The sequence below is a fragment of the Populus alba genome, chromosome 15, assembly GCF_005239225.2.
Source record: "Populus alba chromosome 15, ASM523922v2, whole genome shotgun sequence".
Taxonomy (NCBI): domain Eukaryota; kingdom Viridiplantae; phylum Streptophyta; class Magnoliopsida; order Malpighiales; family Salicaceae; genus Populus; species Populus alba.
The window spans coordinates 14,026,513-14,098,601 of NC_133298.1; the positions used below are offsets into that span (position 1 = coordinate 14,026,513).

General features: G+C 30.1%; 5 protein-coding genes across 11 annotated transcripts; 2 read left to right on the top strand and 3 right to left on the bottom strand.

Moving 5' to 3' along the window:
• Positions 1 to 2,756: 2,756 nt before the first annotated feature.
• LOC118052000 (uncharacterized) lies at positions 2,757 to 3,694 on the bottom strand. The gene has a single exon (XM_035062807.2). The coding sequence runs from the start codon at positions 3,636 to 3,638 to the stop codon at positions 3,120 to 3,122; it is 519 nt and encodes a 172-aa protein (XP_034918698.1). The 5' UTR covers positions 3,639 to 3,694; the 3' UTR covers positions 2,757 to 3,119.
• A 7,219-nt stretch (positions 3,695 to 10,913) lies between these two features.
• On the bottom strand, positions 10,914 to 12,141 carry LOC118051997 (protein NUCLEAR FUSION DEFECTIVE 2). Its single transcript, XM_035062803.2, has 3 exons — positions 11,989 to 12,141; positions 11,801 to 11,871; positions 10,914 to 11,508 (listed from the first exon to the last, which is right to left on the bottom strand). Exons 1-3 carry the CDS (start codon positions 12,049 to 12,051, stop codon positions 11,103 to 11,105), a joined length of 540 nt encoding a protein of 179 aa, XP_034918694.1. The 5' UTR covers positions 12,052 to 12,141; the 3' UTR covers positions 10,914 to 11,102.
• Positions 12,142 to 13,593: 1,452 nt separating this feature from the next.
• On the bottom strand, positions 13,594 to 20,049 carry LOC118052018 (probable alpha,alpha-trehalose-phosphate synthase [UDP-forming] 9). Of its 7 annotated transcripts, none has more exons than XM_073405016.1 (6): positions 19,653 to 20,049; positions 19,289 to 19,353; positions 18,657 to 19,184; positions 14,965 to 17,080; positions 14,467 to 14,740; positions 13,594 to 14,374 (listed from the first exon to the last, which is right to left on the bottom strand). In XM_073405016.1, exons 4-6 carry the CDS (start codon positions 16,953 to 16,955, stop codon positions 14,042 to 14,044), a joined length of 2,598 nt encoding a protein of 865 aa, XP_073261117.1. In that variant the 5' UTR covers positions 16,956 to 17,080; positions 18,657 to 19,184; positions 19,289 to 19,353; positions 19,653 to 20,049; the 3' UTR covers positions 13,594 to 14,041. The 7 variants fall into 7 exon arrangements, with proteins under 7 accessions (XP_073261117.1, XP_073261115.1, XP_073261116.1 ...); XM_073405014.1 differs by having other exon boundaries at positions 19,614 to 20,049; XM_073405015.1 differs by having other exon boundaries at positions 19,610 to 20,049.
• Positions 20,050 to 36,568: 16,519 nt separating this feature from the next.
• Positions 36,569 to 41,447, top strand: LOC118052017 (benzaldehyde dehydrogenase, mitochondrial). Its single transcript, XM_035062827.2, has 11 exons — positions 36,569 to 36,815; positions 37,659 to 37,793; positions 37,931 to 38,073; positions 38,165 to 38,318; positions 38,404 to 38,633; positions 39,026 to 39,115; positions 39,680 to 39,853; positions 39,937 to 40,074; positions 40,502 to 40,639; positions 40,742 to 40,803; positions 40,933 to 41,447. Exons 1-11 carry the CDS (start codon positions 36,734 to 36,736, stop codon positions 41,204 to 41,206), a joined length of 1,620 nt encoding a protein of 539 aa, XP_034918718.1. The 5' UTR covers positions 36,569 to 36,733; the 3' UTR covers positions 41,207 to 41,447.
• Positions 41,448 to 57,900: 16,453 nt separating this feature from the next.
• Positions 57,901 to 60,397, top strand: LOC118051999 (U-box domain-containing protein 19). The gene is made up of 2 exons (XM_035062805.2): positions 57,901 to 60,123; positions 60,182 to 60,397. The coding sequence occupies exon 1, from the start codon at positions 58,002 to 58,004 to the stop codon at positions 60,054 to 60,056; it is 2,055 nt and encodes a 684-aa protein (XP_034918696.1). The 5' UTR covers positions 57,901 to 58,001; the 3' UTR covers positions 60,057 to 60,123; positions 60,182 to 60,397.
• Positions 60,398 to 72,089: the final 11,692 nt, after the last annotated feature.

The following is a 72,089-nucleotide window of genomic DNA, read 5'->3' on the forward strand; positions in this document are numbered from 1 at the left end:
TTCAGAAGGTAGCACAAGGCCATATTATGGCTAAAATAATGGTAAATTTCTGTTTTGGATTAACTGGATGGTGTGTATAGTATTTCTAATTCTATTGAATGAAATTTTAATTTAAGCTTTTTTGTTATCATAATTTATTTAGAGTTTTGAAATGCTTATATTAAGAAGAGATTTAAATAAATAAAAAATACCTATTTTTTTATACATGAAACATGGTACAATCCAATATTATAAGTTAAGTAGAAGATTGTTATGAAATAGCTTGTATACTAGGTAGATAAACAAAAAGAACTTTATCTTATATTGGAAAGGTAAAGGGTTGTGATGTGCTTTATAATGTGAAGGACACAGATATGTTGGAGGTGAAAATATATATATATATAGAAAATAATTGTTTTTCTCTTTTTTTTTTTTCTCTACAAACTTTTTGTTTATGTTTATCATAAACAAAATATAAATTCTTTAAAAATTTATAGAGATTATTATCTATAAATTAAAGATTATTGTATCATGAAGATATATTGTTATAACTATATAATAAATATATTATATACAATTAATACCTTAAAAAATAATAATATTGACGCCTCCAAATAAAATCTAATTATTATACCGAAATAGCTGCTACAAGCATGCTAACATGGAGGTGATGTGCGAACTCTTGTTCCATATATATGCGCATTCATCTACCCATGCTGGCATTATAGATGAGTCACCATATACACGCGAAAGTGTCATATTTAGAATATTCATAACAAGTAGATTTTTTTCTCTTTAAAATAGCACAGTAAAAAAAATATTGAAAAAATAGTGCATTTGAGTTTTTTAAATTTTAATTTTAAAAAATAGCATAATTTATAAAGCCACAGATAACATATGTGAATACTTTAAAAAAAATGTTAATTAAAAATAGTATTTAAAATTATAAATTTAAAGAAAATATTATCTTTTACTTTTATCATTATTGTGATAAAAGTAATATTTATTTATTTTAAAAAGATAATACTTTGAAAAAAAATAATCTTACAATTTGGAATTTATTTTGTAAAAATATTATAAATCTCATTTTCAAAATTTTAATTTTAATTTGAAAAATAAGTTTATAAATTCTAGCAAGAATATAATTCTTCTACAAACTCTATATATTTTATTTGTACTATGCTTTTTGAAAACAAAAACTCAATAATTGGTGCTTAAAGTCTAAAGGCATTAAGAAATTTATGATGTCTGATCGATCCACTCAAGCCAGCGGATTTGTTCCTTTTTGGTCAGTGGTTCCATCATTTCCTTCAAATTTGAAGCAAATATTTCTAATGAAATAATAATAATAATAATTAATAATAATAATAAGAAGAAGAAGAAGAAGAAGAAGAAGGAAGAGTTAGAGTCCTCCTAATGATAGGCCATGACATCACTTTATGAGAACTTTTTTTTTAAGCAACTATCATCATTGGCACATGGGATATATATATATAACACAAATACATAAGGTCCAATATGAATATAAATCTTATTTGATGCTCCATTAAAATTTAACATGATTGTATTAGCATTACTGGTTTTTACAAATCCTTTTATTTCAAAATTTTATTTTTTACTATATATGTGACAAATATTAAAGGTATAGAAATAAATAAGAAATCCATTCTTCTTTTTCACTAACTAGTCTTTTTTTAATATTAGTATAACAAAAATTCTTTAAATAAGAGTTCATATAAAAAAAAATTCCTTCTTACAACATGTGACAAATATTAAAGATATAAAAAATATAGGTATGAACAAAAGTTTTATAAATTGCTTTCTTCAGAAGAGTTTTTTATTTTATTTTATTATTATTATTATTAATATAGATGTTCAGGTCAGTTTGCACGCCCCTCGATTAATCTCACAGATCCTGAAGTTAACAATAATATAAATTTTAAGTGACTTAGTGACCTCTAAAGAGCAAATTTAAAGTTTGATTAGTTGAGCCACACTCTCTCGGAATTGAAAAGTCTCTTTTTTTTTACTATTATTAATTATGATAAAAAAAAAAAACACAAGTTTTATAAATCTTTCATCTAATGGAGTAGAATATAATGCAAAAACAAAGGATCTCTTTCTAATAAATTTTGATAAGGTTTTATTAATTCTCAGCTTTTAATTTATTATTGGCTTTTAGTAACGTATTTTAATCATTTTTACAGTTTTAACAATCAAAATAGAGTGTCAAAAAGATAGTATATAGATTTTATTTAAGGTTCTATATGCTGTATAAATAGACATATAATAAAACAAACGATATTGATCTTCTTTTAGGAATTATATTAATGTTTTAATTTCTTATTTAATTAGAGATAGAGTTGAATGTACAACATATACTTTATACTATGATATTAAAAAAATAATGTATATCTTCCTTTTATATAGACTAAAAGTCTTTAATCTTAGCGTATAGAATAATTTTAAGGTTATTTTTTTGAGTTATTCGATAATAATAATAATAATAATAAATAAAAAGGGAGAATTGGAGGGGTAATAATGACAATGGTGTGATAAGTTGTGATTACGATAGTGACAGGACAACTTTTTTTTTTTTTTTTTTAAATAGAGGGTCATTCAACTATTTAAAATTCATAAGAGCTGGCAATTCATCATATATACAAGTTTACAAGTAAATTCATTTGAAAATTCATTTTTTTTTAAAGAAAAACTCGGAAGTCAATAACTTAAAATTTAAAATTGATGATCCTCAAGAAAGGCCAATCAATTTATCATTAACCTAAAATATCTTTGTTTTGATTTAAAGAATGTATTTATGAATACACACAAATGTTACAAGACAAAGCCCTACATCGATCCCTATTATTCTCCAAACAAGAAACCCAATATATATATATATATATATATATATATATATACATGCATAAAAAGCAAACTGGCCAATTTCCTGACACGTGTTTCCTTTGCCCTACCGTCTCAAATTTATACAGCTATAAACTATAATAATACTATAGATGAGCAGTAAAGTACGCGCCGGCACATGGCGTCACCTAGTCAACAAGCACTCGATCGTTATCCTGCACAGCCCGGCGCAAATTAGCATCCATTGTGCCCTCACTCACAGCTCCTCCTCTCTCTCAAGCCATGACCACAACGTCTTTACTCTCCGAGGCATCCATAGCCACCGGCTGACCAGAGGCCGACAAGGAGGCGTAACGGGAGGAGAAATCGCGAAACCCACCGTAATCATCCACTTCATCGAAATCCCCCTTCTGTCCTCCCGGCCCTTCATCGAAATTTAGCGAGTAACTTAAAGGATCATACTGGAAGTTCCCGTGGCGCCTTGCGTTACCACTGCCACTGCTTTTACTTCGATTGAATCTTCGAATGAAAGTTTTCCATTTAGGGCCCGCAACGATCTCTGACCACTCTCTGATCTTCTTCAACGCTCTTATCCCCTTGAACCACCATTCATTTTGATGGGGATCATAGCCGTGTGACTGTGATGATGATTGGATTCGTTCCCAGAAGGATAATCCGACGGTGGAGGATCGTCGGGAAGAAAAACAGGGAAAACAGAAGCAGCAGCGCGTGTTTGTTAAGAGAGAATTCGACGTTGTTTCTTCTGCGATCGGTTCTGCCCCTTTAAAGGCCATTTGGATTGATCCAGTACTCTCCTTTTCTCTCTCTCTCTCTCCCTCTTTTATTTTCAGGAAAAGAGAGGTTTTTAAATGCGAGAGGAAAGGTGAAGAGAGGTAACGGAAAGATACCGGGAACTGACAGGTGCCAGTTAAGGAAGATCTCATTTGTTTTGTTTTATATAATTTTTATTTAGGAGAATTTTAAGTTTCACAAATTTGTACGTGTTTAAATCTAGTCGTCAAATCCCAAAGTTTAAAAGATAAATCTCATGACACTCCAGTAGGTAAATACTTGAAATTAAAAGTTTTTTTCTCTATTTAGTCTCAAATTCAATTTTTATAATTTCTATTATTATGATAATCACTAAAAACTTATATAATTATTAATTTTAAAACTCATGAAATTAGTTAAGATACATATAAATTGATTCGGACACTCACATTAATAATAATAAAAAAATAATTGTTATATATAAAACTATAAAAAACAATCAAGTGATTTTAGATAAGAAATGAGATTTTAATCAATTTCATCCCTATAAAAAAACTGCCTGAATGTTTAATCATGGCAACAATAACATAAAAAAGATAAAACATCATATTTTAATCAATTTCATCCTTTTAAAAAGACCATGGTATGTTCAATCATAAATGATAATAACAATAATAACATCAACAAAATTAAATTAAATTTAATAATTTTATCATACTCTTAAAAAAAATATTTTTTAGAAAAATCGTGTGAGCCATTAGAATTTGATTTTAGCATTAGAAGTAAAGTGAATAAAAGTTTCATGACTAAATCCACCAACTCAATACACTGTCATCTAGTTAAGCTAGTAGCTCAGGAACAAGTAATTTAAGAACAAATAAATACAATAATATTTAAGACAAAACTCTAAAAATAAATTAGATAATAAAGATTATGAACTTATAGCTTAAAAGATTCATGAGATATTATATAACTAATGAGTCTTATTTTTTTTATATATAGAGGATGAATTAAAGTGTAATTTTATTCTAATAATATTAACGACATAAAATATTTATGATATATACATTAATGAATAATAAATATCTCTTATATAAATATTTATGCGATGAAAATATGGTAACCTTTAAAGAATTTTATATACTTAAAGGTATTGGAATAGTAAAATTTAAAAATACAGCTAAATTCATGAGAACTAAGTTCTTTTTTTAAACTGAGCTCATGTTATTAGGCTCTTTTTTCAAGATTAAGTTCATGAAAACTGAGTTCTTTACCTAGTTTAAGCTCATGATATTAAACTATTTTTCAATACTGAAATCATGAAGCTAAACTCTTTTAAATTAAGTTTATAAGTGGTTTTGCCCAGGGAGTTGTTTGAGATGATGAGTTTTGGGTCTACAAGATTTTTTAGTCCTCTTAAATTTGAGTTTATCACTATACGTGGAATTAATTAATTAATTATTAAATAAATTGTTTTGCTTAAAACAATTAAGGTAGTTTTGGCATGAAAAGGGAAAAAGAAAGAAGAAAAAGGGTGTGATATTTAATAGATATAATTATTTATTTGAAAAAATATATTTCGCCCTATCTTGGACTAGAGATGATTTTTGTTCACGGTGACATGTGAAAAAAAAATAAAAATTTTTTCGGAGACAAAATTCAGTAGTTTTTAATAATTGTAGAGCAATATTACTTGGTTTTGAACTTCGGAAACTGGCTGTAGTCCAGCTACATGATTGGAGGGTTGCCTTTCCTTTTCCTTTGCAGGGTTGTTTGAGGGAATGGTAGGTAACGATTCCTTTCCAAATATATTTTTAAAAATTTTTTTTAAATTATTTTTAACATTCGTATATAAAAATAATCTAATTATATTAATAAATATTAATTTAAAATAAAAAATAAAAAAAAATAAATATTTTTAAAATATAAAAATAAACATGCGGGCAGTGTGAGTAAGATATTATGGAGAGATAAGGGAGGATAAGAGCATTATAATCCATGTGATAATTAATAACACCGCTTAATGGTTGCGTGTGTGTATTGGCTACTTACTACTGGGTGCGGAAGGAATATTCGGGGGAGTGAGTCTTTGTGGTAATCAGGTCCTTTGCGACGCACAATAGGAACGTGGGGTCCAGATGAGGTGTCATGACGAGGAACATTGACAGGAAAGGAAATAATGGAAGTGTGAGTGAGCAACAAGAGTCCAATTGATTTATCATGGCGGACCCACCACTGCATCTGCCAGCTTTATCATCACCAGGACAGGACAATGGGATTATACCGCTCTTTATCGATTCTTTCTGTAAAATCAACGACTTTATAAACAAATACTCATTTTTTCTATAGTACTGACGGCCCACGGACCAAATTTTTTTAAAAGGAAACAAAATATTTCTAATCATTATTAATATATTTTTCTAGGAGATAAAATTTAAACAGTGTAAAAATTTATTTAATGTAATTTGATAATTTTAATGGGTATAAAGATAACCTAAAAGATGAGTAAAAATATAGTTTGAATAAAAATAAATATTTGATATTATATTTTTTTTAATAAATATTAAAATAACAACATATTAAATCGATTCAAGTAAACTAAGAATAACTCGTCAATTTACATATCAAGTTATGAGATCACGATAACTTCTTAAAAAATAAACCATAACAAATAAAAAAACTTAATTTTCAATAAACATGAAACATAAAAAAATCAATTAAAATGATAAAAAAAATTCTAATCATTACTAATATATTTTTCTAGTAAATAAAATTTAAACAATGTAAGAATTTTTTGATGTAATACAATTTATTTTTCTAGTAAATAAAATTATTATTCATACTCATACTAAATCACTCTAACTTACCATGAAATATAGATAAGAACAAGGATAGTTCTTTTACCTATTAGAATAATTCTAAATCAATAAAGCAAAAAGGTAAGCTGTGTGGAATCTAAAAATCATAGAGAAATAATTTGTGCTCATCACTTAGGTTTATGGATTATGCTCACATTGCATGGATTCTTTTTTATATTTTATTTTTAAATATCAACTGCAAAACTAGAAAAGATAAATTAAGTGGTTTTAATGTGGTTTTATTTATTTATTTATTTTTATAATACAATTCAGGTAAGGCTTTAGAATAAGTTTTTAAAGAAAGCCTTGATAATATTTTTTGCTTACCCCATCACAATAATTTCAACACAATTCTTTTTTTTTTTAAATCTACTTTCACAAGTTTATTATTTTAACCTTATGCTTTATCCTTGTTTAGATGTTTTTTTTATTATTATTTTCTTCACATGCTTTATTTACAAACTTTAATTATATCTACTACCTTTTTTTATCATGCAATTTAATGTATTTTTTTTCATTTATTATAAAGAAACTAAATCAAAATAGTGTTTCACTATTTCTTTTATTGTGGTCATAAAAGACAATTTTTCTATAGGTGTTACAGTTCAATTATTTTTGTTCTGTTTTTTTTTTTTCATTGAAAAATTATTCATTAACCATCATTGAAATTTTTTCTTTTCAATTTTATTCTCTCATATTATGTTGACATGGTTTTAAGTTGTTTAATTAGTTTTGATTTGCATGTTATAAACATATTCATGGTTACAAGAAACTTCTCATTATTAAACTAAAGATCAATATTATAGAAGTAGAATTTAAGTTGATAATCTTAAACAATTGAAATAACAAGAACCAAAGTTAACACTAAAAAAAGCTTTTTTCACTATTTATAGGGCACCTAAAAACTATAGTTTGGTCCCTAAAGTTTTTTATTCTTATGTTTGATCCCCCTATAATTTTAAGATTTTACGTATCAGCCATAAACTTCTTTTATTTATTTATTCAGTTTTTTGATGCTAATAGAGAAGAAAGAAAGATGCTAAAAAATAGAGAGCATGGAGACGATATTTGGTTGGTCATATTTGAACCATACAAAAAGCAAATCTGATGTGAATAGGTTTAACTTGGACAGATGTTCAACAAAGATGGTTTTTTTTTTTTTTATTTGAACATGCTATAAAAAGTAAATAAAGATCCATAAAGTTTTTTTTTTGTTAGGTTTTGGTTTTTTAGAGTGATTATAGGTTTGTTAGGGTTGGAAATAGATATATTGAGGTTTCTACAATGTTTTTTTAAGGATATTTTAGGTAAAATTATGTTGAAGATTAGTTTTTGAAGTTTCAAAACTTGGATCCAACATTTGGTTGCTAGAATTTCAACACAAGACTATGTGTTATTTTTCTAAGTAGGATGATATGTCTCACACAATGTTATGTTTGTTCCCTATCAAAATTGCTCCTATATTTTTGTCAATTCGACAAATAAGCTCATATAAAAATGCAATGATAAAAAACTGTCCCATGTTTATAAAATTAAGTCCCTTCAACCTAATTAAACTAAATTGCAATATACTGTAAGAGAACTAGCAATTAAAACTTTGGACAAGCTTATAATACAAATCCAAAGAAAAAGACATTTGTTTTTTCTTAAAAAAATAAAAAGTCCAAGAATAAAAAATATTTTTAAGAAAAAAAATAATACGTTATATATATATATATATATATTCAATATTATAGATTGAAACTCAGGAAAATAACATTTTTTTATTATTCTCTTTTGATCTTCTTAACAAGCACATGATCTATTTTTAAAATAAAAATAGGGTAGTGATTAAAAACACTTTATCTACTTGTTACATCCATATAAATCTAGTGATATGGTTAATCATTGTCCTAGTGTTTTTATTAACAACATGTTTGGAAATGTGGTTATGGTTATGGATTATTTTTCAAAATGCTTTTCATTTATAAATATATCAAGATAATATATATTTTTATTTTTTAAAAATTATTTTTAACATCAGCCTTTTAAAATAATCTAAAAACATAAAAAAATATTAATTTAAAATAAAATGAAATAATTTTTTTTTAATTTTTTTTAAAAATATAAAAACAAATAAAATTTAAAACCCCATCGGTCGCTTAATGTGGATTGAAGCTTGCACGCACGCCTCCTCTCTTCTGACATTTACAAGTATCACACCAACATTTCTCGCCTACCCTCTTGCGTCAACCTGGCAATCATATCATAGGTATACAATAATATCCAATTCTAGATACATGATGAAACAATTATAAGAAAATAATAGTACGAGAGAGAGAGAGAGACAACCAAAAGTATTACTAAAAAGCCAACTTGAATGAAAAGGGATAATGATAAATGTATTATTTGTTAAAAATGTAATATTTTTATTTAAAATCTTTTTTTATATATATTAATATTAAAAATAAATTTAAAAAATAAAAAATACTTTAAAAAATAATCATTATAACAATATTAAACATTTAATCAACGCTATCAATCGACATGTGTTCTCCTTAGTGTATGCTATATAGCTGGGGCTATGAGCTGTGATAGGAGGAATATATGAGAATATGCAAGTGGATTACATTGGTTTTAATATAAGCAAGCCAATCAGATATGCCAGAAGCAAAGAAGAAAGACCCCGACAACTGAGGAGGCTGCAAGCCTTAATAAACCTCTTGTCGGAGGACAATCCCGGAGCAGGTACAGATTAATCTCAGTAGATTGGACACGACCAAGACGAACAAACCACATAAGATATCTCACCCTTTTCTGGAGCTTGTAAACGCCAAACCCAATTAATGAAAGAGCTGTGGGCTAGCCATTTGTAAGCTGATTTAGAAGAAAAAACCGGACCAGGACAGAACAGAATCGAGATCAAGGACAAGCACGAATGGTGTCTTGAATAAATTGAGGAATTGGAGTTCGAAGAACTCTAAAATCCCAATTATGAGAAGCAGAGATCAAATCAGAAACAGTAAAATAAGCATCACTGCCATCGAGTTGAGGTAACATTCCCAGCCCACCAGATATATCCATCCTCCAACTCCAGAAAGCTCTTGTGAATGGACTCGTCCAGGTACAAGGAGAAGCAGAAGAGAAGCGAATATAAATAAATTTACAAGTCCTATGCTTGTATTGCTATAGAATCCAGAAATAACTCTCTCTTTACAAGTGGCAAGATTCAGAAGACGTCTCTGACACATGCAAACATCTGGTATCAGTACTTGACGTGGTTTCTATGTGGAAAGCCATTTTCCGATTCACTGGATGCAGAAATGGGTTTGCATCCTCTTGCTGAAGGCCATCCAAACCTAGATTAGGAATACTTCCTATCAATGGAGCCAGATGCCAAGGTCTATGGCATCATGGCGATACACGCCGTGTCAGGGCCAGAAAAAACTGATTATTGCATGACGGGAAATACAGTGTTTTTTTTTTGTTGTGGTTACTGTGCTTTGGACCCTTCAAAGTTGCTTGGCCAAGAAAATAACTTGTACCAAAATTAGCTGAGGCGGTCACGTTATGACAGATGTTTGATATTGTAAATCCATAACATTAATTAGGTTACTTTTGTCCTGAAAAGCCCTAGCTAGTCCCTGATTGGATTAACATCCTAACATCTACAGAAGATTATTAGTTGAGAAACAAATAGACAGACTCATCACCTAGGCAAAAACAGAACGCCTATAACTCCAGTGAAACGTGCTGAACTACAACAAAATATGCTTATAGCCCCAAATCCTGACGGTGACGAGCCTCTGGGGTGAGGAGAGACTTTCACTTTTATGACGCAGATGCAAGATAATTCCAACACTATTTAGATCAAGGCTCACGCATTCAAATTTTCTATATCTAGTACAGTCAGGTAGACTCCAAATCAAATACACAAAAAAATCTTTGTTTTATTCTGGCACACAATCCAATCGATACTTTCAAAATCCATAAAGGGAACTCTTTAAACAGCATGGTCTGACGTACACCAGGTCATTATGATTTTCATAATCTGGGACTCTAGCTCTTAATTCCTCTTCATGCTACGTGACAAGAGAAACCTAACTACATATGATGGTTGGAATGCAAGTGATCAGGATCCATAATAAGACAGGCTAATCGATACATTAAACTCAACAGACTAAACTATTTGTCTCACATCTGCCCATAGACGGTGTTGAGAGTGAAAGTATAAAAAAAGCCAAGTATCTGCTGCTCGGCGTTTGTATTCTAGATGAAAGGTAGGACAAGCAGGCATCACTTTTAACAACTTCACTGGTTAGAAAGTATACTTTCACATGCACAAGGCACAATGTTGCATACATTTCCCAACTCTCATCCAATAAACATAGCTGAAACAAGGTTCCCGAAACCTACTTAATGTCACAAGAGTGAGAATGCAAAACCAAATCAAAGGGTATATTCTGTGTACAAAAATATTACTTCTCCGACATAAACATACATATTTCAACCAAATTCAGAGTCAGGGGAACGAAATATTAGTTACATAACCATATTAACAGTCAACCTAATGTAGAGTCCCCTACCGAGGCGAACACCACTCACCACTTCGCATACATTTTCTATGAACAGTGATAAGAGAAAGCTCACTTACATAACCGTAGCTTTTCCAACCTCACGACCGTGAACCTTCCAAAACACAATGCCAGCATCATCAGCCTTCTTAGTATCAATAGCAATAGCCCCAAATAACGCCCTGAAAGCACTGCAAACCACTGAGGGAGTCGTCGAATTAGTTTTGGGAGAAACTCTAACCACCTTGTGCAACCTCAATCTCATCCCATCGACAGCACATGAAGTGTCCACTTTAGAGTTATCTGCTATCCGGCGGTTAAGGTCTTTCGAGGAGATCTCGGTGTCCTTTCCAAGGTAATACATAGAGACAGATGTGTCAATCACATTTGATCCCAGAATGCTCAACACCTTATTGTTCTCCTCGGAGAATGATGAGTGTGTCATTGCTCGGCGAAGATAACCAATGTTCTTGAAGGCATAGCTGCAAATTTAAGAAGCAAAGCAATGATAAATCTTTTGGTCCACCGGGAAATAAAATACATTCAATCAATACGATAAATAATGAAAAATTTATAACAGTATGGCAACTAGTTATACATTTAGCACAAGTTATGGCTTTTTTTTCTAACTTAATCTTTTGGGTCCAATAAAATAGCAAATATATTTCATTTGAAGATCCCAATTTTACAGTTGATTTTCCTGCTTTTTCTTGGCAACCATATACAGTTCTATGATAGAGAAGGCAAAAAGGAAAGGGAACCCAAAAAACTTACCCGATCTGATTCTGCAGCGTGTCCAGTGCAGACTCAAATGGCGATAATTTGAGCTTGTTTGCAGCTCCAACCTGCATAGTAAATGATATCTTTCCAGTTTCATTTCTTCTCTTCTACATTATAACAACAGAAACCAAGCAAAACATTTTGGGGTTTCTAACAATAGGGTTTCGCCCAAATAAAAATACCTGTGAGAGGGAGAAGATGGAAAAGACGGCTAGCGTAAAGACAGTGAAGCGAGAAGAAGCCATTGTTTACTTTTGCGATCTTTTGAGGTTGATTGTTTTAAGTCTTTGCTCTAGGGCTAATGGATGAACTGGGATGTCAGATGTCAGATTGTTGTCTATGGGCCCTTCCTAATGTTTTGGTATGGCCTTTGCATGGGCCCATTATAAATTTAGTCTACAGATGGTGAAATCCTAGGATGCCTAGAAAAATGCAAATCCAAAATGAATGAAGAATGCCACGCGCCATGCAACGACCGTTTTTTCAAATCCCATGCAAATAAATCGACATAAACCAGCCAAGTTTTGGATCCTCTTATGTTTTTAGGCCAACATTTTAATCATGTCTCATTATTAATCTTCAATAAATGTTCTAAATAGGGTGAGATAAAATAAATTCTAAGGAACCTAACTAGGGTGTTTCTTATACTATGTATATTTTGAGCGGTGATTGTTTTTTTTTTTTTTTCAAAATAAAATAACTTTTGATTTATTAAAAAAAAGCAAACAAAGAATTAGGGTGAAAAACATGGGAAACTAGGTGGCGTTTCTACATTTGATGCACAAAATTCACTTTAAATCTTTTATTTTACAATTGATACATTATTGTTCCTTTTAGTTTTTAAAGATTCGATTTTAATAGAACTTCATTCCTTTTCTTCTAAAATTTAAAAAAATAAAATATATATGAATTCTAATGGTTAGCACAAGTTCTATTATATAAAATGAGTTTTATTGAGGTATTTTTTGTTCTTCATCTTACCTTGAAAAAGTAGATTTGGACTTGAAATTATTTAGGTTGATTCTTGGTCCTTTAACCCATTTTTTGGTTATTCAAAGCCATGCATGAGTTTATTTAGGTCTTTAGGATGACTTTTAGATATTTTTAAGTAAAAAAAATGATTGAGAAATGGATTTTTGGATCCAAAAATACCTCCCTGATGATTGTGTGCACCTTTTTTTTTTTTCTTTCAATTTTATCCTTTAAATATTGAGTTTTTTTTATTTATTGTATAGATTTTTTGTTTTTTTTCAATTTTATCTTTCTATATATATAATTTTAAATTGATTTTCATGATCTATTTTGATTTATTTTTTTTTAGGTTTATCATGATCTCTAATGAATTTCCTGATATATTTAGTTAATGTTTAATTTTATTAATGTCTATTTTTATTATTATATAACTAAATAAAAATGATTTTAATAACCCTGTAACTTTTTCTTTTCTTTTTTTAATTAAATATATTTTTTTTAATTTTATATTTTAATATTGTATAAATTTCACAACTCAAATTATAAATTTAACATGTTAGCATATTAACCCAACTCAATCCAATATACTTCTATTTTAATACTTGAAAAAAAAAATGTTAATCAATATACCAACATGTTAATATTTATAAAAGATCTCGTAAAATATTCATCACATTATGAATTCATAATCAATTTTTTTTTTAATCATGTACATTGAATGTTTAATTTTAATTTAACAGTTCGGACATAACTGAACATGATGGCACATAATAAGGAGGAAAAAACATTAAAGAATCTCCTTGCTAAAAACAAGATAGATAAGTATGGCCTCCTAAAGAATGCCTTTCTTTTATAATAAAAAACATGTATACAAAAAACATAAATAGTTCTCTTATCAGTAAACACTACCTATGATGATGAACATCTGAACCTGTGAACTACACAGTATCTACCCCCTCCAAGCCAGAAAATTCATGCACCAGCCCTCATTTCCCTGCATTTTTTAGGGTAAAAAAGATAAAATGTATTAGTCATGCTTGATCGAGACCACAAATTCTTCATCATCCCATCTTGCATTATGCAAGGCACCAGCATCGATCCCCACAAAGCATGCAACAGATGAGTTAATATCAGAAACCAGCTTCAGGAGAAAACCTAATGTATAAAAACTAAGGATTATCAAGACAAGCACCCTTCTTGCACCCAACCATACAGACACCAAGGTGCTTGTTCAGCCTGTGTCATTGCATGGAAAGGGCAGAATCACAGTTCCTTTTGGACAACATTATCGAAAGAAACTTGTGTTTCTGTGCTACTCAAGTTTGAACTTGAAGCATCAGCCAAGCATTGAAGCAAAGCTAATACATCAACAGTATCATCTAGATAGTATCTAGCTTTGCTTGGCTTTTGGCCAACAGTGCATGCGAAAATCGCTGGAGCTGAAGGGAGTGATGAACTATATGGTGTTTTTGATATGCTTTCAAACATGTCTTCATCAGATCTGTCATCCCCGATGCACAACACAAAGCCAGGGGGTTTCCCACTAGCGATCATTTTGGAAAGAACCTTCTCTGCAACAAACCCTTTAGTTACTCCCTGCACATTTTTAAGGTCAATGTTAGACCACTTTCAAAACAAAAAGGAAAAACAAAAATCAGGAACAAAACATAAACAAAAAGCACGCATACCTGTGGTTTTACTTCGACAATATTCTGGCCCCTCTTAACAGCTACTGGATCATTTGCAAGGACATTTTCCAGATGATCTAACAGTTCCTTGGCCTGGCAAGATCCAAAATCTGGATCAGCATCTTGGTGGTGCCATACCAAGGCACTCTCCTTAACCTCTATATAGGAACCATCAGTTGCCTCTGTATACAATCTCATGACAGGTTCGGCAATATTTTTCCAATCAAAATCCACAGCCAAAGAACTCGTTTCCCAGTCAGACATCCCACTCCACCTACAAGAAGAAAAGGCAATATCTTACAAAAAGGGATCCTACCAAATTAATAGAAACCCACTAGCTTCATTTACTATTGCAGCCACCTAAGAAGTGGAGAAGTAACTTTCCTTGAATGACTTCTGTGTTCGAACCTTACAAGCTCCATTTAATAGACAAAAAGTTTGCCTTGCTAGCAAAATTAGTAAGCTAGACATTCAATATATTAATAACTATTAAAATACCTGAAGAAGTATCCATGCTCAGCTGCTATACCCAGATTTTCACACTGAACAAACCAATCACTCAGGGACTTTTTTCCTCTGCCACTAACTATAAACACACTGTTCATGGGATCAGCACAAAGATTGTTTAGAACAGAGATGACTTCAGGAGTGGGGGTTTTATCAAGAGAAGTATGAGGCACCATTGTTCCATCATAGTCCAAGAATATTGCCCTTTTAGATGTCCTCTTGTATGCTGAGATGATATAGTCATTGGAAAGTTTCCTAAAGCTAGGTGAGAGTGATAAAATTCTGAAATTCAGACCGAAGCCAATACCCCAGCAACGTTTGCTATAATGATCTTTGCACGCTCGCTTCAAATCCTGCATAAAACTGCGGGCCCAATAAGCTACATCATGGGAGCTAACATAGCAATAGTGCTTTCCATGCCGCAACTGCTTCTCTAAATCAGGCATGTTGATGGCAGTAGCCACCGCATTGGCTACAGCTTCAATATCCCATGGATTTACTCTTATTGCTCCACTTAATGATGGTGAGCAGCCTGTAAACTCTGATACAACAAGCGAGCTTGTATGACGCGACCCAGAGGCAACTCCTAAAGCTTCGTCCATCTTTGGCGTCCCCTGCCTGCATACTATGTACTTGTATGGGATCAGGTTCATTCCATCCCTCACTGCATTCACAATGCAGCATTCAGCCAATGCATAGTAGGCAGTTTTCTCACAAAAGGGAACATGACGATCAATCAGGACCACTGGTTCATAGCCTGGAAAACCAAAAGTATCGTTTATCCTTTTGGTAATTGAATATATCTCCATTTTTTCTTCTTGCACATCTTTCCCTAAGCTCCTTGCAGGATTAACAATTTGAACCAGGACTAATTTTCCCTGCAACTCTGAATTCTGCAGCAAAAGATGCTCTACAGCTAATAACTTCAGACTAATGCCCTTGAATATGTCCATATCATCAACTCCAATGACAAGCCTTTTCCCCTTAAACTGTTCTTGGATCTCTTTGACCTTGATGGAAGAAGAGGGGTGATTTAGAGCAGATTCAACTCGACCCATGTGAATCCCCACAGGCAAAATTTTTATGTACACTGTTCTGCCAAAATACTCAAGACCAATATGACCACGTTTCGATTCATAGTCTAGGCCCAACATCCGGCTGCAACAGGATAGAAAATGTCGAGCATAATCAAACGTATGAAAACCAATCAAATCAGCATTCAGCAGCGCTTTCAGAATTTCAACTCTAACCAGCAGAGTCCGGTAAATTTCTGATGAGGGGAACGGGCTGTGCAGGAAGAAGCCAAGCTTAATACGATTGAAACGCTTCCTCAAAAAAGTAGGGAGAACCATCAGATGATAATCATGGACCCAAACATAATCTTCTTCTGTATTATTAATCACTTCCGTGACCTTATCTGCAAATATCTTATTAGCAGAGACATAGGCCTGCCAGAGCAATCTATCAAAGTGATTGCCATGATCCGGACACAGAGGTAACATGTAATGGAAAAGGGGCCACAGATGGTGCTTACAGAAACCATGGTAAAATTTTTTATAAATATCAGGAGGAATAAATGTGGGTATGCAGTTAAATTCCTCCAGCAGTTTTTGTGAAACTTCTTCTTGTTCACTTGAATCAACATCGACCCTGAGAGACCCCACATAAACAACCTCAGGAATGGCTGAGAAGCCATCCTTCATCTGTAACAGAAGCGAGTCCTCATCAAAACTGAATGACCATATGCCAGAGTTTAAATCCTTCTGAGCATTCAGAGGGAGGAAATTTGAGACTATAATCATTTTTGCACAGCTTCCAGTTGATGGAGCATCAGAAATGCCATCATTAGTTCCATCAACATCCTCGTCAGATATTATTCCTGGAACAGTCATTATCCTTGGAAGGGATCTAGGAGACTGGCTGAAATTTATCATGTTCCCTGATGCAAAGTCTAATAAACTTATGCAAGATCTCGACACCATTGTTGTGCAATAATAGAATTCTTGTTTCTGGATATTGAGTTAGAAGAACAGAGATGGTGCAGAATCAGCACCTTCCTACCAAAAAGATCTTGAAGGAGTAGGGAAATTATTAAAGAACTAAAGACCTGCAGGGAAACGGGGAAAATATATTTAACTACCATGTGATGAGATGAGCAATGCTCAGCCTTGTAACAACCAAACAGAATTCAAAGCAAATAAAAAGATAAATCCGTGGACCATAAATCATTCATTTCTGATGCCCTGTGTATGCATAAATATTATATGCAGTTGCCAACAAATAAAGGTCCACTGTTTGCAATAGATCTTACACCTATCACAAGTTAAAAAATCAGGAAAAAGCAAAGGCCAGGGATTTTGAAGCCACAAGACATATCTAGCTCCTCTGGACATCTCTTGACTACTGTGCATATAATCATAGGCATTACTGACTTGAAAGTGATGGAGAATAAACATTTTTAATGGATTCTTTTCTGTCAGCCAAAGTCCTCAAAAACTTTAATGGAGAATAAACATTTATAATCAGATGATCAAATAAGCTAGGATTCTAATAAAGATAAACTGGTGAGCAAACAGAAAGAGATGTATCATCATAAAAAGAGAAAGTAAAGTGACCATAGTTTCATAGTGAACTAAAAAGGTAATTAAGTTGTCACAGAGAAACTGCTTGTTTATATATGTTTGTCTATTTATGCAAAATTATTATTGACTATTGACTCATCTTAGCATTTATTAAACAGAAAGAAAGATTAAAATTATTAAAATTTATCTAGTCTTATTACAATTATCATTCTTTCATGTATCAAGAAAAATTAAAAGAGAGACAATTGTTCACTGTTAAATCTACATAACAATTAAAACACAACTGGATAGTCAATCACCGGAAAAAGGTGATAGACTGGTTGAATGTATCCAAAAGTGAGTTAGGCCATCCATTCAAACTCAATCTCAAAGATTTAAGTCTAGCCAACAAGTAAATAAATTCATGATGTTGATGAATTGATTGAAGGAAATAAACAAGCTATCTAGCCATGCATACAGAAAAGTCATAAACTCAACCGAACGATTTATATGCATACCTAGATTCACTGGTTCAACGCAGGCAACAGATTGTTCTCCTATAATTTTCTTATTCCCAGCCTTATGCAACTCACTGGAAATTGCTTCTTAAGAATTCATGGTTGAACACAAATTTATGACGCTGATGAAATGAGAAGGAGGGATATGTTTTGAAATGATAAGGATATCACAGCGAGTTTTATGAATGCAATATAGTCTTCCTGTACATGCCTTTATAATACTTGGTTCCAGCAAAACAATTAAACTCACAGAATCTGTCCTCCAAATCAAAATCTCAGACTGGGATTCATTTTTATGAGTTGGATTGGCAAATAAATCCATACTTATCTCCTCTTGCATTGAAATCTTCGCATAAGCCGGCAAAAAATCCAGAAAAAAGAAGAGAAACGTGGATGTACTTGATTCATGGAACAAATGTTCGTTCTCTAATTAAATATTCCAATTATTTCAACAGAAAAATCAATACTAAACACCATAATCTGTTAATTAAATTAATTTATTCAAGCACCAATAATTCAAAGTATAAGATTACACCCAGCTATTCATGGAAAATATATAGAAAAAGAAACACAATGCTAGTTGCAATTAATTGATATATATTACTTTATTTTCCGGATTCTACAGTTGGACTTTATCTGCAGCAGGTAGAAATGATTTTGCCTTCAAGGGCCACAACTCAACTTCAAATACACAAGCATACACCATGTAAATTTCTCTTATCCTGAAATTTCAATATTCTTTTATCGGAAACTATCTATACTAAAAAATGGTAATAAAAGAGACAGTGTGACAACAAGAGAAATCATAAATAGTGGCCTGCATACACAGATTGCAATCATTCCTTGTTCCCTACCGATAGTTTTAATTTTTAAGAGCTTGAGAGCCTAAAATGTCATTACACCTTATAGGTACATAAGGCGGAGAAGAGTAAAGACAGTCTTGAAAAATTGTCTTGAACAGTAAAACCCGGAAACAAAGAGAGACAGATTATATTTTAGAAAAAGTTTTTGATGCAATAAGAATTGGCTTTTCTAAGAAGAATGAAAAGAAAAGAAGAAGTCATGAACGCTTCAACATAAGAGGAAATGCACATCAAGACGCAGAAAAAAGGGAGAGAGGTGATCAAAGTTCCTGGGAAAGAATAAGTGTTAGATTTAGAAAAAGAGTTCAAAGGCCACACCTATAGATCTCACCGTTCCTATTTAAAAACATAATCCAAAAGGAGAAAAAGTTACCTGAAAGCAAGGAAACTGAATCAACAAAAAGAGCTTCCTGCCAGCACTAAGAACCTAGAGTTACCCTGCCACCAAAATCAATATCATCAAAGAGTTAAAAAAGAACAAACTCTATTTAGTTGCCGAGAAAGAACACAATCTACTCACCAAAGTGAACCCAGAGAAAAAACATGCTAAAGAAAACACAAAAATTTAAAAATATAAAATATAAAACTTAATATAACCCATCATTTCTCTTGCACCTTTGATAGCATGCAACAAAGCTTACAAATCAAAACATAAAAGAAACCCAGAAACATTTGGATAATGTGAAGTGCTTACTTACAAGAAATGAAGTGGATGTTGTCAGAGAGAGAATACTAACAGTTTTATTACCAGCACAAAGATGTAAAGAAGGCGAGAGAGAGAGAGAGACAGAGAAAGGTGCAAGACTGGTAAGATTTCAGGGAGGAGAGTTTCATTTATTGGGTATGAAACCGACAAGGCAATGAGAAAATAGAAAGTTCTAAACTAAACGAATAGAGAATTGGAGGAAAAAGAAGAAAAGATTGAAGCTTTATTTACAGTTTTTGGGTTTGGCGTTTGGTGATTCAACATAGGAAGCTGGAATGGATTAAAAGTCAAAAACAAACATTGGATTAGATTAGAAAGAGACTCTGTACAGTTTGATTGCAACTCTGGTTGGTCTTACGTTATCGTCCTCCCTGCTCTTTTGCCCTTGTCTCTCCCTCTCTTTTTTTCCCCACTGTCACCCTCCTAATTTTCTAACTATAAATCAACTGACATTTTTTTTTATATTTCATTGCTTTTCCATCCCACCATCAGAAACATTTTTTATATATATAAAAAAGGTTTATTTTTCCTGTAAAAAATTAAATGGGTCAATCGAGAGTATGCTACACCTTCTTATGTGAGTTTGCATCTCATGTTTGATGAAATTCTCTTTCATTTGTAGAAGAAAAGAAGTGTGTGGAATTAAAACTTGCGTTTTAAAAATTAATTTTAAATAAAAAAAAAATTTAATTTTAGATAAACACCGCATTGCTAAACACTCTTTAAACAAATAAAATATCAAAACTGATTACAATATATTATTATAGATAAATGTATTTTATACATTGTTTTGAACTTTATTTTATATATTGTTTTCCGATCAAAAAATAAAAAAGAAAAACCTTTAGAAAATATTAAATATTTATGAATACTAATAGCTATCAGCAATGTTCATACGTAAATTACATTAGAAGATTATTTTTAAAATATTTTTAAAAAATATATTAAAATAATTATTTTTTTAATTTTTAAAATTTATTTTTAATAACAGATAAAAAAAATATCAAAAAATTAATTTAAAATAAAAAAACCTTAAACTTTTGTTTCGAGAGATTATCTTAAATCCATATTTATTTTCATTTATTGTCAGTTAAAATGTCAAAGTTAAAGAAATGAAAAATATAAATTATTCTCAAAGTCAATATCACGTGACACACTTGAAGGTGTGTTCCACAAGGCATGTATATGTGTCAAAATAAGATAGAGATTCCAGATATTTATAAATATTGGCTAAGACCTACTTCTTTAGGTGCCAAAAGGTAGGCTTCATTTCGTTGTTTAATAAATAACATTATCCTTCAACACTGCAGTCTTTACCAAGTTCCAAATTTGTCCAATGGAATTCCTTCCTCCCTGCCTTAAGGATAGACATAGACTTCGCCTCGTCGTCTCTTTTACGGTGCTGCTTTGTTTTTTAAAATATATTAAATTAATTTTTTTAATTTTTATTTTTATTATTAACCTCTCAAAAACAAAAAAATTAGTTTAAAATTAAAAAAAATAAAAAACTCTTAAAATATAATTAAATTCAATGCCGAACATGGCTTGAGCTACAAAATCAAGAAAAAATTCATATAATAACTGATCTAGTGATAAGAATTTATAGCTAAAAAATTTGTTTTTAATATGATCTCAAATTGAGCCTTGTGGTTGCTAATATAATGGTTATTGGAAAGCTTATATATTTGTTAATTTCAAAGTCTGTAAAATTAGTTCGAGGTGCGTGTAAATTGATCTGAAATACCTATATTAGTAAAAAAAAATCAAGGAAAAAAAATATAAAAAAATAGTTTTTTTTTCTTTTGGCTCTGCCATCAAAAATGCCTTGCACTAACATGCAGAATATTTAACTACTTGAACATAAATGCACCACATCTTTAAAAAGTTAATAATAATATGATTCTAACACAAAATCTGGTGCAAATAAGCTTCATTCTAGCACATGAGCCAGCTCACTTGGACCTCTCAAAGAGATTTATTGAGATAATATCGTATCATCAAATCTTTGCTAACAGAAGCACTGGTCAAAATAATTATTATATAGTATATAATATACCCTGCGTACCAATTAATGATTAATTTGCTTGCATGTTTTACATAGGCTAAATTCTCATTCCATGGCTTGTAGGTGTAGGCAGAACAGAATCCCATTTGAAAGAAGAAGAAAAGCAATGTTGGAGTTCAAAATGCAAGTGAGTTGAAAATAATGGTTATTTTTAAAAATATTTTTTATTTAAATATTTATTAGAATAATATTTTTTATTTTTTAAAATTTATTTTTGATAACAACAAATAAAACAAATCTAAAAAATGATTAAACTAAAATTACAAATACTAAAGGGTATAATTCAACTGGTAAGACTTTAGGTTTGTTTCCTAGTAGTTACTAGTTTGAGCATCATAAAATTCGAGGTTACTGAGGTTTATATGGTCATTAACTTCAGGGTCTCGAAAAATTAATTGAAATACGGGTAAACTAATCCAAACACTTATAATTAAAATTAAAAAAAGAAAAAAAAAATGGTCTCATACTAGTCAAGAATATGGGCTGGGGTACGATAATTAATAATAATGATGATTAACAGCTAGGTGCAGCTCAGTTGGGGGTAAAATGGAACAAACCAGCACTCTTGACGCCATCGTTATTCTTGTTTTTTTTTTTTTTTAGAACTTATTTAGATAACAGATTGATAGGGACAAAGGCGGAGAGGGAGACTGTGAGTGGTCCGACATCGCACGCGGCTGCTCGACCTCGCCGTTTTTCAAATCCCGGCATCCATTTTTGAAAAGACTACCCATTTTTTACTACTACGTTTTCACCCACTTCTTCTTTTTACCAACTTACCCTTTTCGCCCTTCTCTTTCTTTTTACCAACTTACCCTTTTCGCCCTTCTCTTTCTTTTTCTCCTTTTGCTTCTATTACAAGAAACGATTCTTTTCCTTTCTTCTAGTCTTGTTTTGTGGACAAGGCCAGAATATTGTACTCTTTTTCTTTTTTCTTTTTCCTTTTTTAATTTCTGATTTGAGAATAAGATACTTTCAAACTAATTCTCTTGATTAAATCTTTCACTTGGTATTTAATTTTATGCCCATCCTCACACATGTCACAATTTATAAACACTTTAGCATTGCCAGATTTCCTTCTCGGTCCCTCAAGTTTTTTTTTTTTCATATATAAGTTGCGGTTTTTTCTTATTCCTTAAATTTTTTTTTGTTGTCATTGATTTTTTTACTTTCTTGAATTTTGTTTTAACGTGTGTTCAGGTGTTGGGATTTGTTTTGGATTTTATACATGTTGATTTTGTATTGAAAAGTTTTAAATAATTGTAAAAGATAAAATTAAAAAATTATGTTATATTTTTTCTTAAATATATTTGCATCAAAACTATTGATTCATTATTTTATTACCACTACGGAAAGTTTTTGTTTAGAAAATAAGAATTTTGATAAAAAAAATATTTTATAAAAAAAAAACATGAAAATAATTATCTAATTATGCTATTATTTTTAAGTGATAATAACATCTTTCATTGTACTATTAACAATTACTTTTTAATAGTTATATATGAATTTAATATGCATGACTTTCTAAATGCGTATGAAATATTTATTATTAAAATTATAAAATTTTTTATATTATTTTTCTCAATGTTGTTATTGTTATACTTTTTCTTCGTAAAGATATTCACATCAAACTATTGATTCATTATTTTTTTATTTTATTTTTTTTTATTTAACTTGCTTTTTTTAAGATTTCGATAAGTTTTTTTTTTTGAAAAATAAGAATTTTGATAAAAAAAAATATATATTTTATAAAAAGAATAAACATAATTTTAAGATAAATAGTTTTTGACTAAAGAGATATTGTTTTTAGACTTATTTGAGATTGTTCAAAAACAATTTGGATCTCGACTTTAATTGCTTACAATTTCTATGTAGTAAACAACATATCTAAAGGAAGATATAATTTTTTAATAAAAATATATTAATAAAAAAAATTACACTGACAATTATATTTTTTCTCTATAAAATTTAGATTATTGCTTTTGTGCAGAAAATATATTTTTATTGATATTTAATTAAATAAAAAAAAAGATCTAAAAAATATTATACATCACAAGATCAAATATCTTTATTCAACATAATTTTTTTCTTGCATTAAAAATTAACTTAAATCTCATCCGCAACTATCTCAAGTAATGAACTACTTTTTAACTCCTACATTTCCACCCACCTGTTTTCTTTTTCGCCTCTTTTTCCCGTACTCTCTCTTTTTTTCTCCGCTTGCTTATATTACAAGAGATGATTCTTTTCTTCTCTTTTAGTTTTTTTTCATAAACATGGCTAAGATTTTGTGCTAGTTTTTTTTGTTTTTTAAAGAATAAACATACTTTCAAACTAATTTTCAAGATTAAATCCAAGGCATTTTACGATAAATTATGCTCAGCTTTTTTAAAATTTAAATTATTGATAATATGAAATATTATACAGCCGCTAATCATATTAAACCTCAATTGATAAAAATTTGTAAATTATAATAACTTTTTTTAAAAAAAATTGAGATTTTTTGAAAAGAATGAACGCATGTCATGGATTGAAGCAACGCGCTATTGTTATTGTTGTTGTATGCTGAAATTTTTTTAAAAAAAAAAGAAGTTAAAAAGATATCCAAGTGAGAGTAGAAATTAAACTTTGGTTGTGATAATGTTCCAAAATATTCAATATGTTCAGAATGAGATTTTTTTTATTGTTTGAATAGTAAATAATTACATGTTCACTTCAATACTATCTTCTCTCACAAAATTGATGGTGGTGATAGAAGGCCTAACACCTACTAAATATTCACTTTTAATGAAATTTAGGAACCCTCTAATAATAAAATAAATGACTTTTTAATAAAAAAAATTACAATAAATGAGATAATAAACTTTTAATTATATGGTTGTGTTTGTTTTCTGGAAAGTGGTTTCCGGAAAATCATTTTCCAAACTTTTATGTGTTTGTTTGTCATTAGAAAAGTTGGTCAACGAAAAACACTTTTTAGTCAAAGGAAAATTTGGCTTGGTTTTCAGGAAAGTGTTTTCTTTTTATTTTAGGCGAAAAACACTTTCCGGAAGTTGTGAAAAATTTAAAAATATCATATTATTTGCTGATTATATCAAATTTGATCCTCAAACTTTTGATTATTATATATATTTTGTTTTGAATATTTGTTTTTCAATTTCATCCCTTAGAATTTAATTTTTATATTAACTTTGGTCCTCATTTTTATAATTGCTATTTGATTTTCCCTTATCATTTTCTAATTAAAGTTTTTTATCTATCAAATTTGGTTCTCATTCTTTCGATTGTTACTTATTTTATTTGAAATAATTTATGAAATGTTAATTATTATTATTATTTTAATTTCTTCATCTTTCATCTTTTTATTTTTTAGATTTGATCTCTATTATTTTGATTATTATTTATTTTATTTAAGATAATTTATGAAATTATATTTTTTTTCAATTTTATTCTCATTCAACTTTTTAATTTGTAAGATTTGTTCCTTGTTATTTTAATAAATTTAAGAAAAATAAAATATTAATAAGTTATTTTTCAAGCTCATTTTTCATGACATAACCAAAACAATATAAAGTGTTTTCCAACTTATTTTTCATTACACAACTAAATATCGAAAAATACTTTATCAGAATTCACTTTTCCCGAAATTCACTTTTCAAAAAAATACTATTTTCTAGCAAACAAACGAGGTAAGAATAAAAGTGTTTGTTCTTAATTATGTATCATAGATGCTCTACAAACAAGAGTTTGAATATTTTAAAGAATAGAAAAAGTGTGTAACTTTACTTGGTTTAGATGACATATATAATCTATAAACTTTGTCATATTGCTTAAATAGAGAGGTTGAAGCATCATCTCTTCCTATTAGCATTAATAAGGGATAAATATCCTTATATAATATTAATGTTAATAGAAATATAGTAGGCCCTTGAGAGACTTTTATGCGTCTAGGGATATTAAAAGATAAACATTATTGACTTTTAATATTTTAAGTTAAAAGACATAAAAATAAACAAACAAATCCTCGTGACTTAATATGGAGCTTAAAAAGATTATCAACCCTATATGTATCTGGATCTCAAATGATTCCAAACTTAAGGGTGTTAGTTCTAGCTTTGTCGAACCCATATGCACTTGAATTTAATGTATAGTTGAATTCAAAAATACTATGTTAGGCATCTTACCAAACTCATGTCATCTAGACTTGACATTCTACCAAACCTAGATATGTTGGGTAATTACCTTGTCTTTAGCCCTTTTAATTATGAGTTTTTAAGCAAACATATAACACACACTAATCCATCAAATTGTCTATTCACCAATTTAATATTAGATGAGATATTTTAAATTAATGAACTGATTTTTTTCTTTATCGGTCATTAATAATGATATAGTTTCTTTATTTATTTTTTGTTATCAATACAATAGTGTAACATTTTAGAATCAACCAATTTTTTAACTTGTGCCAACTATGAATATTAGATGATAGAATATTTAAAAAACATTATTAAAATAATAATATATTATATCAATCGAACCAACTATAATTAACTTGCGTTAAAAAAAACCAAGGACAAGGAAGGAATCCTTAGATTTCATTTCCACAAGAATCCTTCCACTTTCCACACCCTATCCTCTTCAACTTATAATATCATTCTCACCGTCGCGTGTATAGACTTTTCTTCCCTATTTAAGGACACCCACTTTTTTATTATCATTACTACCCTTCTTATTTTCTTTCTTTAATTGAAAGGCAGGCCTATACCAACCAACTAACCTACTGCCCTTGCCCCTGCTTTTGCTTCTAGAATCGCTACGTGTTTTCATATTGCCGTGTAAAATGCTTTTTTAAAATATATTTTTAATTAAAATAATATATTTTTTAATTTTTGATAAAAAAATATAAAAATATTAATGAAAATCATACCAAAGCTAGAGTTGCATTCCATGCCATCACGCTAGCTTCTTTCTGGTCGATTCTCTCAAACCTATGCATGAACTTTTCTTCTCCTCCTCCTCTTTTTCTTTTTTCGATTTATATCATGGTGCTTGCAAATGGGAGGACATGGTTTGCGGCTTCTTTTTCTTTTTTTCTTTTTCGGACAAACTTTGCGGCTTGATTAGAATTAGGAACACAAGTTGTCTTGAGGAGTCAAATTCCCACCAGAGAATTTAGTCAACTTAGAATTAGAATAATACCGACAGCCCGAAGGTTGCTTTGTCCTTTCGATTAGCATGCAAGCCCCTTGCTCGATCATTATCCCAATAATTATCAGTCTAATTATATTAGCCATTATTTGTTTTAACATTATTTCTTAGCTGAAATTATTTTTCTTTTAATTTCATTTGTTTTGGTCAAGAAAGCCCCACTAAAGTAATGCCATGTTGGTATTTAACCAACACTTAAGCAAGAAGTTAACAAATGCATTAAATTAGAAGAAAAAAAGAGAGTTAAAAAAGCAACAATATTCAAATAGAAAAGCTTTAAAAACGGATTGCACAAAGAATGTAATGATCTCTTTGATCTTCCAAGTCTCAATTCACACAATCCCAACGCTACACTAATCATTCATATTGATTAGTTTTATTGTAAAATCAACAAAATGATTATTACATTGTCACAAAACAAAAGGTTGGCTTGATCAAGGACATTAACAAGAAAAATAAATTTCTAAAGCCACCTGAATACACTTAAACCTGGTAAATTAAGTTAAGCTGAGATATATATTGATACAAACTTGATTGACAAGTTGAAGTCTATAATATTTTTTTAATTTTTTTTTTATAAACTTCAATTTCATCCTGAAATTTAAACATTGAAAGCATCCAGCTATGATTTTTTTGGTGGCATGGCGCATGCACATGAAAACACAATGGTCGGGCTTTGGTGAACGTTTTACTTCTCCTCCCTTTTTATTTTCTCTCTTCTCCTTATAAAATATAAAAGTGTCTTCCATGAAATATTTGTGGCAAGTCATCAAAATGAAGGAAAAGAATAGGAAGTTTTTGCCGGAGGAAAAATGGTGCATCGATCAACGCTGAATTGACGTATTTTTGTTTTGTAGTGTATCGTCTTGTTATTACCAAGTAAAAAAACAAAAACAGAGAGCACGTGATGGGAAGCACATTTGACAAAAGGTGGTTTCTGCCACCATCTCAAACATAGAGTCGTGGAGGCTGGTGGTGGTTGGTGGAGATCAAAAGATTTTGGTGAGAAGTTGAAAAGGTGAGAAAGAGACGGAGGAGGGAGTAGTAGATGGAGGCTAGGGGTGGTTATGGTGGGTGGTGGCTGGCCTTTGGGAAGACAATGAGGTTTTTTCAAGAATTATTTTAATTACTACTTCAAGAATTATTTTAATTTTGATTTGAAATCAATTTCAATAATTAATTTAACAACCTTAAAAAAAGAACGATAGTAATAAAGAGAAATTAAAACGTTTCTTCGTACAATCATCTTGAAAAATTGTGGGACCTGCCTTATCCGGGTAGCCGTGTTTCATGGCGGGGTGTCGTGGAGAGAGGCGTGGGTCTTCAGTCCTTATCCTTTAAAAGTGAAAAATGTTGAAACCCGTGGGCTCCACTGAATTTCTATAAACATTTTTAATTTTTTCTTCTCTTTCTCTTGTTTTTTCCGATTTCCATGGCCAAGTCCTTATCCTTGTTAAGAGGCCAGGCCCATTTAACGCAGGCTATAGGCCCAAGGCCCTATCAATGCAACTTTGCTCTGCCACTCTTCATGTCCTCCCTCCCACTGCTAGTCTGGTTGAAAGTATAATTACGATTAGTTTTTTAAAATATTTTTTATTTAAAAATATATTAAAATAATATTTTTTTAAAATTATTTTTGATATCAACCTACATTAAAATGATCTAATAATACCAAAAAAATGCTGGTGATTTAAGAGATTTCGATCAACAGATTTGAGCATTTCTCATGTGTTGGAAACGTGAAATACTGCCACATGATACAGGAAATACATTAATGCTGTCTGTAACTAGATGTAGCAATTGTGGTAAACATCTCATCGAATTTTCTTATGATCTGTGCCTTGTAATGCTTGCATGTGGAGGCAATGAACTGGAATGCCCTACTGATAGGTAATTAAGTGCATTTTTACAGCAACATGTAGCTAGCTTGTGTCCTGGTGAAAGTGGCAATTTCCTGATGGTCCAGATCTTTTCATATTGCCACTGCAACTACTCCCATTGTTCGAGCATATCTTTTTAGATTGTCCAATAATGTTGCGCAGTACAAATTTAGCAATTCCATCTTAGTAAACCTGAAGATTTTAGTGTATGGCGATGCCCCAACCTTCTGTGTTTTTTTACCCTTCCTGTTGAGAAGTCTTCTTAGAATAATATTTGTTCTTGAACAGTTGTTTTGTTTGCCCCTGAATTTCTTCATGCCTCATTCATTTACTTTTCTCAATTAATTGTGCCATTAGCTGACCACATCTGGCTGTCAAAATGAAGAAGAAAATGGACATTCGTCAGTACTGTATACTTGGATATGGAGCAGTACTGGGTGGTGGAAGAATCGATCGAGCACCTGTCAATCCAGATGCTAGCTGTTCTCGTGGCTGGATTCTGGTGCGCGTGCTTACTTGGTGGCCTTATTCATCTTAACAGGCCTTTATTTCTTGAGCCTGGCATCTTGATTTTGATCAAGTATTGTTCGTCCTTAACATGCATGTATTACTCAAAATGTTTTGGCATGCAGAGTAAAGTCGACTAGGATACAATCATATCAGTCATTGAAACTTGTCCTGATCACTGCTAGCCTCTAATGTGTATGGCGAGGAAGCCATAAATACACGGTGAATCCTCATCGGCCAGCAGTCGGTGAAGAGGCTGACCCCGGAGTTCTTGTATTCTTAGCCACTCATCTCTTTCTCCCTCATTGGTTTTTAGTTTAACCACCTGGCACGTTTGGAACCCTAGTTTGCCTTTGATTTTCCAGCAGAGCAATGTAAAGTCTCATTGTTCTTAAATATTCAGCCATTTTCATATCAATTCTTCCACCTTCTAGAGGTGCTTTTATTAGTTATCGAACATGGAAAGTTGCTTCTCCCTCTCATATTGGTTAGCAGATCTGGAAAGTTATGTAGCCCGAAAATATTAATTAGAGTTTTGATGTCGTTGCTGCTCTTTATTGTTATCAAAATACCATAATTTTATAGCAGCTACTGCTGTAGATTGATGGGAATTAATCGAAATCATTTCCCATTCATTAGCAACTTAATACAAGCACAATTCATGGAAAGTAGAAACCAGAAGCTACTGCCTGAATATCCATTATTCGAGTCTAATGTTCTTCAGCAAGCCTTGAGCGATCCAAGTCTAATTCATTTCTGCAGTGCAGCACATTTGTTTTTCATTTTGGATTCAAACATCCTTTTTTTGGCGAAAGATGGCAGACAAAATGCAGCGGTATGGACCTACAGTGGGAACAAGGAGAAATTGAAAACAAGGTCAATAAACATTAATTAATGAGATTGAGGATCAAGAGAAAAACATTGGCAGAAGAAGCTGTTGTTTTAGAACAAATACCTCCGAGTTGTGGAACTTGGGGGGTCCTTTAGCTACACCGTAATGCTCCAGATTCAATGGATTTATTGGATTTTTGAAATCTACCGGTGGCCCCTCGTCGGAGCAAAGCATGAAACCCATCATCCCACTGAAATGAAACGCATTAACTCCACAAATGTGTTAAAATAGAATCAATCAAAGCTGGAAACAGTTCAATTTCATGCCTGCTATATGAAGGAACCAAGCGTAGCTAACAGAGCCTTTGAACGTCTTGCCGCATCTTGCTACGAAATCTGCAAGGGAAAATTCTTTCTGACACAAGCTGTCTGCTGGACAACTCATGACCTGAGCTTTGTGATTATTTGTGATTTTTTATATTTTTTTCTGTTAAATTATCATAGGTTACGGGTTAGTTAAATTAACTTGAATTTGTTTTTCTCAATATTTTTTTTATTAATTTAGCTTTAGTCTTCTTTTTGTAGGCTTTTTTGTCAATTTTTTTTTTTTATGTTTCTATTTCTGAAATTAATTTTTTTTTAATTTTATCTTTTAATGATAGGTTATTGAACCTTAAGTTTTTTTTTTATTGGGCTATCTCTGGTCATAAGTTAATCAAATTAATCTAAGTTGAGTCATTTTTTTAATATTTTTTTATTGATTTAACTTCCATCTTTTTTAATAATAAATGATAAATCATTTGGCATGAAATTATAAACACTCATCTTTACATATATCCATGAACTTTATAAAATTAATGATGGTGTAACTTAGTGGCATGTATGTGTTTGGATAGCCAAACTTGCCTAGATTCAAATACTAGAAACAAGTATATGTTTATATTTAGTTTATTTGACTTAATAGGTTTTTTTTAATCAATTTTTCATTCAAACTATCATGTGCAATGTATTTAATCATTAGTTTAAATGAAAATAATTGTTGTAGGGATATATTAGGTTCAATTTAGTTAGTGTCCCTGAAAAAAATGGACAAAGACAGAAAATATAAAAATATATTTGGTTAAAAAAAAATAGAAATATAAAATAAATCCATCTTTGAAATTATTTTTGAGTGAATTTTTTTATTTTTAAAATAAAAAGTGTAAAAAGATATGCATGATGTGTCTCCATTACCTTTATTTTTTCTGTTTCAAAACAGTAATCAAAAGTTGCCATTGATTGATTTTTTTTAAAATAAAATGGTACGATTGAGAAATAGTGTAATAAATAAAGGGTTGTTGATAAAGTTTGAAAATTTGAAAGTTTCAACGAAGACTTTTGTTTTTTGTGTTTCATGTAGATTATGTTGTATGTAAGCTATATTTGATATTATGGTAATTTTTGTAATTATATTTTATTTTTTAAAATAAATTTAAGAAAAACATTTTTATTTGTGGTCTTAAAAGGTAGATTTAAACAAATATATTTGATTAAAGTTGTTTGAGATGAATTTTTGCATGCAAAATAAATAAAAAACATGTCCTTAGAAATGAAAATCATATTATTTTAGCTTTTATAAGAAAAATATTTGAAATGCAATTATATATGAAACACAGTGCAAAAAAAAGCAAAAGCTATTTGACTAACAAAATAGTTTTATCTTTATAATTGATAAAAAAAATAAAAACTATCATAATACCAAATAATTTCTTAGTATCTCAAAAACTTTTAGTTTGAGATTTTTTTTACTAAACAAATATTTGAGAAAAAAAATTTCTTTTTTCTTTTTAAAATTTTTTATTATTATCAGTAAACTTTTGGAAGACAAATGACCAATAAGTTCTATAAAAAAAAAACTTTTCAATACTTATAAGTTAAATTTTGGAAATTTGTTCTAAATAAGTTAATATTTTATGATAATTTATGCAATACCCTAACAATCCGTTTTAAAACTTTTTTACTTCCTTTCTTTTCTTGTCTTTTTTAAATAAAATATTACAATCCATTTCAACATGTACTTTCTTTTTTCACTTATAAACTCTTTTAGACTTCTTAGCTAAAATGATATTTTAGTTTTAGTTTTTCACAATATTAAAACACTATTACATTATGGAATAATTTTATTCTTGCAATGATTATGATGGCAAAAGAGTTCAATGGAAATTATTATAATAATGATCATTGCACTTTATTTAAAACAATATTTAACAAAATATCAAGAATAACTAATATTTTATATTTTTATAATCATAATTTGATTTGAATTTACTAGACATATTGTAGTAAATTTATGAAATAAAAAATATATCATAATTATAAATTAATTTATAAATCAAAACAAAAACTAGAAATTTTGTTGATGTTATCTGAACGCAAAAAAAAAAAAAAAAAAGGTTTTAAGTTGATGCAAAATCCATATTTTATTTGGGATTCAAAAAATTGATATCATACTTGAAATCTAAGATTATGAAATTTTTTTAGTGATACAAAAATAAATAAATAAAGCATTTGTTGCTTCTTTTTTTTTCCCATCTTATTATAAAGTTTAGGGTATAAACTTAATGAACGATCTAAAATTAAAATATAATTTTATAAATTATCTTAAATAAAATAAATAATAATCAAAATAATAGAGATCAAATCTAAAACAAAAAAATAAAAGATGAAGAAATTAAAATAATAATAATTAACATTTCATAAATTATTTCAAATAAAATATGTAACAATCAAAAGAATGAGGATCAAATTTGATAGATAAAAAATTTCAATAAAAAAATGATAAGGGAAAAATAAATAGCAATTATAAAAATAAGGACCAAAATTAATATAAAAATTAAATTTTAAGAGATTAAATTGAAAAATATATATAGTAATCAAAAGTTTGAGGACTAAATTTGATATAATTACCAAATAATATGATATTTTTTAAATTTTTCACAACTTTCAGAAAGCGTTTTCCACCCAAATTTTCTAGGAAAACACTTTACTGGAAATTAAGCTAAATTTTTTTTTTGACGGGAATGTGTTTTCTGTTGACCAACTTTTCTAATGATAAACAAATACATGAAAATTTGAAAAGTAGTTTCACAAAAACCACTTTTCAAAAAACAAACATCACCTAGGCCATGTTTGTTTATCGGAAAGTAGTTTTCGGGAAACTAGTTTCTAAACTTTCCTGTGTTTGTTTGTCATTAGAAAAGTTCGTCAACGAAAAACACTTTCCGGTCAATTTCAGTCAAAGAAAATTTTGATTTGGTTTTCAGGAAAGTGTTTTCCCTTTAGCTGTGTTTGTTTTCCGGAAAATGATTTCTGGGAAATTACTTTCCAAACTTTCTTGTGTTTATTTGCCAGTAGAAAAGTTGGTCAATGGAAAACACTTTTCAGTAAAAGAAAAATTTGACTTGGTTTTCAGGAAAGTGTTTTCCTGAAAAATTTGAAGGGAAAACACTTTTCGGAAGTTGTGAAAAATTTAGAAATGTCATTATTTGCTGATTATATCAAATTTGATCCTCAAAATTTTGATTGCTATATATATTTTGTTTTGAATATTTATTTTTCAATTTCATCTCTTAAAATTTTATTTTTATATTAACTTTAGTTCTTATTTTTATAATTGCTATTTGCTTTTTCCTTATCATTTTTTTATTGAAATTTTTTATCTAGCAAATTTGGTCCTCATTCTTTTGATTGTTACTTATTTTATTTGAAATAATTTATGAAATGTTGATTATTATTATTTTAGTTTCTTCATCTTTCATTTTTTTTTAAAATTTTTTTAGATTTGATCTCTATTATTTTGATTATTATTTATTTTATTTGAGATAATTTATGAAATTATATATTTTTTTCAATTTCATTCTCATTCAACTTTTTAATTTGTAAGATTTGTTCCTTATTATTTTAATAAACTTGAGAAAAATAAAATATTAATAAGATAATTTTCCAGCTCATTTTCCATGACATAACCAATTACTGGAAAGTGTTTTCCAACGTATTTTTCATTACACTACCAAACATCGGAAAATACTTTTTCGGAATTCACTTTCCCCGGAATTCACTTTCCAAAAAAAAACTACTTTTCAGCAAACAAACGGGATAAGTGAAAATCTCTTTTGAAAAGAGACAACATGTGACAGACAAACATCAAGAAAGCAACAAGATATTTCAGCTCATTTTGAACTTCAAACCTTATAAATAATGTGAATTCTAAAAATACTTAGAAGTCCGAAGTCCACCAAGACCCTCTATATAATACCTCTCTTCTCATTTAGAAGGTAAAAATAGTGAGTTCTTAGATCATATATATATATAAACCTTTGCATGAGTAAATATTTCATGTTTTACAAAATTAGTAGTCCAATGTTCTCATCATTAGATAATTATTTAGCAAGATTCTGTAAGTTTTTTTTTTTTTTTTTTATGTATTTTCAAAATTGTAATTTTATTTTTCATGTTTATGTTTCGTAGATATTAGATTCTTGTATTTGTATTTTCATTTTATAAGTAAAATATATGCTTTATGATTTAAGATATGATGTTTTAATATGATCCAACATTGTTTATGGTACTAGAGCATCTAAAAGCATGCTAAAATATAAAAATTTCAAAATTTATAATGAAATAATAAAGTTCGAAATAGATGATAATAATTGGCAAAGAGAAGTAAGTGGTAAAGAAGTAATTATTAATGTCAGGGGATTACCTAGACAAGAATATGAATTCCATATAAATAGATTAAGATATTTCAATAATTTACTTCGAAACAATAACAGAAGACTTATAAGTAGTTTAAGAAGACAAGACAAAGAAGGTCCTGTGTTAACTGGATATATTCTTGAGAATATAATCTTGGTGTGGGGCCGCGAAAGCCAGGGTAGGCATAGGTGTTCACACAGGAGTGGTCCCTCTACCCTCAAGAATAAATAATTAGTGCTAATAATCCTGAAGACCCAGACCTAATTAATTCTCAAGAACTTAGCATAGCTAGAATTGAAGAAGATCTACATAATTGATCAATCCCTAAATTAGAAACAAGGACACTATATATATATATATATATATAATATATATATATATATATATATATATATATATTCAAAAGAGAACTACAAATCACTCAATAAAAACTACAAAGAGAACTATAACTTTAAATTAATCAAATTAAACAATACAAAAATATTTATAAAATAAATATAAACTCACTATTATTATTATAATTACTACTATTATTATTGTTACTATCATTATCATTGTTATTATTATAATTAATATTATAACTATTTATTACTATTATTACTACCACCACCACTTATATTATTTATTACTATCATTAGCATTGTTATTTATTATAATAAAATTTCATAATTAATATTATTAATACTATTAGAAACTTTATTAGTATTATTATTAGTATCATTACCATTATCATTATCAGTATTATTGAAAAACAAAAACTATAAACTTGATTTGAAAAATAAAATTGAAAACCATAAAATTTTTGACAAAAAATCAAGGAAAATAATAAAAAATCAAAAGTAAAAAGATCAAATTGAAATTATTATTATTGGAAAAAAAATCATATACTTGATTTAAATGATAAAATCAAAAGCCATGCAAACTTTGACAAAAAAGAAAAGAAAAAAAAAGAGATCAAAGTAGAAGGACCGAATAAAGAAACATTATATATAAAAATTAGAATTGAAGGATTAAATTGAACACAAATAAAACTTTAACAAAAGAAAAAAGAACAAAAATAAACAATAAGAACTAAAAAAATTGAAACTGAAACACCAATAACAATAAGAACTAGAGTGCATTTCCTGATGTTGGAGAGAGAAATGAAAAGGGGTAAAAGGATCACTGGCAATAAATCAATCATTGTAAGCTGACATGCACCACAAAAAAAAAAAAGAAGAAGAAAGATGATGAAAAATAAAATAATAAAAAAATTATTTTTATTAATTAAAAGCCGCTATACACATTGCCTAAAGTACACGACGACTGCTACATGCCATTAGCTTTTTTTACTTTAATTATATATTAAAAAAAGGTTTAAAATACCTTCAAACAAAAATATTACCTTTTTTTACAGTATTTTAATTATTTTACTGTGTATCAAAATAATAAATAAATAAATAAAGATACCTTCAAACAAATTTTTTATGATTAAAATACTGTATAAAAGGACAAAAATAATTAGATTAAAGACAAACAGTTTATTTTTAAGGAAAGTCATTTACATCATTTCACTATCATAGCAAATAGTGAATTTAAATGTTCACCACCCTTCATCACATATAAAACTAATTAACGTTTTCTTTCTTCTTTTGCTAATAACATTTAAATACTTTTCATTTCATCAAACTAAGATTTAATCTAATAGAAATGGATAGTGCATTGGGAGTCACAGGTTGATTGCAGATAGATCGTATAAAATGACAAGCAAAGAAGACAAAAACGTAGTGTCTTTATCTAATAATAATAAAAAAAAGCTCCCGTCTTCTCTTCATATGGTTTCATCTAGATAAGCAAGAAAATAAGTAGTTAGCAGTAGTGTACTGAGACCTCACAGTGGAAGTAGTGATGGCAGCTCGCAGGATATCTTCGTTGCTTTCTCGTTCTCTCTCTGCTCCCTCTGCTTCTACTCCTCTTCTTTTGTCTCGAGGTACTGTTATTTCATTTATATCCTGTTCTTTTTTATTGCCTTTTAGATGATTGAAGTTTTAATGTTCATTCCTTCAGCTACAGCTTCTTTACGCTGTTAATATATTTTTTAGTTAATTTTGGAGATATACCCCTTGCGTTTGGTTGGTTGCCAAGAGGTAAAGGTGGAGAAGAAATGGAAAAGGAATTTTGAGTTAAGAGTCTTTGTTCTGTTATTTGAATTACAAACATGTTTTCATCTTTCTTTTTGAGTCTAAAGAAGATTCAGCATGGAACAAAAGTTTTGGAGATTTTATTCCGCAACTCTGTTCAGCAGATAGTGTTCCACAAAAGGAGCCAAATATTAATTTCTAATTAACACAGGAACATGGAGTTTGAGGTCTATGTAATGTCAACTTGGACCTCAAATCAGTGCTTGAGAAAAAATAAAATAAAAAAACAGAATCCCCATTTTTGTTTTTACTTAATACAACTTAACTAGATCTCTTTGACCACATGATGATCTACAAACAGAGCCTTCTATCCATGGCGGTTCCCTTTGACTTTGGGTACATGGATATAGCAACAGCCGCAGAGAGGATTCTAGGAGCTGCTATTCACTTTAGAGCTTCTCCAGCTGAACAGAACACGAGTCATAAAGAGAATGGAAATTTTAATATTTAAAGAAGGCCCTATTTTCATTTTCTTTTATGTTCTGCGCATGGGAATGCAAAGATAGTTTCCTGTTTTTGTTCCAATCATGTTATATATATATATATATATATATATATATATATATATATTTCTAGTTTTTCGGATTTAAGGTTGTCAAGATTAATTTACATTTCTGGGATATGATCCTCAGGAAAAAATCCTAGCAGAGGAAGGGGGGTCTACAGGTTTAGCAATGCTGCAGCACTTGAGGAAACAATCACTCCACCTGTTAAAGTTAGCTACACTCAGCATTTAATCAATGGCCAATTCGTCGATGCAGCATCTGGTAGTCCTTGGTTGATAAAACATCTGTGTTATTTTTGTTCAGTTTTCATTTGCACTTCTTGAATTGGAAATGGAGAGCTGTTTCCAATCCGTTGAATTAAGCATTCTTGCTGATTTTGGGTTTTCGATTGGTTGAAGGCAAAACCTTTCCAACACATGATCCTCGTACTGGAGAAGTGATTGCTCATGTGGCTGAAGGTGATGCTGAAGACGTCAACCGTGCAGTAGCTGCTGCTCGTAAAGCATTTGATGAGGGACCATGGCCGAAGATGAGTGCTTATGTAAGAATTCTTGCCTAGCCTCTCTGGTGAATTATAATGTCAATGATGTCTTGTTTGTTACCAGTTGACTTGCATGTGGGAATTTTTGCAGGAAAGGTCACTGATAATGTTGCGTTTTGCTGATTTGGTTGATAAACATAGAGGGGAGCTTGCAACTTTGGAGTCATGGGATAGTGGGAAGCCTTATGAACAGTCTGCTAAATCCGAGTTGCCAAGTTTTGCACGTTTATTTCGTTACTATGCTGGTGAGATTTCATTAAAGCATGCAATGCCAACTTCTTGTGTTGTTGACTACATGGATTTCTGATTCTTTTCGTCTTTAATATCCAGGCTGGGCAGACAAAATCCATGGACTAACAGTTCCAGCGGATGGTAATCACCATGTTCAAACATTGCATGAACCCATTGGTGTCGCCGGACAGATAATCCCTTGGAACTTTCCTCTTATCATGTTTGCTTGGAAAGTTGGACCTGCATTAGCTTGTGGTAATACAATTGTTCTAAAATCAGCAGAACAAACACCATTGACTGCTCTCTATGCAGCAAAGCTTTTCCAAGAGGTAAGATTAATGACAAATGTTTACATGACAAATATCTGGTTTAAATAGAATTATCATGATATATGCGAGCAGCAAAGCTATGCAAACAATGCCTTTACAGGTATCACATGAAGTTCATAAAAATTCTCCACTTAAATGCGTTCAAGTATCCACTTAAATCTGAAAAGGTTGGTGAATATGGAAATGATTGTATTATGCAGCAACCCTTACGTGTGTATTAAACCTCTAGAACAGTGCAGTTAATTTCCTTCAACTAAATAGCGTGATCGGCTCTTTTACTGTTTCCTGGTGGTATACAATGGTCTTAATACGGCAGAGATGAAACACGTGAAGTTTCTTTTATTTTTTACCATGGGGTTTTCTTGAAATCTATTTTTTATCCTTCATGGCAGGCTGGTCTTCCTCCAGGTGTTCTGAATGTAGTTTCTGGCTATGGTCCAAGCGCTGGTGCAGCTCTTGCTTGTCACATGGACGTGGACAAGGTATTTTATTATCTCTCAGTATCTTGCCAACTTTCAAGAGAATCTATGGCATATGAGCTTGGCATTATGGTACATAATCCCTTGACTTCCTGTATAGCATGGCTCAGAGAGTCTGAAATTTTGTTTCCACCTGTGGTTTTACTTGAAAATGTACGGCTTCCTGTTGTTTCAACTTTCAACCACAGCTTCCAGAGTAACACTGATACAATGGCAACATCAAGAAGAACTTTTTATATAGGAACCATAAGCTTCCTCGTGGCTGTTTTTAATTTCCTAGTCTCACTTTCATTGATAGATTAGTTGCACCTCGTGACTGGATCATGGAACCTTCGGAACACCATACCATTTTCTATCCAACTAATTTCTTTTCTTTGTCACAGTAAGAGGTCTCGTTTCTAACATTTTTGGATTGCCAATATTTTTCTTGATCGTAGTAATCGTAGTAAAAGATTGCATTTCCAACACACTTGGTTGTTATAATTGTATTAACTAAAATCCTGTACTGTGTATGCCATGTAGTATGTTTGTGGAAGAGCAGTGATTAATACACCATATTGTTTGCAGATTGCTTTCACTGGATCAACTGAAACTGGTAAGATTATACTTGAACTTGCTGCGAAAAGTAACCTAAAACCAGTTACATTAGAGCTGGGAGGGAAATCACCTTTCATTGTATGTGAGGATGCTGATGTTGACAAGGCTGTGGAGCTTGCACACTTTGCTTTGTTCTTTAATCAGGTTTGTCCAACAACTGTGCATACATTGCTGGTTTCAATTTGATGTGTAACCACTGATTAGTTGTGCATGCTTGCTGTTTGCAGGGACAATGTTGCTGTGCTGGTTCTCGTACATATGTACATGAACGTGTGTACGATGAGTTCATAGAAAAAGCCAAGGCACGTGCTCTAAGACGTGTCGTTGGTGATCCCTTCAAGAAGGGCGTTGAGCAAGGCCCTCAGGTACCCTGTCTCTTCCTGTAAGATTTGATGATTGAAACAATTGAGCCTTGGCAATCTGAATAGGCACCAGAAATCCCTCAAATAGGCATAAATTTTTTCTCAAGTGCTTGGTTTAAGGCCCAGATTAATTACCAATTGGGTCCATGGCCGCACTGGTCGTTACATGAGACCTCAAAGTTAGAAAACAACGAATTTCAGTAAGATTATGAGCATGATCCTTCTTTTCTGTGTGTGAGTGAAACTGCAAACCTAGCTGAAGCTTATAGCTAAAATGGTCAATGGTTAAACATCCAAACCGGCATATGACTATATGGAAGTTGTTATGGGATGTTCATCTTTGGGAATTAATGGTAATTGTTTATGGACCTTGAGAAAAATGGTGAGAGCCATCAAGTAATGTTGTTTATGGACCATGTGGAAATTTCAGATCGACTCCGAGCAGTTTGAGAAGATCCTCAGGTACATAAAATCTGGTGTTGAAAGCAATGCTACCCTTGAATGTGGAGGTCAAAGATTTGGCTCCAAGGGCTACTTTATCCAGCCTACTGTTTTCTCAAATGTACAGGTAATGGATACACAACTCTGTTATTATTTCTCCCCTTTTACTGTGTGTCAAAGTATTGAATCTTAATCTTTGCATTGCAATACTAACTTCTTGTTAGAACAGGATGATATGTTGATAGCAAAGGATGAGATCTTTGGCCCAGTGCAATCCATCTTGAAGTTCAAGTGAGCTGTAATCTTAAACAAGCTTGTCTTCATCTAAAAATTATCAAATTAGATGGAACAGAGTTGAATTTAAATTCAGTTATGGTCTTTTATACTGTATGTCTAAAACAAGTTGTGCTTCTGCACCAGGAATATCGATGAAGTAATACAGAGGGCAAACACCACCCGTTACGGCCTCGCAGCAGGAATTTTCACCAAGAATGTGGACACTGCCAACACCTTGTCACGAGCGTTGAGGGTGGGGAGTGTATGGATCAATTGCTTCGATGTCTTTGATGCGGCAATTCCATTTGGTGGCTATAAAATGAGTGGAATAGGCAGGGAAAAGGGCATCTACAGCCTCCATAACTACTTGCAAGTGAAAGCTGTTGTTACTCCATTGAAGAATCCAGCATGGTTGTAAGCTTCTGGCATTCCTTTCCATCAGTAAATAAGTAAAGTATGCAAGGATTGTTTGAATCATGGGAAAATGTTTAAGTTTCTCAAGAGGACAAGCTTGTTTGTTTCTCAATCACTCTTTAAGCTCAACTACAACGCAGCAGACAGATCCTTGTACTTGTGCCATTGACATCAAGAAGGTGATTAATTATTGCCAGAATTCAACAGTTGCTTGGCTGCGTTTGATTGGCCAGCTTCTTTGAACATATCTATCACCTCCAAGCAAACCTATCAATCCCCTCCATCAGAAGCTAATCACATAAAGAAAACAACCACGAATTCATGCATTAGGCATCCCCAGTCCCGATTGTGCAACCGTACCATCCATCACCCTCAGCATAATGTTGAGAGATTGATTAGTTTGTCTGGTAAACCAAAGACCAAATGATATTGTTTGCTTGAGATGTCTGAGTATTCTCTTCACCGTCTGACAATAAGGATCCTTAGGTTAATGCAAGAACTTTCTTACACAATGAAAAATGTAAGAGAAATCTAGCTAGACGAGTAAATCCAAGATAATTTGGAGTTCCAATAGTGCTTATATAGAATTGAGGGTCACTCAAATCAGAACCTTCGAGTTTAGAAAGATGACAGATGTTGGACATGGTTTCACTTTGTCAAGGTCTGCCTTACGTAGCAAATCTGCAATATATTCTCTTTGAGTGAGAAATAAATCATGTCCATCACGAAGAGTTTCAACACCAAGAAAAAAAGATCTTAAGCCTTTCACTGGAAAAATCATAGACAACTTGTAGAGCAATTGATCAATGGCTTTGGTGTCCAAGCAAGCAACAATTATATCATCCATACAAATGATTATATGGATTGTGTCTTAGAAAAGAGTATAAAGAGATGTGTCAGCCTTTATAGCCTTTAAAACCAAGTTGGTGGAGTTGATCTGTAAATCTAAAAATCATCCCCTTGGGGCTTGTCGAAGACTATAAAGGCTCCTTTTTCAATTTACACACATGTTGCGGATAATCAGGATAAATAAATCTTTGTAGTTGTTGCATTTAAACATGTTTATGAAGGAAACCATTAAGAAATGTGTTTTGAAAATCCAATTGATGGAGTAACCAAATAAGAGTATTTGGAAGCTTTCGTGAAGCAGCCAGGTTCAGTAGGAATATAAGAGGATTTACATGAAAAAAGCTTAAAATATTATTGTTACCCACTTTTGATTCCACAAAAAAAATCAAGAAAAAAAGAGAGAAAATAGAAAAATAAAATTCAAAATACAAGAGGATATACATGAAGAAAACCTAGAATATTGTCCAAGTTGGTGGTGAAGGACCACAATAACAAGTGAAAAAGTTTGAGGATCAAAATATATAAGATAAAATTGTTAACCCAATTCTGATTGATAAAGGGCCCCATTGGTGAATTTTATTTTTTTGGTAAAAAAATAGAAATTTGGATAGATAAGGGCTCAATAAGAATTTTGAAAGGCTTAATTAATTTTATTGAGAACTTAATTGCAAGAAATATTAATTTTAAAGTCAATTTAGGCCTTAAATGGAAGAAATTAAAGTCTCAGGGTTGAATTGTAATTCTAAAAAGTTAATTTCACCAAATCAGGGGCTTAATTGCATAAATATTAAAGTTTGATGAGCAATTAGGGACTTGATTGAAGAAATCCAAAACTAAGGACCAAAATAAAAATAAAAAACATGTTAATACAGGAGTTGAAATTGATCAAATTAGGAGTCAATTGAAGATTTTGGAAGTTTGTTGATCAATTGAGGGTGAAAATGCACTATTTCAAAACCAATGACTAAAATAAAATAGGCAATTAACTTTGGGGATGATAATTGAGTTTAATAGGGGTGAAATTGCATGAAATTAAAAGTTTAGGCGGCAATTATTAGTGCAATTAAAAGTAATTGGAAGAAAATGGACTAAATTACAATTTACATAAATTCCAAATTAAAAACTCTAATTTTTAAGGTTTAATCTAGAGACATATCGTTCGACCACTATGTATCTTTTTCTTTGGTAGTTTTGGTTGATCAAGTATGCAACTTTAGAAAAATAAATGTAGCATTTTCAACCATCTCAGAGAATGTAATTATCACCATTCGACTGAAAGACACCCCCACCATAAAGATTAGATATTCTCATCAAACATTTGCATCTCATTTTCTCTAATGATATCAACAACATCTTGTACTCGACCAGCCTCACTTCATTGACAGATTTTAGGTTGATTGAGTTTGCACCTTCAAGCAATGTGAAGCTATAAGCCTTCAAATCAAGAAAGGTTGGATCCAAAAGAAAGGTGTGCACCCCTTCTACCAACTTCAAGTGGTCTTCAATGATGACGACGTTGGAATTGCTCCGACAAAGTCTCGGAAGTGAGTAACTTAGTCATTAATTGTTGTGATACCCATTTCACAAAACCAATAATATTTTGTGTGTGTTCATACTTCAAGCCTTCTTAGTGGGTTCTTATCAAAAGTTGACCACTTTTCTCTCAATCTCAAAATGCCAGAAACAAGCTCCTTGATCTCCAAGTTTGGAAAAACAACTAAAATCTTCAACCAAGTTGTTGCTAAACCACCATTATAAAACCAATATAGGTACAAAGTTTACAGTTGTAAAACGTACCTAAAATTCTCCCATTTTGCTTTGATGGCCACGCTTTGATGAAGGAGGATTAATATTTGATTGGATTTTAACCTGAAACCCTATAAATACCCCTGAAACATCAAGGCAGAGAAACATAAACAAAGGGAGAAAGAAGAAAGAAGATAGGATAAATTAATTCCAAGTGTAAAGGTTTAAGAGTCTATAACAAAGATTTCCTCAACTTTGAAAGAAAATAGTAAGCTTAGGAAAGAAAGGACAACAACCATTAAAACTCTTCTAATCTAGCAGGTGATGTCCATGAGGCATAACTCTAGCTCTTCATTGCATATTTCAATGGTGTTTTGAACTTCTTTTTGGAGATACATTGTATTGATCTTGTATTTTAATTCATGCATGAAATGTTTTTTTTTCTTCATTTAATTTTCCAAGTTGTTTGTTACTATTTACTAGATGTTTAGGAAATGTTTTGATGTTTATTTTGCTGAAATAAAATGGTTTTTGTATTATATCGAATATGGCAATAGGTGTTTTTGGTGATACATTTATTTTGATTTTTTTGTTTGTTAGTGTATTTTCTTGGTTCTCGAGCTTTATTTAGGTTTCAAGTTGTTTTGAGATTTTATTTTGAATTGAAATTTGATGTTGTTATTGATTGTCATTTGGGCTGCAATTATGAAGGTGGAATTTAATGCATGATTTTGATGATTTGATGTTTTTTTATTAGTTTTTTTTATTCAACTACGTTTGGTATTAGTAAAGTGTTCGTATGAACCGAAAATAGTGTGTTTAAATGCATATAAGTCCATTTCGAGGGTTTAGCAATGTGTTTGATTTTTCTTAGTTGCTAGGCAATATTATTCGTGTTCATAGAAAGAATATTACCTTAGCTCTCTGATTTGGACCAATTTTGGTCCATTTATTTGCACTAAACACTTTGTGATATTTGACTAGTTAATAATTTAAGGTTTGTTGACATCAATAACAAGTTTTTAATGGGTTTAAATTATAGGATTTTAGTTTAGAATTAAAACCCATTTGGACCAAATCATGATGATTATTTGATAATTAAAGTGAATGGATGACACGACCAAAAGCTTGATGTCTTCTCCCAAGTGCAGGAGTGTCGAAGTAATAAATAACCCGGCAAGACCGGGGTCGAACCACAGAGAGGTTAATTGTATAAATTATAAATAACAACGCAACAATAACAATAATAACGATAATAATAACAATAGTAGTACTAGTAATAGTAATAATAATAATAATACTCAGTACGTGGCGTTGTTATACCTGAGAATAATCTAAAAGATTGGGTCACAGGTTTCCAGCCTATATACTGAGTTTATGAACAAATAATAATAATAATAATAATAAGAACAACAACAACAACAACAACAACAACAACAACAACAACAACAATAAAGAAGAGAAAGAAGAAATTAATGAGAACTTTGAGTTGAAAGATTAATGTAAGGATTAAACAACGATAAAAATAAATGTCAATGTTAGAGGATCCACTAATGGTACTTCAAACAAGTATAGTATAAACTCTTATTACTCAATTGGAAACCACACATAAAGGAGGTCCCAATCAGATTATAAATTGTTAACATGATTACATTAGTTATCTTATTCGAATAAAGCTAATACTTGTAAATGTTGGCAGACATTCATGATTATAACTTATGTTAACAACAAATTAAGTTCCTTTCATAGCTCAGGTGTCGGTTATACCATATAGTATGGGCTATGAAAGTACCAAGTATTTGTTGTACCAAGTGTTATACAACATAAATCTAGATTAACCATTTAACAAGTGAAGTATTAAAAGTGAACAAGATAACAAATATAAAACATGTTAGTATCCAACGTTAAGGTCCATGTTAAATTTATATTATACTTATTCTTACACCATTAGTGTACCCTTTTCACCTTGACATAATTAACTTAGCTAAACATAATGAAAGAAAGAAACATAAATGAACAAGATAAGAACATAAATGAGAAAAAAGTTAACTAAGTAAAGGAAAGGAAATGAAGTGCATAAACTTGATATTAATGAAAGCAAAACATAAGCAATACAAAGAGAGAAAGCAAGAGCATGATCTTGATCTGGAAACCAAGATGCCTCAATACAATGTAAGTGCCTTCTTTTATAGGCCAAAATTTGGAACTATTGATTTATTAATTAATTGATGAGTGGGTGGCCATATCTTGACTTGGTGACAATCCTTATCTTCTTGTCTGAACAAGACGTCATTGCTAACATCATAATTTGCCCAGAATCCTCAGGAATGTTCTAGGAAATTGTCTCAGGTTTCCAACAAAAAAAAAGATGAGGTCATTTGGACTTCTAGAACTCAAGATATGGGCTGAACACTAAATAGTGTCTGGGCTGCAGGACAGCTTCGGACTTCTTCGTTGTTCCTTCAGTTTGGACTTCAAAACGGCCTTTTTAAATCTTGGGCTCCCATGAAAGTTGTAGGCCTTTGTCTTACCTTTCTATCCATATAAAATGGACCTAAATCCGAGATCTAGAGCTCCAGATATGATCCAATTATCGAGCAATGTTCCGGTTTGGACTGCACCGGCATCTCTTTTCTAAGTTTGGCCATCTCTTTGTCCTTTCACTTTCAATACTTAAACTCATCAATCAATCCTTTTATTTATGTGATAGGCCTGCATTTAAGATGAGCATTTACCATAAATTAAGGTATCTTATAGTATCAAACTTGTTATTATAAAACATGCTTTAGTTAAGGAGTTATTGATACTTCAAGTGCAAAATGATGATATAAAACTTTGATAAATATGCACTTTTAAATACTAATCAATGGATGCTATATTATTGATCCTTGCATGATTCAGAACATGTCTGTGTCCTTGTTTTCATCGTATCTAGTCTGGTTGGAGAGTCATGTTGTTGGAATTGGTATGAATGTTATTTGTTTCTTTATTTTTTTCTCTGTTTGATTTCTTTTTGATAAAAAATATGAGTTTTTCTGTTTTTTTTTTTTAATTTGATTCATTTTAAATTTTAGTTTTATTTTTTGTTTAGTTTTCGAGTCAAACCATATCTTTGGTTCAATTTATGGTCAGACCAAAGATTTCTGGTCAACTTGGTAAGGTCAAATTTAGGTCAAAGGTTAAGACCTTCTTTGGCTGACAATGTTTTTGGTAAGAGTTTTTTGGGTTTAAGTGAATATTTGACAAACACCTCCTAGATTTATTTTAACAATTTTGATTTTTTAAAAAGGGTTTTTGTCAAACATGACATTATAGGAATAAATAATAATAATAATAATAAATGATTTTTGGTTGTTACACACACTTCAATCCTTTTAAAAATTGCATTTTTTTTAAAAAGGAGAGAATTTTTTTTAGCACTGTCTTGGAAAATTTCTGTGCATTTGGTTTATATATAAATTTACAATAAACTTGTAAAATTTCTTAAGAATTTGATCAATATTTCAATAACCATAAAAAATTTAATTTTTAAAAATTAACAAAAATTAACAGTTAATATTTTAGTATAAATATTAGATCTATGAGTAGGCTGGTGGTATTTAAGTACCTAGAGTTGAGTAAAAAACTCTCAGAATTATTTAGGATATTCACTAGTTTTTAATTAAGAGTAATTTTCATCATAATATATGAGTTGTGAAAAATTCTTTTACTTTTCAGGATAGGTGAATCCTAATAGAACACTTACATAGAGTCTTCCTATAAAAAATTATCTCGGCATACGAGCCCATAGTAAATTTAAAATGTTAGATTTATTCATGAGCATAAATCTTTATTTTAAGCCATAGGCAGATTATCGGTTAGGAACTTATCAATACTTTTAAACCATATCCAAACTACTAAATGCAGTTTACCTCGAGTAAATTGTGTTATAGTTATTCATATTTTCTCTAGCCACAACCAGTATTTTACTTTGGAATTTCAGATAAGACTAGTCCATATAGATCTTAAATAAACCTGAATCAAATAATTAATTGATAACTTTTTAATCCAAACACAATAACATCCAGTGCGTATGTGTGATAAAGTAGTTTGCATTTAATATAGAAGGAAAACTTAGCCTTAAAAATAAAGAGTGACAACAACCTTTAGTTATTTTTATTATACTGGAAGTGTTTTAACTTGGTTTTATTAAATAATTTTCCCAACAAATAATTGTCTATAGACTAGACACTTGACCCCGCGATCCCGCGGGTCATTTTTTTTGCATAAAAAATATTAAAACAAATAAAAATTTAAAAATCTTGGGTTTTTCTACAAAGTTATACCCAAGAAACTTGGGTTTGGCTACAACACCTGACCTAAGAGTAATATTTATAATATTAATAATAAAATTAAACTTGCCCAAGTTTAAGTGAGCCTGGCTGCAACACCGAACCCAAGAATATTGGATGTGGGTCTAGATATAAGGTTGTGTCATAAAAGTATGATAATTAAATAGATTGATTAAAAAAAATCAACAGAAAAGAAAAAACTAATGAAGAAAAAGAAAAAAAATTGAATTAATTGGGTTAACCCTTTAAATCAGGTTATCCCGTAAAACCTGAGATTCACATCATGAAAGTTTGATAACTAAATAGAAAAACAAATGACGGGTTTACCTAGAATTAACTGGGTTAACCCATCAAACCAAGTTAACCCGTCAAGCCCGGGACACGTTTCATGAAAAATATGAAAGTCTGATAATTAAATAGAAAGAAAATTAACTTTAACAAACTAAATTAAATGAAAAAAATAACTTGTCAAATCAGGCTAACCCATCAAACCCGAGATCCGTATGATGAAAATTTGATAACTAAAAAAAAAAAATAACATTAACAAACTAAATCAAACAAAAAACAATTCATTAAAAAAAAATTTAAAAGAAAAAAAAGGAAAAAAATAGTTATATAATATAATATAATACAATATAATAATATTTATAATTATAATTATAATATAATAATTATAATAATATAATATATTAATAAGTAAATATATTAGTAAAAGGCGTGACATGCCCGCGCGATGCCGCGGGCTTGTGGCATGCTTGTGCATTATTGTGTATTTGTGAAAAAAATCATATAAAAAAAAATTGTTACCATCTATAATATTTTAAAGGAAAAAACTACAAAGCTATATTCTCAATCAGCTCAATATTAAAAAAAAAAACTAAATCGACAAAAACAATTATAAAAAAAAAACAAAAAAAATGAAAAAAAGAAAATGACAATTTTGGAAGAAAAAAAAGCAAAAAGCAAATAATAAAAAAATGAAAAAAAAACATGTGGGGAAAGTTAAAGCTAAATTTTCAACAAACTAAATATTAAAATCATTTAAAAAAATATTATAGCAATTTATAGTGTTTTGTGAGGAAATATACAACTATAATTCTCAACCAGCTCAATATTAAAAAAAAATCAATAAAGATAATTTTGACAAATATAAAAAAATAAAACGAAAGGAAAAAAAATATTCATGGAAACACTATAACAATCTATAGTGTTTCATGAGAAAATTTACAGTTGTAATTTTTAACCAGCTCAATATAAAAAAAACAATAAAAACAACAAAGACCATTTATAAAAAAAAACATAACAAAAAAAGCATATGAGAAAATACTGTAGCAATCAACAATGTTTTAAGGAAAAAAGCTAAATTGTTAACCGGTTTAGTATGAAAAAAAATAAATTTGATAAAAACATATTTGGAAAACACTGTAGCAAGGCTAAAATCATGTGGGAAAACACTGTAGCAATCTACAGTGTTTTAAATAACTACAAAGTTAAATTCTCAATCAGCTTAATATTAAAAAAATAAAATCGACAAAGATAATTCTGAAAAAAAAAAGTTATTTAATAAAAAACTATGTAGAGAAACACTGCAGCAATCTAGTGTTTTAAAGAAAAAAAATAAAAAACTACATTATCAATCAGCTCAATAGTAAAAAAAAATAAAATCAACAAAAATAATTATGAAAAAAAAATATAAAGAAGAAAGATAATTTTGGGAAAAATTAAAAAAAAAAACAAAAACAAAACATGGGGAAAGCTAAAGCTAAAGCTAAATTCTCAACCAACTCAATATTAAAAAAATAAATTCGACAAAGATAATTTAAAAAAAAAAACATGTGGGGGAAACACTGCAAACAAACAAAAACCATGTAAGGGAAACGCTGTAGCAATCAATAGTGTTTTTTTTTTTTTCTTAAAAAAGCTACAAAGCTAAGTTCTCAACCAGCTCAATATAAAATAAAAAAAAAACTGACAAAGACTATTTAAAAAAAAAGTCAATTTTGGAAAAAAAATGAAAAAAAAAACATGTAAAAAAAAAGAAACAAAAGCGAGAAAAAAAAACACGCGGGGAAAACTATAGTGTTTTAAAGAAAAAACTAAAATTTCAACCAGTTCAATAGCCAAAAAAATAAAATCAACAAAAATAATTCTAAAAAAAAAAAAAAAAACGTAAAAAATATCAATTTTGGAATAAAAGAAAAACATGTGGGGAAAGATAAAACTATATTATCAGCCAACTCAATATTGAAAAAATAAATTCCATAAAGATAATTTTTTTAAAAAATATGTGGGGAAACACTGCAGCAAAACAAAAACCATGTAAGGGAAACACTGTAGCAATCCATATTTTTTTTTTTTTTAAAAAAAAAAAACTACAAAGCTAAATTCTCAACTAACTTAATATAAAAAAATAAAATCTACAAAGACCATTTTGAAAAAAAAAAAAAGAATAAATAAATCATAAAAAGAAAAAAAAAATGTATGAGAACATTATAGCAATCCACAATGTTTTAAAGAAAAAAAACTATATAGTTAAATTTTCAACCAGCTCAATATTTAAAAAAATTAGTAAATATAATTTTGAAAAAAATTAAAAAAAAGAAGTCAATTTTGGGTAAAAAAAAAACATGTAAAAAAAATGAAGAAGAAACAAAAGTGGGGAAAAAAAAAGCCCCCAAAAAAAAACAAAAAAAAAAGGCTACAGAAAAAAAAAGAAAAAAAACGGAAAAAAAAACTACTATAGAAGAGAAAAAAATAATATTATAATATAATAATATAATTATAATTATAATAATTATTATTATATTACATATAATTAAAAGGCGTGGGGAAGCTACAGTACTTTCCAACGCCTTTTAGAGTTTTTTAATATATTATTATTTGATGCTTTAACTCCAATCACAATGAGGGAATCATTCACGATGCAAATAATAAATGATGCCACTTTCGACGCCGACGAGGATCCATATAATATAATATTACTAAACATTATTTAAATAATAGAGTTTAATTTTTCAATAGAAGAAACCTAGAGAATCAATCCAGCAACAGACAAAACGAAACTCTAAAATTGGAAAAACAGATGGGTTCTTCCTTTTATTTTTTCAAAATTTTTTTCAAAATTTTCCCATTTCAAAACTCCAATGCTTTAACTTTAACTTAACAGTTAACATCATTTTTCTTAAATCCGCGGGCTGTGATTGTTCGAGTACTTAACGACCGTTTGCCACTGTGGTTGTGAGGGAAATTGATAGTTAGTCACAAATATTAATATTTAGTTAAATAAAAAAAAGAGTTTTATTTTGTGGGATCCATCATAAATTGCAACTGTACTTCAAGCTTATCAAAAGCATAATTTCTATGCTTTGCAAACAGCAGCCGAGCCTTCACTTTTCACGTCATAATAACGAGTGAATTAATTCACTTTCCACACAGTGAAGAGATGGAGACTTCATTAATTTACTTTTTTCTATTCACATAAATAAGTGGAGAGGTCTTCATTGTTCTGAGCTGGACAGGTTCCAAATCAAATTTAAATATATTAGATTGGATTTGACTTATTAAAATAAAAAAAAAACTCAATAAAATTTTTTAGATATCATTTTTATTTAAAAAAATAGTGCTTAACATGACACAACATAATTACATTAGAATAATATTTTATAATAACATAGCATTTGCAAAATTTAATTGTAATCCTAATTTTATTCCTGATGATATTTTATATAATATTGTTGCACGATCTAGAAGTCATGAAAACTGTAATTTTTATCGGATGAAATTCATACGTAATGGAATTGTAAATAGTTTAATAAAACAATAAAAAAATACTTTATATAAAGTATTGTTTATTTCATGATGTAATAATAGTAGTAGTTAAATCAACAATATTTCAATTAAAAACCATCAATATTAATATATGTTTTTTTTAGTTATTTTATAACATTAATTTGAAAAGCATTCTTAACCAAACACATCAAACTATTTTTTGTTTAATCTCAATTTCATTCACAGTTTTAATCAAACATATATTTTTCAAACCAATCTCAATTAAAAATATTTTTTATAAAACAACTTTTTTGCAAATCACAACCACAAAATCTATCACAATACCAAACACACGGGTTTAAGAGTGTTTGGAAAAAATAATAGTTGTTGTTTTTTAAAGTGTTTTTTTATTTAAAAATAAATTAAAATAATATGTATTTTTTAAAATTTATTTTTAACATTAATACATCAAAACAATTTAAAAATATCAAAATATATTAATTTAAATTAAAAAAAACTTAAAATTTTAAAAAACCTTCGATTGAAATATTATCCCAAACCAATACTTACAGAGCTATAGTTATTTAAAAGATGGCAGTAAGCATATATATATAATTTAATAATATTCCAGAAAGAGTGGCAAATAAGTAAATTAAGGGAGAGATTTGAGTGAAAGATTGGCCTGACAAAAAAAAACTAGTTATTAACTCAATGACTAAGTCGGCAAGCCAATAATATGACCGGAATAATTCGGCTAGGTCAAACAATAATTTATTTTATTTATTTGATTAAAGTGTTCTTTGATAAATAAAACATTAATGTTCTTACTCGATTACAGAGGAAGACGAAATAAATTGAACATGTTGCTAATTAATGCTAATTGGGTCACTTGCTTTTTACACGTTATATCAAACTTTTTTTTTTTATATAAATTTTAAAATTTTATTTTACTTCAAAATATTTTTAAATTATTTTAATAAATTAATATTAAAAATAAAAATTAAAAAGTAAACGAGTAGAAAGATTTTTAATTGACCGAGCACGGCTAAAAGAGAGACTGTTTCTTTGAGTGTCTCTCTGTACTGTAGGACTAAGAGTCTAAGACTTGACAGTTTGACTAGATACACACGCGTACTAAATTGAAGAGTGCATGAACCATAACCTTCCACGTTCATAATCAATGCTGATAGGGCTAGCGCGTAATATTTGTCATTAAATGATTGGTCCACGTTCAAGCCATTCCTTTCATTGGTCAACATCATGCCTTGTCTATCTAGATAAATACGAAATGTGCAATGATTATTTCTTGAATTATTTTTTATTAAAAATATATAGAAACAGCATCTTTAAAAATAAAAAGACAGCAATTAATAGGAAACTTTGTGTCCACAGATGAAACCTTGCCAAGATTCAAAGATTCTCACTTTGGAAAATTCTAGAAAAAATATTTTTAGTCACAAAAAAACCTGATAAAGATGAATTTCTGCATTTGTTTGTATTTTCCCCTTTAATTCATTAAACAAGTAATAAATATTATAATAACAACAAAAGAGTGAGTGATGCTGTCGACCTTCCTGGGAAACTGTAGAGCAGCATGCACCCTTGCATGGGCAGTAGAGCTGGCCTTGGCGGGCGGCCTTGCTGACAGAGCTAGCTGGGGTATTATTGAGCCGAAACCATGTGAATATAAGTTATACAATATAACTCTCCATGCAAGTTGACTTTGATTGTTTATTCTATGTTTTAAAAATATTTTTAAAAAAATTTAATTTTTTTATTTTCTTACTAACTTCTAATTAATATATTTTCAGTGTTTTAAATTATTTTGATGTGCTGATGTCAAAAATAATTTTTTAAAAATAAAAATACAATTGACATGTATTTTGATATTAAAAGTTATTTTAAAAGCAATCACAACTATATTGTCAAACAAGCTTTTTAAAAAATTCGTTGTGGTTCTTAGGTGCAAGATTTTTTTTTTTAATCAACATGAATAAGTTTCATCCAAATTATTCACGCTCTTTTAGTCTTTACATTCTATAAGTGTGTTTGTTTTTAAGATAGCTTTTATAATTGTGATTTAAAAAAAATAAGTTTTAAAAAAATACGATTATCTGTTGTTAATTGGATTTAGATACATGTTTGGTAAAAATTATGGTTGAAGTTTATGTATAGTAAAAACATGTATAAAATGTTTGATAGTTATGTTTAAGAGTGTGGTTCTAGTTGCTTTTCAAATTGCTTTTTACTTGGAAATGCATTAAAATGATAGTTTTTATTTTTAAAAAAATTATTTTTGATATCAACGCATCAAAATGATCTGAAAATACAAAAAAAATTAATTTAAAGTAAAGAAAAAATAAAACAATTTCAATTATTTTTAAAAGCGTTTTTGAAACGCAAAAACAAACAAGGTTTATGAATTTTTACCAAACTCTCTTAAAAAAATGTAAAATTGCATTTTAAAACTCAATTTTTTAAAACAGTATAAAATACAGTTTGGTTTGTTACCAAACACCTTGCTGTGTTTGTTTCACTGTAAACGCAAAAGCTAGCGGAAAACAAACACAACTTATACACACACACACACACACACACACACACACACACTTGTGTAAAAAATACCACATTGTGGTTTTTATTGGATACATAATTTAATTTATTGAATTTTATGTTTTCTTTTTAGTTTAAACCATTTTATAAAACTTGAAAAAACTTCATTGAATCTAAGCTTACGGATGATAGTCGTTTAGATAAGGGTGTTATCTCTCAAAAACCCTTCAATGCCAAAATCAGTTTAGGGATTTTAGGTAGTGATAATGTAAAGACAATACGTAGAGAGAGTACAATATTTTTTTCTCTGTCTTATGTTAAAAGAGTCCTCTTACTCTTGCTAAAACCTGACATTTTATATGCGAAAAAACATGAAAAAATCTATATAACATCCATAACAAAAACATTTTCAGCACTTCAAGGTGATAACCTTATTCCTCTATTATATCTTCATATAGAGTTGTAGATTTGTAGCTTGTAATAATAAAAGGAGATTAATAAGAGAGAGAGAAGAAGGAGAACTCAGTTGGGTTGAGTGTGAGTCTCAGTTGGTCTAAGGCCCAACCGAGTTCACCTGATCTTCATCTTCTTCATTTTTTTTTTATCAATGCCCCCCAAGTAAATTGTAAAAAAAAAACTACCTTATCAAAAATCCATATGCAGGGAAGAAATAAATAAAGATGATATATACAAGAAATGGTGTGAACTAACTAGGAAAGCTAGTTATGTTATGGTTGAAATTTATGGGAATAAAGCCTAAGACCATGTTAGGAATCATAGAATATCTTTCACATTGGTGTGTACGTGATAATACTGGAGAATTTTGGTCCATCATGATGATAATAATTATCTAAGGAATCTTGTTACATCTCTTCACCATTTTACTTAGGCATTCTAGAATCACTTTAATGGTTGTCAGTAAAATCACTACTATAAATAGCCATTACTTCTCTAGTTCAGCATAACAATCTTCTTTCCTTTGAATTACTTGTTGTGAACCTTTATGTGTGAAGATCGAGGTGAGGAATCGTGCTCTTATTTTCTTGATTTTAAATATGTCTAGCTGGATTGCAAAAAAAAAAAAAAAAACTTTTGGTAAAGGAGATTCTATAGCTGTGCTTCTACTAATAGGGGTGGGTGAGTTAATCCTTCTTATCATATTAGTGGGAGTAGAGGCAGTAGATCTTCTCATAGAGTATATTAGTCCTTTACACCTACATCTAACTCACCTCAACCATATGATCCATATAAGAGCATTGTAACTAGTAATGCTATTACTTAGCTAACATTTAACACGAGGGCAAGGTATCATGCTAGGAATCCACTTCCTCGTGAAATAATAAATAAACCATTAGAGACAACAACTAGAGATTTTGAGATCATGGAATCTATGTGCATGTTTAAGATTGAGTATTTCCTTTTCTAATCTAGTTTGTTAGAGATATATTTTTCTACGATAATTTATATATGAGTCAGTTCCACCTAAATAGATGGGTGACTATAGCATCTTTTAACAAATATCTAAGACTTAAAAGGCTAAAATCCTATTGTTGACCTATTTAAATATTACTATAGTTTCGTCTAGTTCTTCTTAAGCTAAAAAAGTATGACATGGTTTTACTTTTTTTCTTTTAAGGGAAGAATACAAGATCCCTTGAAAGATATTTTTCAAGGCAAATCACTGCTAGTAAAACCTTGGAGGAGTGAGTCCAAATAAGGAGAATAAGTTCTAAAATCTTGTTGATAACTGTCAATGTTATCTTATTTGGTTGGCCGAAGGGTATTCTCTAGACAATAATATATATGGTACAAAAAATATGTTGTCATTTTCCTTGTATTATGTGCAATATAGCTATTATACTGATATTTATCTATCTTGTTTATAGACGGACCCTAGTCTTTAAGACAATTAAAGAATAAGAAAAAACAAGCTATAAATTCCTCGCCGTTATTATCATCATCCTCTAAAGAGGCGGAAAATGAAGAGTCTTAGGAAAGAGAATCTCAAGAGAAGGAAGAGACTACAAAAGAATTTGATGTAGAGGTAATTGGCAAAATTCAACAGGAGAGTGGGGATATGAATGCTAATATTTTGACATGGAAATAGTTGGAAGTAGGTCCCCTAGTAAGATTCTAACACCTTTGAGAAGAGATATACACCAATAGGGATAGCTTCCATAGTTAGAGATAATCCTTTAATTATTGATAATCGTGGCTAAAATACATATTATTGCTAGAATAACTCAGTTTCCTTGAGATATTTAACAGTTTAGAGGAGATAGCACGTCCAATCTAATGACTAGTAACTTGAATGACACTCTTTATGTGAGTAAAAAAACATTGATCTCTTATCATTATTTTTTATTATTTTATCATTATTAACAAAAAAAAAGAATTTTTAAAGTCAAGTATTAGTTCTTTGAAGATACAAAGGATAACATGAGTAGATAATCAATTCTTTGATAAAGAATTATCGGGAAACAATTACCACTTGCAAGGAAAAACAAGCTCAATCAGAGGAGAATTTTTGTTAATTGCAATCAACATATTACTCCTTGCATATTAAAAAAATATACTTAATATACAGAGCTTACAGCTCTTCATGCTGCTGTAATAGAATCCAAACAAGTATATATATATATAAAGAATTGAAGAGTTTTGGAAAAATATTGTGAATGTGGTGACTCAGTTGAGCCAAGGCCTAACCGAGTTCACCTCATCTTCATTTTCTTCTTTAATTTTTTTTTTAAATCTTTATCACCATCATAATATTCTTTGATTGAAATTCAATTCTTCTTCAATCTATTTTTAAGTTGATTAATTTATCCAAATTAATATGTTAACAATAAAATTTATTTCCCATATCCATATATAATAATAATAATAATAGTAATAATAATAATAAAAGCAAGTCCAATTATCTGCACAAGTGCTCCCATTATATACACTAAATATAAAAAACTAACTGTTTTTTCAAGAATCATATGAAACAAAGATACTATTCGTTGTTTTGAAGTCAACGGTCTTCATATGAAGTCTCCTCCTTGCTTCCTAGAGTGCACGATATTTCCTATAAAAAATAAGCTCCAATAATAATATCTTTAAGTCATCGCCATCCTATTACATTGTTTTGAATAATTGACTCCCCGTTCCCCAAGTAACATGTCGTCCTCTCATTCGCCCACGTGTCCTTAGGCGGTTTGTAGGACCCACCAGTTATCATCTTACTCTATCATGTCTTTACACCCACAGAGCCCTGTCCAAAATAAATAACCATGATCCAAGAAGCAGCTCTTGCCCAACGCCATCTATCCACGTGTCTACACGTGTTCTTGCATTTCTAACGTCGAATGTAGCCGTCATCACAGGTGCTTAGAAGCTTGATCTTTCAACACGTGTCCAGCAAGACTTTCTAGTCACTCCCCCTCCTATATAAGGACAAACTCAATCGTAGTTCTCTCAAGTTTCAACCCAGCACAAAGAAAAGGAAGAAAACCCATCCAAAACAGAAGAGTAAACACAGAGGATCCTCCTTTCTGTTTTTCACTTCAAATGATTCAAAAATTTGACCAAACTGTTCGCCGGATTCTCACATTTCCGGCGGTTCATCCTTGTGAAGCCATCTCCCCGGCAACCCTTCTCAATTCTTTAATCAATCTCTCTCAAAACATATGCAATTACCAATCAAATTTGTTTGCTACACAAAGGAAAAATGCCCGCCAAACCATTCGACAAATCGGTCTTCTTCTTCTATTTTTCGAGGAAACAAGGGACCGCAGATTGGCTCTTTCTGATTCGGTTGTTCTTTGCTTCTCCGAGCTCCACCTTGCCTTTCAGAAGGTCCAGTTCTTGTTGGAAGATTGCACGCGTGAAGGTGCAAAACTATGGATTCTAATCAAGTTTCAAATAGTTTCCACGCAGTTTCGAGCACTAATTCGAGCAATTGCGACAGCTCTTGATGTTTTGCCATTGAGTTTGATTGATGTTGGTGGTGAAGTGAAGGAGTTGGTAGAATTAGTAGGAAAGCAAGCACGCAACGCCAAAGTTGAGGTAGACCCTGAAGATGAATGGGCATTGAAACAAGTGTTCTCGATATTAGATCATTTTGAGAAGGGAACCGAGCCTGATTCCAGCTTTATGAAACGGGTTCTTGATCATCTAGAGATTAGAAACTGGAATGACTGTAACAAGGAAATCAAGTTCTTGGAAGAACAAATTGGTTTTCAGTGCTCAGATTGTAATGAAAGAGAGGTCCCATTTCTAAGCAGCTTGTTGGGGTTAATGAGCTACTGCAGGGGAGTGATTTTTGAGACCTGGAATCATCGCAACAATGATAGAAGCGATGCAAGGCACGGCATTGAGGCCCCTAGTTGCATAAATACTGAAGATTTTCGATGCCCCATTTCACTTGAGCTGATGACTGATCCGGTAACTGTATCAACCGGGCAGACTTATGATCGGTCTTCGATTCAAAGATGGCTCAAAGCTGGAAATATGACCTGTCCCAAAACAGGCGAGAGGCTGACAAGCACAGAGTTAGTCCCCAACACCACTCTCCGGAAGCTAATCCAACAGTGCTGCACCGATGTAGGCATTTGTGCATCCAATTCAGGAAGCCAAGGTCGAGACATAGCCGGGACCATCTCTCCAGGTAGTCCTGCAGCAGCAGAGGAAATGAAATTCCTCTCGAGGTTTCTTGCAAGAAGGCTAGTTTTCGGTTCAAGGGAGCAGAAAACAAAGGCTGCTTATGAAATTCGGTTGCTTGCAAAATCAAACATTTTTAATCGATCTTGTTTGATTGAAGCAGGCACAATCTTACCTCTCATTAACCTTTTATCTTCTTCTTTTGAACACTATGCTCAAGAGATTGCTATCTCAGCTCTATTGAAGCTCTCAAAGCATACTTGTGGTAAGAAAGAGATCATTGAGAGCGGTGGGTTGCAGCCGATTCTTGCAGTTCTTCAAAGGGGATTGAGTTTGGAAGCAAAGCAACTGGCAGCCGCCACAATCTTTTACCTTGCCTCAGTGAAGGCATATCGGAAACTGATTGGAGAAACACCTGAAGTAGTTCCGACCCTCGTGGAACTGATCAAAGATGGGACCACTTGTGGCAAAAAGAATGGAGTTGTGGCGATTTTCGGGCTACTTCTACACTCAGGGAACCACCAAAGGGTGCTTGCATCCGGTACCATTCCATTGTTGATGGATATTTTGTCTTCCTCAGATAACGATGAACTTATAGCAGATTCAGTAGCAGTTCTTGCAGCCATGGCCGAAAGTATTGACGGGACATTAGCAATCCTGCAAACTTCGGCTTTATCTACAATCCCAAGGATCTTGCAATCTTCGCCATCTAGAGCTGCCCGTGAGTATTGCGTTACTGTTCTGCTAAGTTTGTGCAAAAACGGTGGTGCAGAAGCGATTGCGATTTTAGCCAAGGACCATTCTCTCATGAGTTCTCTATATTCACTTCTATCAGATGGGACTCCTCATGGTAGCAGCAAGGCTCGTGCTCTGATAAAAACTCTACATAAATTTCATGAAACAAGCTCTTCAGGAAGGATTGCTTCAGCAGTTCCATGTGAACGACCAGTTCATGTGTGGTAACTCTTGTTCATCCTAGATTCTATTCCTATATTTTTTTACTGTAAATACATCATACATACATTACAAAGCGAGGATAATATTTTCTTCCTCCTTGAATTTTATGCAATTTGCTCAGTTTTTGTAAGGCGAGGATAATATTTTCTTCCTCCTTGAATTTTATGCAATTTGCTCAGTTTTTGTAAGGGCTAATTGCTGTATCCGCTGAATATTGCTCAGTAATTAGATACCATATACATGCAGGTGTCTTTGATTTTTTATTATTTTTTTTGTAATACTAAATAAGATGGCGTGAGAGTGATATACGTTTTCTAGCAATCAAATTCAATATTTTATTTGCCTATGGCGTTTATGCTTGGTTTGTCTCATGGATGGTTTTAGTTGCGGATATTATGCATTGCAAAGTGGTTTTTTTATTATCAGCAAAATTTGATTTTTGCTATACACAAGTAAGTTCAAAAATATCTTTCAATAAATAAAAAATAAATACACAAGATTTATAAAACAAAATTGAAAACCAACATGTTTTCTACCACAATTATAAAAATAAATTCTCACTCTAGATCTTGAACCCGCGACAATTAGGTTCCCACTCATGACTTGATGGACTCAGTTGCGACTTTAATTTGTTATTAAATGATTAAAAATATATATTAATATGCTTTACTGATTATATATATAATTTTCATTAAAATACTTTGGAATAATATTTATTGACAAACTATAGATACAACAGATGTGTTTAGTATTGCAGTAGCTGCTGTGGTTGTAATTTTTAAAAAAATTATTTTATAAAAAGTACTTTTAGTTGAGGTTGGTTTGAAAAAATATATATTTGGTTAAAACTGTAGTTGAAATTGAGGTTGAACAAAAAGTAGTTTAATGTGTTTGGTTAAGAATGCTTTTCAAATTGAGGTTATATATATATATATATGATTTTTAATTTAAATATGGTAAATTTAACTATTGCTATTACATCATGAAATAAATAATACTTTATATAAAATATTTTTTATTGTTCCATTAAACTATTTACAATTCCATCACGTATAAAATACATCTGACAAGGACTACAGTTTCCATAAATTTCTTAAGAGCGCAACAACATCAGGTAAAATATAATCAGAAACAAAATTAGGATTGTGATCAAATTCTGTAAATGCTACGTCATCAAGTGATCTCCATCTAATTTATATAGTGTCATTAAATAATATTTAACACTATTTTTTCAAATAAAATACAATTATATATATTATTGGGTCGAACCAGTTCAATGCATTTTTATTTTTGAATCGGATCGGTTTGGCCGGAATAGCGGAGCATGATTGGTAAATTCTCAGCATAAGAAGCAGCAAAGAGCTGCTTCTTGTAAACCTGCACACCCTCATAAAGGATGGGTCCTATAAAAAAAAATTGTGGCTTTTGCTTATAACCAAACAACAAAAACTGTAGCTGCGTGTGAACCTCACCTGCAACTATAATACCAAACAACCACTTACTTTCCTTTCTATCACTATTACATCATTGTCTATCATTAAGTTAATTACTTTTATGAAAATATCTTAGCCATGAACATTTCTTTAACCACTTATTTGCTTGGTATTGCGGTAGCTATTGTGGTTGTAATTCGAAAAAAAATTATTTTATAAAAAGTACTTTTAGTTGAGATTGGTTTGAAAAAATATATGTTTGGTTAAAACTGTTGTTGAAATTCTGGTTGAACAAAAAGTAGTTTAATGTGTTTAGTTAAGAATGCTTTTGAAATTGAGGTTATAAAATCCTATATATATATAGGATTTAACAAGATGTTTTTCTAATTTTGTTTTCTTTTTCATTTTTTTTCTTTTGTTTTCTTTCTTTTTATTTCAATTCAATCCCCTTTACTTTTAATTTCTTAATTGTTTTTTCTTTGCTCTTTTATCAAAGTTCTTATGGCTTGCAATTTGATTCTTCAAATCAATTTTATGATTTTTGTTCTTTCAATGATAATAGTGATTTCAATTTGGTCTCTTTTCTTTTGATTTCTTATTGTTTTCCTTGATCTTTTTGTCAAAGTTTTTATAGTTTCAATTATATCCTTCAAATCAAGATAATGGTTTTTATTTTTTCAACAATAATAACAATAATAATTGTAATAATAATCATGCTAATATATATATATATATATATATATGGTTTTTAATTTAAATATTATAGATTTAATTATTGCTATTACATCATGAAATAAATAATACTTTATATAAAATAGTTTTTATTGTTCCATTAAACTATTTACAATTCCATCACGTATGAAATACATCCGACAAGGACTACAGTTTTCACAAATTTTTTAAGAGCACAACAACATCAGGTAAAGTATAATCAGGAACAAAATTAGGATTGTGATCAAATTCTGAAAATATTACGTCATCAAGTGATCTCTATCTAATTTATATAGTGTCATTGAATAATATTTAACACTATTTTTTCAAATAAAATACAATTAAAATTAATATATATATATATATATATATATTTTTTTTTTTTTGTTGGGTCGAACTGGTTCAATGCATTTTTAGCTTTGAACCAGATCGGTTCGGCCAGAACAATGAAGCATGATTGGTAAATTCTCGGCATAAGAAGCAACAAAGAGCTGCTTCTTGTAAACCTACAACACACCCTCATAAAGGGTGGATCCTATCAAAAAAATTATGGCTTTTGGTTATAACCAAACAATAAAAATTATCGCTGCGTATGAACCTCACCTGCAATTATAATACCAAACAACCACTACCTTTCCTTTCTATCACTATTACATCATTGTCTATCATTAAGTTAATTACTTTTATGAAAATATCTTAGCCATGAACATTTCTTTAACCACTCATTTGCTTGATCTCCACTAGAATTCTAGCAGAGAATGAACACGGAAAACATCATTTTCCATCATGGAATTGTCATAATATATCACAGGCACACCTCCTGATCAAGCCATAAACATCCTAATAAAGTTTTGGAGGACATTTAACTTGTTTCTCCCTCTCTCTTTTATTCTTCAGATAATCTATTCACTCATGAATAAATGATACATAACATTGTTAAGGATCACAAGTGGACAAGGCTTTAAGATTATGATCACTGATGAGTGGCGCGAATCAGGACCCATTGTAAAAAAGTATAATCTATATAGATATATTGGTTTTAATTCATCATGGAATTCGGCATCTACAGGATTGTGCCTTTGTTTTTTAGTTTTTTTTTTTAAATCTAAATCCACTTGGCATCTCTAAATTGTGCACATCGAGATAAAGACAAAAGTTACAAATATGCCCTAAATTGTATAGACAAGTTTATTAATTATTATTAACAATAAATCTTATCTTTTTCGTTATGTATTTTGTTTTCGTTTCTCTTTATGTGTTCTCACTTGTTTGATTCATGATGATGTATCTCTTTTTACAAGTAAGATTCGTGAGGTTTTATGTTTTTGTTTTTGTTTTTATTTTATTTTTTCAAGTAATGATTTTTTTTAGAAACAATAGGTATTCGGGCTAGTTTACAGGCACCTTAATTAATCTCTCAAGACCCTGAAATTAACGACTAGATAATTCTCCAGTGACTTTGAGATTAGTGACACTCGAATTAGTGACCTCTACAAAATAAATCCAAGACCTGATCTAGTTAAGTTATATTTCTCAAGAGTTTTTTTTTTTTTTTTTTTTTTTTTTTTTTTTTTTTTTAACGTGGATGTCCGGGCCAGCTTGCGCGCACCTCGACTAATCCCATGGGCCCTGAAGTTAACGACCATGTAAGCCTCCAGTGGCCATCATATGAGCAACCTAGGGCTCGAACTTAAGACCACAGAGGGAGCAAACCTCTTGATCCCAAGCTCTTACCACTAGGCCACCACCTAGATGGTTGAGTTTTTTCTTCTTTTCATGGGTGGAGGAGGAAGAGACACTTGAATTAGTTAACTAGTTTCCTGTATTGTGTAAAGGATTAAAAAAAATGTAAGAAAAAAAATATATCAAGGCTACAAAGAATTATTAGGTATTGTTACAAAAAAAATATTCAACGGTTCAATCTTAAATTCAAGGTGATTTTTTTTTTAATATTAAGACGGTAACATCTTAGACTTACTTGGGTCTTGTGACTTAACTGGCCAAACAACTTAGATCATGGACTCTACTAGATTTAATGACTTTGTTTTTTTAAAATATTTTTTATTTAATAATATAATAATGAAATTAAATTCTAACAAAATTAAACACTAGCCAAATACTAGCATGTGTTTTTTCAGATTATAATAACCTTATATAAAGCAAACCAAAACAAATTATGAAATCCAATTCAAAATCAATCAAATATTAAATGATAAAATAAAAAGGATTCATTCGAAAGAAATTTTTTTTGAAAAATGGATTTTCTATTAAAAATGAAAACTATATGACATTTTTACTAAACCTGACCCATCAAGTTAATCTTGAAACCTTCAAACTTGACTTTTTGCATAGCTTAGGTTTAAAATTAACACGGATGAGAATTACCTCTACATGACTCAATTGACTTATTAGGTTCAAATGTAACCTGAATGACTAGTAAAAATATAATTTGATATTACAAAAAATATTTAGATGAATTTTTTTTTTAATACTGAGATAACGACATATTAAATTAACCTAAACTTCACATTTTAACACACCAAACTAACAGCTCGGATCATAGACTTCATCAGGTTTAAAAACTTAGTTTGTTTAAATTATTTTTTTATTTAATAATATAATAATAAATCTTTTTCATAAAATTGAGTATCAATTACATGTCGAGATGTTTATTTGAGATTGTGATAACTTCAAAGAAAATAAATCAAAACAAATTATAATGACGAATTCAAAATCAACAAAATATTAAAAGAGTATCGAAAAAAAATCAAAAAGATAGATAGATTTTTTTTTTTAAATAATTATGATTTAGTAATAAGAAGATAGATTTTTTTTAAAAAAAAAAAGAGAGAAGAAGTCAAACTTTTGAAAAGAAAACATCACAGAGTAATTAAGTTAAGACATTAAATTATAATCAATGAGGATTTATCTCGGTAAGATTTGAAGAGAAAGAAAAGGTGAGATTGGATCTATTATTAGGTTATTGAGTTTGTTGAATTCAAATTAAATAATTATGATTTAGTGTATGTTAAAAATGAAAATAATTTAGCTTATTATTTTATCTTTCTAATTTAATTCAAATGATTGAATTCAAAATCAATAATAAGATTAGAAATATAACAATTTATATTCTCTTAAAAAAAAGCTAAAATTAAAGAAGAAAGTGGTTGAATTAATTTTGTTTTATGTGTAATAACATTATTACGACAGGTCAACCTTTGGAAAGGTGAAGCATTAAAACCTTCAGTAATGATTATATTTAAAACATTGAAGTTATTTATTTACAAACTTTTTTTTTATTATTATTATAGACTAATGTTCAACTTAAATATCATTATATTTATAAAAAGAAACTTAACTATGATGATATATAGAAGCAAACTAGATCGTTTATTCGCGCTACATTACATGCCAGATTAATTTTTTTTTTTTTCAATATTCAAGTATTGTTTAAAGATTAATTCAATATGTCCCTTTGGATTTGACAAGTTCAAAAATAACCTGAATAACGACTAGATCAATCCAATGTTGAGACAACTTGAATAACTAGAAAAAAACAAACATAATTTGACTATATATAAAAAAATCAAGATAATATGTTTTTTAAAAAGAATATTGAAACGATAACATATTGGATTGATTGGATCAACTTAGGTTAATATATAAAATCTATGACTCAGGTTATGAGATTGTGATAATCTTACAGAAAAAAAATAAAAAAAATATTGAAGCCCAATTCTTAATCAATCTAATGTTGAATAATACAATTGAAAAAATCAATTAAAAGATGAAAATAAACCCTGAGTCAACCTTGATTAAAATGTCAAACCTAAAACAAGAAACCGAAATAATCCCATAAAAAAATCAAAACAAATTACAAAGTTCAATTCTCAATTAATCCAATATTAATTAAATGATGAAATTAAAAAAAAAATCAATTAAAAAAAAAAAGAAACTTGGGCTAACTTGGTTTAACCTATGAAACCCCTAACTCACGGCATAAGATTAAGATAATTTCATAGAAAGCAAATCAAAATAAACTATGAAATTTAATTTCTAATAATAAAGGATTAAATTGAAAAAAAATTCAATTACTAAAAAACCTAAGTCAACCGAGTTAACCCATAAAATTCATAACTTAGGTTATGAGATTCGAATAACTTCATAAAAAAGCAATTATGAAGCTCAATCATTAATAAATTTAATATTAAATAAAAAAAATAAAAAAATAAAATTAAAATTCCAAAAAAAAAAGTATTGTTCCAAATTCCAGTATTTTATGTGGAGGGGAACATTGATTTCCCCTCTTTAATTAGTTATTAAAAACTAGACATTGACTAACACTACAGGGTTGGATTATTATTATTTTTTTGTAAAAATGGTGTTAAAAAAAATTAAAATCCCTTTTAAAAAAAGCAACATCATGAAAAATATCAAGTCAATTTAGATTAACACGTCGAAGCTACAATCAATATAATGAGATAAATATAACTTGAAAAAAAAATAAAAAAAACCACAAAGCTTTTGTTTTTTTTTTTTTTAAAAAGCAAATCAATGTTACATTTTGTTGTTTTGTTTTTTTAGGGTAATTGAGTCATACAATTTAAAAATATAAAAAGATTAAATTTTTCTAAATCAATTTAATAATAATGCATGAACATTGTGAAAATACCTCACTATCTTTAATTACCGATTCGTTAATTTTAATTTCTAATTAATCCAACACATAAAATTAAAAAAAAATAAAAGAAAATAATAAAAGACTTGGGTTAATAAAAATCAATTAAATTGCCATGGATACGGAGGGAAAGGACAGCATGGACAGAGCTCAAGTATTAATTAATCAAGCTTTCCATTAAACATTTTATTAATTGTGTAACAAAAAACAATAGTTCTATTAATTGTTTTAATTAGTTGTATTTATCTTAGTTATAAAACATTACTCTAGCGGGCCAACCTGATGAACATGGTCCAAGCCCAGGCCTTACTTCAAACTGATCGTTCTTTGAATTCACTCGTCCAACCTACTGATTAATCTACGCAACCCATAACGTAAACTTTGAGCCAGGCTGAACCTGATTGTGTCTTATAATTCTGGTGCATATAATTAATAACATTCTATTGTCTAACCTCAAGGGGCAAATTAAATGTTAAAAAAGTCTTGCTCTCTTCCTTGACTTTATAAGACTGAATTTTAGAACTAGCATCTAAAAGGATTTGATCCTTCGAACACACAGGATTGATATAGGAGTGCATCATTAATTATTTGGAAGAGGGAATATAGGAGTGCATCATTAATTATTTGGAAGAGGGAATATAGGAGTGCATCATTAATTATTTGGAAGAGGGAATTTAATTTTGACCCAGATATTTCAAAGTGTCGAACAAAAAATCAGTTTCATCGGTGTCCTTGATTTTTTTTTTAAGGTCGTAGACTTGATTTAAATAAGTTGATTTTTTATTTTAATTAGACAATAAAAAAATAGACAACAACAATAAATGTACCAAATTAAAAAGGTGATAAAGATAACATGTGAAAAAAAGATTTTTTTTTCCCAAAAGAAAGCATACCTATTAAATATAGAAGGATGAAGTTGTATAAACAAGGGAACTAAAAAATTTAAGTCGAGTCAATCTAGGTTAGCATGATAAATATATAACCCTAATAATCAGGATTGAGCTAACATTAATCATCTAACCAAACCCACATTCTAGATTATGAGATTAGGATAATCTAATAGAAAAGAAAACAAAGAAAATCACAAAAGCTTATTTGAAAAAAAAAAAAAAAAAGCCATGTAAACTTTTCAGAATGTGATCAAGTTAATAGATTGAAAGCATCCTATCTGAAAAAATCATGAAACTTAATTCCCAATCAATCAAATGTTAAAAGGTGAAATTAAAAAAAATTAATTATACAAAAGATTTTTTAAAAAAAAAAACAGCAGTTAAAAGACTGAGAATCATATTTGAATTACAAAATAAACTTTATAAGGGTGAAATTGAAAAGCAAAAATAATTTAACAAAAGAGAAAAACAATTCAAAGAATGAGGATTATTATTGAAATAAGAAATATAAACAAATTTTTTTATTAAATGATGAAATTGAAAAGAAAAATAAATTTAACAAAAGGCTAAAAAAAAAAATATCAAAAGAATGATGACCAAATTAAAAAAAAATATATATCACAAATTAGAATTAAAGAAATTAAATTGAAAAAAAAAAAACAACGTTTTACAAAGGGCCAAGAACATAAAAATCAACTTATCTCATGCATGGCATGACCTTGACTAGAGACAGGAGAGTTTCTTTTTTCTTTTTTTTTCTTCCTCTCCTCTCCATTTTACAGATAAAAGTAAAAAGATGGATTGATCGGGAGCACATCACCTTGACAGATTGACCTTAAATTGGGGGAGGATATATTTGTGACAATGCTGGACTCTTTAATTAGCTATATATATCAACGAATTCGAAATTTGGATAATATCAGCAAGGATCATCTTCTGGGCTGTTTGTCTGTCGGCCTGTTCTATGACATTTATGATATACCAGCTAATATCATCATATCTGGGCAAGGGAAAATAATAGACTAATTTCAGACATATTAGTTAATTAGAGAAAATATAATGACCACAGATAACATATATTTACCATAAAATCAAGTCGAAAATTAAGGGTACAAGTCTAGCCACTTCTTTATAAGGAAAAGCTGAGCTTTCCTGCGAATTCCATGCATCCAGGCAAGGTCCGAGTCTGAGAAATAGGGAGCGGATCGAGCTCCCTTAAGGCCTGATCCAAACCAATCAAATCTCCAACTGTGTCCTGGCCAGGTTTTCTTGCACAAACAGATCAGAGATCTGCTTGTCTTCCTCCTCCTTTTATATAGCACGCTTTAACTTCCTGATCTAATTCTGAGTAAAGAGAGAGAGGGCTTGAGTTTCTTCAGAAATTCATCAGAAAGTTGCGAAGATGACTGACACAGGCACTGTTAGAACCATTGGTGGCATCGTTGGTCCGTAGTTCTACAAAACCTGATCATATTGCTTAGCAAGTATATAATTAGAGATTAACTTCGATAATGTTATCATAGATCTGAGAAAGGTAACCATTTTTAATAATTCAATCATGTTTCTATATCAATTGACATGGTATTAGATAATAATATAAATTATATCTTGTAATCTTATCTAATAGTTTAAGTTTTTGGGTTAAATTAGTTCTTTGACATGGTATTAAATCTTGATGATCAAGCAGTCACGATTTTGAATTTCTCTATTCTTATTTATTTGATAAAAAATAAAAACAAAGTAATGTGCGCTTATGCAAGTTTCAAGTATAAAAGAGCTTTTAATTGAGAGGATGTGTTAGATAATAATATAAATCATATCTTGAAACCTCACCTAATAATTTAAAAGTTAAATTGATTCTTTGACATATAACATATAATGAAATTTATTAATCCTTAAAAACAAATATAAGAAAAACTTATAAGAACACCTTAAGTCTTATTCATCATTTCTCATCATCAAAATGTTATTAAAACTCTTTAAATAAAAAACTAGAAAATTATAATGATATTGACTAAAAAAAATCTTAGAGTTATTACCAATCTCTTAATAAATCCCTAATATAATTCTAATAAATTCTAGAAAATATTGATAATTAAATAAAATTACAATAAGAATAATCCGTAATTTATGTGATATGTGTGCTGCGTCATTTTTATTCTAATATTTCCAATTTCAATTTACCCTTAACTTTGATCATAAGACATCATTATGTTTAACTTCAATTAATGTACATTTTTTTCATTTTTTCTTACATATGGACCATTCATAATCCCTTATGAGAGTCGAGTAATGGTAACTTATATATAGAACAACTTCAACGTGATTATATTTTAGAGGGCTCAATTGAACCAAAATGATATATGATTTGATCAAGTGTCAGAATTTGAGGGACCATAATGATTTGTGGAAATTAATCTTTGCCACGGTCCAAATCCAGTATATATAGCCCAGATTAGTTATCTTCCTTTCATTTTCTCCAATAAAATACCCTTTTTTTTTTTTTTTGAAAACAGGCCATAAGCCCAAAACCACAAGGCGAAGCAGCACAAATACATTCACATCATGTCATCCATCCATTCACATCTCTTCTCCTCTCTTCTCTTCTATTTCATTGACAACCATCTTTATGATTTCTGAAGTTGAATTAATTATTGTTTTGTGGCATTGCTCAGACCTTTTCCTTGTTCAATCTTTATATATATATACATTAGCTGCGATTTCAGTTTTTTAAATAAATTTCCTCGAGGCTACGCCTTGTGTAACTCGAATCTTCAAACAAAATACAGAGAGTTAATATAAACTCAAGGGAGGACAGTAATTGCCCCCAGAATTTTGTTGTTCCAGCTCCATCAAAACTGTTGCCATGTGCTCGTGGAGAAGCATAGAACACGAAAAGGAATTTAATGGCGATCCCGAGGAACTAAAGCAAGTAGATCTCTCTCTAGAAAGAGGACAATCAAAAGCACGACAGTACAAAAAAGGCCTCCTTCCCTTTCTGCTTTTCTCTGCAAAGGAACAAAACTATCTCCTGTTCCCTGTGCTTCTCTTTGACACTCGCATCACTTCAAGGACAGTAAAATAAAGCAACTACATATCATGCCAAGAAGAAAGATACAAATTTCACTTACATCTAATCTTAAGTAACCTTTGAAAAAAAGGTGTTTCTCTCAAATTATGTTATATTTATTGCTGGTTATAACTATGTTAAAATTTATAAGAATTTTACATGTTATAGTTACATATCATAAGATTTGACAAATAGATATCATAGTTGTTTCCTGAATAAAAATCTTTAAGAAGATTTGTATGTGACACAATTTAAAATTTTTTAATCTAAGTAATTTGCCAATAAAAAATAGTGAAAATGAAGTTGTTTTCATGGAGACAACATATTATTAATAGGAAATGATTTTTCTTCACTCAAGATAGTAAAAATCTAGTTGTTCAATAATTTTTTCATGAAAGATATGAAAGAAGCAATCTATATATTTGAAATAAAAATCAAAATAGAAAAATCTAAAATTAAGGTTGCTTGGATTGTTGTTGTTTGGATTGTTTCAATCCATGTATATAGACAAGCTGCTAAAATAATTTAGCACGAAAGAATTCAAAAGATGATACTTACATATGTCACTTATAATACGTATCTTCAAGATTATGTTCCCTCAAACACAAATTGAAAACGATATGATGAAAATTATTCCATATATTTTAGATATAAGATCTATAATATATATGATGTTATGTACAAGACCAAATGTATCTTATGTTTTGAACATAACAAATAGATACTAAACTAATTTGGTGAAAGTCACTAAAGATAGTTAAAAATATTTTGAAATGCTTGAGAAGAACTAATAATGTTTTTTTAATATATGGAAGAGATAAACTAGTAGTTATTAGATATTGAAAATAAAAAATCCAATCTAGTTATATTTTCCTCTAAATAATAGTGCTGAGTTGGAAAAGTTCTAAATAAAAGACAAAAATAGGTTCTACAGCTAAAGTGGAATGCACTTCTATGTTTAAGGCCATGTTTGTTTCCCGGAAAGTAGTTTTCGGGAAATTATTTTCCAAACTTTTCTCTATTTGTTTGCCATTAGAAAAGTTGATCAACGGAAAGCACTTTCTGGTCAACGGAAAACACTTTCTAGTCAACAGAAAATATTTCAGTCAAAAAAAAATTTGGCTTGGTTTTCAGGAAAGTATTTTCCCTTGGATGTGTTTGTTTTCCGGAAAGTGGTTTCCGGGAAATCACTTTCCAAACTTTCTTGTGTTTGTTTGTCATTAGGAAAGTTGGTCAACGAAAAACACTTTCCAGTAA

Excerpts from the sequence above, each read along its gene's own strand:
- LOC118052000 (XM_035062807.2), bottom strand. The coding sequence starts at position 3,638 with ATGGCCTTTAAAGGGGCAGAACCGATCGCAGAAGAAACAACGTCGAAT.
- LOC118051997 (XM_035062803.2), bottom strand. The coding sequence starts at position 12,051 with ATGGCTTCTTCTCGCTTCACTGTCTTTACGCTAGCCGTCTTTTCCATC. Across the intron at positions 11,872-11,988 it reads CCATCTTCTCCCTCTCACAG|GTTGGAGCTGCAAACAAGCT; the intron begins GTATTTTTATTT and ends TTTACTATGCAG. Across the intron at positions 11,509-11,800 it reads ACGCTGCAGAATCAGATCGG|CTATGCCTTCAAGAACATTG; the intron begins GTAAGTTTTTTG and ends TTAAATTTGCAG.
- LOC118052018 (XM_035062832.2), bottom strand. The coding sequence starts at position 16,955 with ATGGTGTCGAGATCTTGCATAAGTTTATTAGACTTTGCATCAGGGAAC. Across the intron at positions 14,741-14,964 it reads GAGCATGGATACTTCTTCAG|GTGGAGTGGGATGTCTGACT; the intron begins GTATTTTAATAG and ends TTCTTCTTGTAG. Across the intron at positions 14,375-14,466 it reads TTGTCGAAGTAAAACCACAG|GGAGTAACTAAAGGGTTTGT; the intron begins GTATGCGTGCTT and ends AAAAATGTGCAG.
- LOC118052017 (XM_035062827.2), top strand. The coding sequence starts at position 36,734 with ATGGCAGCTCGCAGGATATCTTCGTTGCTTTCTCGTTCTCTCTCTGCT. Across the intron at positions 39,116-39,679 it reads GTCACATGGACGTGGACAAG|ATTGCTTTCACTGGATCAAC; the intron begins GTATTTTATTAT and ends TATTGTTTGCAG. Across the intron at positions 40,075-40,501 it reads GCGTTGAGCAAGGCCCTCAG|ATCGACTCCGAGCAGTTTGA; the intron begins GTACCCTGTCTC and ends TGGAAATTTCAG.
- LOC118051999 (XM_035062805.2), top strand. The coding sequence starts at position 58,002 with ATGATTCAAAAATTTGACCAAACTGTTCGCCGGATTCTCACATTTCCG.